The sequence below is a fragment of the Mus caroli genome, chromosome 3 (assembly GCF_900094665.2).
Source record: "Mus caroli chromosome 3, CAROLI_EIJ_v1.1, whole genome shotgun sequence".
Taxonomy (NCBI): Eukaryota; Metazoa; Chordata; class Mammalia; order Rodentia; family Muridae; genus Mus; species Mus caroli.
In genome coordinates, this window is record NC_034572.1 from 101,476,295 (window position 1) to 101,538,245 (window position 61,951).

The 61,951-nt window shown below is 40.5% G+C and overlaps 3 protein-coding genes across 5 annotated transcripts; 2 read left to right on the plus strand and 1 right to left on the minus strand.

Moving 5' to 3' along the window:
- Nucleotides 1-1,275: 1,275 nt before the first annotated feature.
- Lamtor5 (late endosomal/lysosomal adaptor, MAPK and MTOR activator 5) lies at nt 1,276-6,625 on the plus strand. The gene is made up of 4 exons (XM_021158531.2): nt 1,276-1,580; nt 2,400-2,461; nt 4,445-4,562; nt 6,180-6,625. The coding sequence occupies exons 1-4, from the start codon at nt 1,372-1,374 to the stop codon at nt 6,238-6,240; spliced, it is 450 nt and encodes a 149-aa protein (XP_021014190.1). The 5' UTR covers nt 1,276-1,371; the 3' UTR covers nt 6,241-6,625.
- A 7,228-nt stretch (nt 6,626-13,853) lies between these two features.
- On the plus strand, nt 13,854-34,774 carry Slc16a4 (solute carrier family 16 member 4). Of its 3 annotated transcripts, XM_029475266.1 has the most exons (10): nt 13,854-14,042; nt 15,040-15,157; nt 20,406-20,538; nt 21,297-21,440; nt 21,575-21,736; nt 23,294-23,812; nt 25,920-26,131; nt 27,044-27,137; nt 28,765-28,831; nt 34,090-34,173. In XM_029475266.1, the coding sequence occupies exons 2-9, from the start codon at nt 15,071-15,073 to the stop codon at nt 28,818-28,820; spliced, it is 1,407 nt and encodes a 468-aa protein (XP_029331126.1). In that variant the 5' UTR covers nt 13,854-14,042; nt 15,040-15,070; the 3' UTR covers nt 28,821-28,831; nt 34,090-34,173. The 3 variants fall into 3 exon arrangements, with proteins under 3 accessions (XP_029331126.1, XP_021014191.1, XP_029331125.1); XM_021158532.2 differs by lacking the exon at nt 28,765-28,831 and having other exon boundaries at nt 13,855-14,042; nt 34,090-34,774; XM_029475265.1 differs by lacking the exon at nt 28,765-28,831 and having other exon boundaries at nt 13,855-14,042; nt 34,165-34,739.
- Nucleotides 34,775-48,027: 13,253 nt separating this feature from the next.
- Nucleotides 48,028-56,561, minus strand: Rbm15 (RNA binding motif protein 15). The gene is made up of 2 exons (XM_021158226.2): nt 52,810-56,561; nt 48,028-48,911 (listed from the first exon to the last, which is right to left on the minus strand). Exons 1-2 carry the CDS (start codon nt 55,673-55,675, stop codon nt 48,889-48,891), a joined length of 2,889 nt encoding a protein of 962 aa, XP_021013885.1. The 5' UTR covers nt 55,676-56,561; the 3' UTR covers nt 48,028-48,888.
- Between the last annotated feature and the right edge of the window lie 5,390 nt (nt 56,562-61,951).

Here is a 61,951-nt window from a genome sequence, read left to right on the forward strand (position 1 = left end):
CGAGATCTGGCGCCCTCTTCTGGAGTGTCTGAAGACAGCTACAGTGTACTTACATATAATAAATAAATAAATAAATAAATAAATAAATAAATAAAATAAAAAGAATCCCTGCTACAGAATTCAGAATTGTATATACAGTATGTATATTGATTTTGCTTTTAAAAAACATTTCAAATAATACATTTGCAAAGATAGCCATATGGAAAAGATAGTCTCCAAAATATCCTTATCAAACTATCATCTCTGCACAGTAGGACTATGAATGGTTAGTTTATTCTAAAGTTTTAAAATCCAGGCATGTTGGTGAATCCCAGCACTTGGGAAGTAAAAGCAGAGAGATCAATATTTCAAGGCCAGCCTCAGACACACTGCAAATTTGAGGGCAATGAGGGGTATATGAGATACTGTCTCTAAAACAGAAAAGGAAACAAAAATTTTAAAACTCAGTTATTTTAAAATAATAATACATGGTCTTCATTAACACCTAAAACTTAAACCTAACTTCTTCCCCCTAAAACTTCCAACCACCTAGCTATTAGAAGTATCAATGCAAATTAAATATGGCACATGGCAGTAAATCACAGGACAGAGGTGGGAGAATTCGAGGCCAACCTGCAAGAACAAAGAAGGTACCAGTGTTAAGATTCTGACACTTTCCCAGCACGCAGTTTGGGGTTTCAACCTGTGCCATCTCTTCCTTTAGTCCCGTGTGTGCACCCCTCCCCATCGGCCCTGTGTGACAGGTTACTTCTCCGATGCTGGTGAAATGAATCAATTTAAACCAGAGTACATGATGTTAAAGGCAGGTTTATTGGGAAGCTGCCAGCCGATGGGTGAGTTCACTGGCCCCAAGGACCAAGGCCAGCGAAGTTTTCTGGGGAAGGGAGGGAGAAAGAGAGAAGGGGAAATGTGTGCAGAGAGAGAAAAGGAGAAGGAGACCAAAATGTCTGGATTCTATAGAAAGGAGCCCTATAGAAAGGGAAGGGCAGTTCAGCCCCTGGGCTGGAAAGTTCAGGGTTGGGGGCAAGGTATGCCAGGTGGGGACTGAGGGATGCAGGGAGAACCTGGAGGCCAATTCTGTTTTGATAGGTAAAGTATACACTTCAGCCTCTTGACCTAGGGTCAGAAATTGAGCACTGTCTTCTTGGCGATTGGCCTATTGCATAGATGAGACCATGCCAGACCTGCTGATTACTTTAAAATTTAAACCAGGTCTACGTCTGGTTAGGACTGGAAATTTTTTGAACCAAATTCAAAGGTTAAAAGTCACTAAGTCCAAGTGCTAGGCCAGGAAAAGGCCCTGGGGTCCGACTACAGATTGCTTTGAAGGCCCAGTACCCCCGAATCTGAAAGCCAGCCATCACCCGTCCTATGGTGGTAGCTATGCCTTTTCGTAAAGAGCGCGGACGCGGCGCCGCGTTGAATTTCGTCCCTCTGGAGACGCCGTCCAGGCGCCCGCCTCGGTCAAGTCACGTGACCGAGGTTTGCAGTGAAGGAGGAAGTGTTTTGCTGCGGGGTCCTGGGCTGGGGCGGACAGCCTGCGGGATGGAGGCGACTTTGGAGCAGCATTTGGAGGACACGTGAGTAGTGCGTGCGGCCGGTCCTGGGCTCCGGACAGGGGAGCTGGAGCGGGACAGCCGCATGGACCACGAGTGTCTGCGGAAGCGTTTGGGGCACTCGGGGCGGCGAACGGTTGACTTCTGCCTACGGCCGGGCCGCTCGAGACTGGGTAGTAAAGTTTCGCTAGGCTCTGTGAGCATCCTATAGAGTCTTGCGGGCCCAAGCAAGAGAGGCCCAATCATCTGTCTTGTTGGCGTCGTCCGCAGAGTCGAGTAGCTCTTGAGAAGTTTGGGAAACGGATTAAGTTTGGGGAAGGATGCCCCGGGTGTGCTAAATCGAGACCCCGCAGTGCCAAAGCACATTCACGCACATCTTCCCGCGTTTGTGGCCTGTCAGTTGCTCGGCGCTTGTGAAGTAAATATATCCGTAAAGTTTTTCAGCTATCTCTGTAAAATTTAAAACTGGGAGGTGTAAAGTGGCTTACAAGAAGACACCTCCTCCTTGAGCTTCTTAATCCCCTCCAGGAGCAATTCCCGTTACTGAGATTTAACAGTTCAGGAGTTGCAGTCCTAGAGCATGCTTCTATACCAAGGACAGAGCCCTAAAGATAACTGCCTTCTTTGTGGCTTTGTGAAGCAGAGGTACCTGAGAAAATGGTTTGGGTTTTGTTTTGTTTATTTAAACAACTCACAGTTTTTCCTCTGAAAGGGGGCGAAAAAAACTTAAGGGCTGATTTGAAGTGCTTAATACTCGGTGCATAGAAAATCTGTTTTACTACAATAATTTGAAATATTTTCTTCACATCATCTGGTTCATCTTTCTTGTGCTCCCAAAATTAGAATGAAGAATCCATCCATTGTTGGAGTCCTATGCACAGATTCACAAGGACTTAATCTGGGCTGTAAGTGTCTCCTACCAGCCTCCCTTTGAAGTTCTGAGAGCCTTAACTTACTCTGCTACTATTTTCTAGCTTGTATTCCTGTTACCTTTGGGGCATAGAGACTATCTCCAAGAAGCCTTCCAGTTGCATTTTAAAGGCAGAAACGTTCTTCCCAGTTCTACAACTGTTCCTACTCAAATGGTTTTGAATAAATTTTAAGTGGTCTAGAAAAGGGCTTTAGATAAGGACGTCTTTACTGAATGCATTCCCTGTGCAGGCACAGTCAGGCTACACTATTTCCTTAATTGCCTCAATAACCCTGAAAATGGATGATGCTGGCTGTTAATCCAGCCACTCCCACCAGTAAGTTATTGTCAGTAAAAATAAGGATTTCATAGTTAGACAGGTCTGACTTCAACCCCATTCTCCGATGCCGTCTGCTAGCAGCATGAGTGCCGAACAGAAGGAGCCTCTTGGGGCTTCAGTTTCTTCATTGGGTTATTTTATTTCATACATACATTATGTGTGTGTTGGGGTCTTAATTACCAGACAACATTTTTTTTTTAAACTTATTCTACGTGGCCCTTGCTGTCCTTGGAACAAACTTTGTAGACCATGCTGGCCTGTAACTCACAGAGATCTGCCTGCCTCTATCCCTTGAATGCTGGGAATAAAGGTGTGCACCACCACGCCCAGCCAGGCACCATTCTTAGTGTTTTTCATTATAAAACATACATAACCCTCCTTCCTGCCCCCCCCCCACCAAAGCCCTTTATGGTCAAGAAATTTAGCAAGCTTAAGTACCTTGCCCAGGGTCAAACACCTAATGAATGGTTGAGATAGGATGTTTTTAAAGCTGGCTCCAAAGCTTAAAAAACCCAGTACAGAACCAAGATGTGTTTGTGTGATGTTCAATAAATTGTAGCAATTACAGATAAGGAACTAAGTCCAGAAAGGTAAATAGCTAAAGTTAATTAATGTCAGAAACTAGTAAACCCAAGAATCCTTATAATTGATGCAGGTTTTTAGAGCTCTGATCTTTTGCTGGTATGATACCTGACAAAAATAATACAGTTATGTCTTATACAAAAAGCAGCCATTTGGAACAAAGGTAAAATTTTTTGAAGCATTTGGCAAGTCACTAATGAAAACTCTTTAAATGCACATGTGGAGAAAAAAAAAAAAAACAACAAAAACTAAGTACAACCCTCAAGGTGTGAAGTTGCTATTTCCAGTAGACTTCCAGGCTGCACTTTGGCCTTCGGATTTTTTTATGTAGTAATAGTCAATCCAGAATTTCTGCCAGGGTATATTGTCTACTGCCTTAGTTTTAGGTGTAAGCAAACCCCTTTATTTCAGGGATCTATAATAAGCTTGGTGGTTACCTTTTGTGCCTAGAGCCTGATTTAGTTAATACAAGCCAAAGTAATAGTAAAGAAGTGGGGGACATTTGAAAGGAGCCCAGCTAGCTTCTGCTAGCAGAAATAGTTGCTCACAGGTCTTCACATATGCTGGCAAGGTGATCTTGCAACTGAACTTCTGAGTAATGGCTTCTTCTTTGAGACTGAGCATAGGAAGAGAAACTCAGATTTCCCATAAGGAATTAATTAGCATCAACAAGCCCCTTATCCATACTGAATGCTTTTTGTCACTCTCGCCTTTGAATTTCTTGGTTTCAGCAAGGTTCCTATAAAATAGTTACTACCATCAGATGACTTGAATTACAGCTTCCTGATATGCTTGAGAAGGTGTTTAGAGATAGTACAGTGAGGGGAATAACTGAAAACTGCATGTCATTTACGACTTTGCTGATTTAAGAACAATTGCCAGACTTTCTCACTAATGGAATCAGCTGAGTGCCAGGTGAAAGAGCTCCTTTCTTGTCCGTACTTAACCTAAAGGCACAAAGGCCGGGAGCTGAGTTTCTTTTTCACAAATAATTCCGGAGGAGATACTAACCTCTAGGTTTATATTAACTTTTAGACACTTCTCACTATTCTCTAGGCCGTGGTACCCTGTCCGATGAGCATGCTGGAGTGATATCTGTTCTAGCCCAGCAGGCAGCTAAGCTAACCTCTGACCCCACCGACATCCCTGTGGTATGTTTAGAATCAGATAATGGGTGAGTACATACCAGCACACCCCTTTCTTTTTGTTCTGAAAAACTTGATTGGGCTTTCCCCTGCATTCAGTGGTAGTTCATTAGTCAATGTACCACAGAGCCATTGGACATCCAGGCCTCATGACAGAACTTCATTAAAATGAGAAGAACTATCAGTTTGCCACCCCAATAAAGGAAAAACAGTAAAAACACAAAAAATGATTAGCTGCATAGAATTCCCTAAAGTAACATCTTAAAGATATTCCTAGATAAAGATCTTTATTCAGATGCTAAGTGATAAAAGGAAAAAAACAAAACTGTGGGGCTGGAGAAATGCCAGTGCTTAAGATGAGTGTGTGAGTCACAGTCCTGAGGAAGGAGCTTATCTACTAGTACCCCAGCACCCACACAACAAACACCTGTAACCTCAGCCCTCAGTCAGGGGCGAGGGGGTGGGCAGAGATGGGAGGATTGCTGGAGCTGGCTGTCCTCCAGTGTAGCAGAGAAAATGAGGCTCAGGCTCAGGGATAAGACCACACATCCAAGGATAGTTGCACAGTAATAGAGGACACCCAGCACCTTCTGACCTCCGTGCCTGTACATAGGTGTGTGTACATGCACACACTTGTATGTGCACACCTGCACAGAGATAGAGTATGTGGACCTTTAAAAATGCATACTATGGTCAGTTTGGGGCATGGCAAAATGAAGATATTAATATTAGTATATGTATAAATATATACAAATTAAAATTAGAACCAGGAGCCAGCAAGATGGCTAAGCAAATAGACGTGCTTGCCGCCAAGTCTGATGACTGGAACTCCATACCTGGAACCCACATGACTGAGGAGATAAACACCCTGACGTTGTCATGCAAGCCGTGGCACACATACAGACCCCCAAAATAAGTAACATAAATAAGAATTAAGAGCTGGGGAGGCGGCTCAGTGGTTGAAAGCACATGGCACTCTTCCAGAGGACCTGAGTCAGTTCCCAGCACCTACATTTGGAAGTTCACAACCGCTTATAACTCCAACTGTAGAGGAACCAACACCACTCTCTGGCCTTCTCAGGCACCAGTGTGTATAATGACACACACGGACAGACACATACATATATTTTTTAAAAATCTAATCCAAAACTTAGGACCAGGAGGAAGGCTAGGCTCGTGATAGCATGTGCAAGGCTCTAGATTCTAACTCCAACAATACCACCAAAACCTCCAGGAAAAAAAAATCAGAATCATGTTGAGTAGTAGGGTTAAGGATTACTTTAAAAAAAAATTTTTTTTAATTAAAAGGATTAATTTCTTTCTATGTTATAATTAGATTTGCCCACAATCCTCAACTGTCTCATGCCCATCTATGCTATTTATTTATTCATGTTTCTTAGAGGAAGACTTGGCTCTTGGTTTGAGAATGTAGTCCCCTTTATGGGTGGGAAGTATGGAGAGGTTATGGCAGTAGGGGTTGGTGACGGACACTTGTCAACAGGGACTGTTCATATTTGTTTTTGTATGTGAATATAGATAAATATGCTGTTATCTAAACATAAATATATTTAAACTAAATAAATTTAATCTTACACTAAGTCACATGCATTAAGAGTTTGCTGAATATTTTCTTTTTTGCTTTTCAGGAACATTATGATCCAGAAACACGATGGCATCACAGTGGCTGTGCACAAAATGGCCTCTTGACATCTGATGCCAGCTCTCCAGTGGCCTCTCACCGGGATTCAGTCATGCCTGTCTCAGCTCACTTGTAAAACTATTAAAGTTCCAGAAACAGGCCATTCACTTAATGTCCAATGTGGACTCCCTTATTTATATGACAGCCAGTCACCAAGACATCAGTTAGAGAGGAGCATTGTTTGGGCTTTTGTCACTCTGCTCTTTGGTGACAGTCACGTAATCCAGGATCACAGCCCATCATGGCCTAGAACTATGTAGCCCAGGCTGACTTCAAATTTATGGTCTTCCTGCTTTAAACACCTACATCCTGGAATTAGAGCATTTGTCACTAAGGTTTAGGTCACTTTGTATATAGAACTTCATTATGGTCAATAAACCTGTTCTGAGGAAAGTTTGGTTCATTTCTGGTCTTTTAAAATTCCTACTTAATGCTCATTTTTCTTTTTTCAGTTTTTTTTCTCTAAAAGATCTCTATCCCAAACTACTTGTTTCTCTTTCAGTGTCTTAAAATGTGTGTGTTCTTATGCAAGGGAATATGGACCAAATATTTCCCTCAACCTAAGTGGCAAAGGACATATCATTGAGTCCTTAGTATGACCAGAAACTTACTTCTCATTATAAAATAGGTTAGCTACTCCTGGTTGTTGTGTGTAACCAAAGCCTAGGGGCTAGCATGGTCACCGTCGGAACTTAACTGACAGAAGGCGTGTGTGCTTTGCTTTGGTTGGTTGGTTGGTTGATTTTTCTGAGACAGGGTTTCTCTGTGTAGCCCTGGCTGTCCTGGAATTTGGTAGACCAGGTCAGCCTCAAACTCAGAGATCTGCCTGTCTCTGCCTCCCAAGTGCTAGGAATAAAGATGTGCGCCACCACTACCCGACATGGACGGACTACATTTTTACCATCACCCAGACCGTCGAAGAAATAGGCATGTTGGATAAAATTTTTTTTACCATTTGAGAGTAAAAGTAGTCTTCAGCCTTTAGTGATTCTCAACAGATGCTGCGCAGCAGGTGACAAGGACTGTGTTTGTGCTGTGTGTGAATTCAGTGATTCTCAACAGATGCTGCGAAGCGGGGGACAAGGACTGTGTGTGTGCTGTGTGTGAATTCAGTGATTCTCAACAGATACTGCACAGCAGGTGACAAGGACTGTGTGCTGTGTGTGAATTCAGTGATTCTCAACAGATACTGCACAGCAGGTGACAAGGACTGTGTGTGTGCTGTGTGTGAATTCACAGTGTGTGTGTTGAGATCAGAAGACAGCTTGTGGAAGTTTATTTTCCCCGACCAGGGGTTCTGGGGACCCAGCTCAGGTTGTTAAGCTTATACAGCAAGCACTTTTATCCACTGAGCCATCCCAGTGGCTCAGTTTGTCTATTTATTCTACTGCTCTTTGGCATTTTAATATTTCCCTATTTTTAAAAAAAAGTCTTGAATATTAGAGAAAGGTGCTGCTTACAGAAAAAGAATTTCCAGTAAGACACTTGAAGGCCTTAAGCTGGTACCTAAGAAGGGTGTTATATAATGTCCTACTTTAGGCATACTATATATATATATATATATATATATATATATATATATAATATCTGCACCACTGTCAAACCTGTTCTGAGAGCATGACTTTGTCTTACATCCCAAGCACATAGTTCCTCATTCACAGAAGGCATTAACTAAGCACTTACTGAATACACAATTATAAGGAAGGGGTTTGTGGTATAAACTGGGCCTCCAAGAATAGAATGGAGCAGTGAGTAAGGGTTTCTAGCAAGAGGAAAGCAAAGACAGGGCAAACCAGAAAGAATATGTGCATAACAGCAAGCGCTTTGGTCTGTGAGGCAGGAGGTGAAAATAGCTGGAAATGTGAATACTAGACCCAGCTGGGTAGTGGTGGTGTACCTACTCAGCCATCAGCTGAGAACAGCCCAATAGTGGTGGCAGGGGGCAGGCCAGTTCTCCAGCCCCCAAGCCACCATGCCTGGCTTTTACAATTCAATCTTTAGTGAGGTTTTTGTATGCTAGAGATATACTGAGCAATTTATATGTGTTTGGTTCACTTAACCCTCTGTATATTAAACTGGGATCAGTTTAGAAAAGAATGGGTTCTATAAAATACAAAAAGCAACAGCAAACAGGAGAATAGGGACAAGAATTGCATTTTCTAGTCTGTCATAGACCGGAAAGAGAGTGACTGATTTCAATTTCAGATAAATTGAACTTGACAGGGCATCCTGTTGATGATCATGCTCAGTAACATGGTGTAAGTGCTCACTGTGCACCAGGCTTAGTTTCAAACTTTCAGGTACCTCCCCTTGCATTGTGAACAAAATTTAAAGTTCTTTCCATGACCTGAGAGATCCAGCTCTGGTCCCCTGCTTGTGCCACATGCCATGCTATATCTGCTTATCTCAGAACCCCTCTCTTTAGCAGTGAAGCAAGCATTTTCTTATCTACTCACAGTAACCATTTGAAGTAGGAAAAAGTATACCAATTTATTAATAGAACAAGACTTGTACTGGGAAGACTGAAAGGCTAGGTGTCTTGTGATTGTTCTATTACTGTGACAAAACACCTATGGCCAGGGGAACTTAGAAAAGGAAGCCTTTAATTGGATTTACAGTTTCAGAGGGTTAGAGTTCATGATGGTGGTCAGGGACAGCTCAGAGATCATATCTTGATCCAAAAGCAGGAAGCAGAGAAAGACACACTGGGAATGCCAGGAGTCTTTGGAAACCTTAAAGCCTACACCCAGCACACATCCCTTCAAGCACCCTGCTACATCTCCTGATCCTTTGCAATCAGCTCTGCCAACTGGGAGCCAAGGAGTCAAGCTTCTGAGTCTGGCAGGACATTCTCTGTCAAACCACACACTAGAGACAGGTAATTTTCTAGTCTGCACAGAACTAAAGCTGAAGTGTGGTTGCATGGGGTTTCCCAAACCCTGCCCTGATTTGATATATTAACTTGACTGGACTATGAGATGCCAAGATACTTGAGTTAGGCCATTTCTGGATGTGTCTGGCCAAGGCCATTTGAATCAGTATCTTTGTGAGCTTCCTGTAACTCACTGAGCCCCTGAGTAGACTAAAAACTTTCTGTCCTTTCACCCCATTTGTTTGATTCTTTGCTCTGGGGTTCTGGCCCTCCATTCCTAGATTGACTGAAACTTACACCTCAGTTTTGGTGACCTCATTTGAATGGAACCCTACCATCGACTCCCAGTCTGCAGTTTGTTTACTGCAGATGTTGGTCTTCTTAGTTTCTATAATTATACAAATCAGATACTTATAGTAAACCTTACTGTTGCCACATCTACTGCCAATTGTTTCTGGCTCTGGGGAACATTATTTCTTGAGGAAGCCAGGAAAACTCCTCAATGTACTGGATAGTTTTAGGTCAACTTGACACAAGCTGAGATCATCTGAAAAGAGGGAACCGCAATTAAGAAAATGCCTCCACTTGGGAGAGACTGTGGCCAGGCAGGAACCCCAGTGGATCCACAGGGACACCAACCCACCCACAAATCTTTCTAGCCAAAAATTATCCTGTCTACAAGAAGTGCAGGGATTGGGGGTGGAGCAGAGACTGAGGGAATGGCCAACCAATAACCAGCCCAACTTGAGACCCATTCTATGGACAAGCAACAATCCCTGACACTATTAATGATATTCTGTTATGCTTGCAGACAGAAGTCTAGCATGGCTGTCCTCTGAGAGGCTCCATCCACCAGCTGACTCAAACAGATGCAAACACCCACAGCCAAACAGTGGATGGAGCTTGGGGACTCTTATGGAAGAATAAGAGGAAGAATTGCAGCCCCTAAGGGGATAGGAACCCCATAGGAAGACCAACAGAGTCAACAAACATGGACCCCTGGGGCTCTCAGAGACTGAACCACCAAACAAAGAACATCTATGGACTGGACCCAGGCTTCCCTGCACATATGTAGCAGATGTGCAGCTTGGTCATCATGTGAGTCCCAAATAACTGGAGCAGGGGCTATCACAAAAGCTGTTGCCTGTATGTGGGATATGTTCTTCTAGATGGACTGCCTTGTCTGACCTCAGTGGGGGAGGAAGCACCTAGCCTCAGAGAGACTTGAAATGTCATGGTGGAGAGATACTGGAAGGAGGGACCCAATCAGAGGAGAAGGGGAGAGGGGATGGGGTTAGGATTGTGTGTGGGGAGTGACTAGGAGGGGGCAGTGAGGGGGATGTAAAGTGAGTAAGCTTTTTAAAAGAGAGAAAGAAAAAAGGAAAAGAAAAAGAGACAGACAGACAAAGAGAGAAAGAGAGAGAGAGAGAGAGAGAGAGAAAGAAAGAAAGAAAGAAAGAAAGAAAGAAAGAAAGAAAGAAAGAAAGAAAGAAAGAAAGAAAAAGAGAGAGAAGGGAGGAAGGGAGGGAGGGAGGGGGACAGGGGGGAGAGAGAGAGAGAGAGAGAGGAAGGAAGGAAAGAAAGAAAATGCCTCCAATAAGATATGACTGTAGGCAGACCTGTAGAGCATTTTCTTGATTAGTGATAGGGAGGGTCCAGCTCATTGTGGGTGGTGCCATCCCTGAGGTGGTCTAGGGTTCTATAAGAAAGCAGGCTAAGCAAGCCAGTAAGCAGTATCCCTCCGTGGCTTCCGCATTAGCTCCTTCCTCCAAGTTCCTGCCCTGTTTGAGTTCCTGTCCTGACTTCCTTCAAAGATGAATAGGAATGAAAGTGTAAGCCAAATAAACCCTTTCCTCCCCAACTTGCTTTTTTTTCCCCTCCAATTTCTTTTATTAGGTATTTACCCCAACTTGCTTTTTGGTCATAGTGTTTCCCTAACTAAGATACTTAGGTCTGATGATCCACTGGGACTCGGAAGATGCAACATTTCCCTGTAATCATGTTTATTATAGTAAAAGGAGAACTGACAAAGAGAAATGGTGTTTGGGACAAAACGAGAAAAGCAGCAGGGCAAAAAGTTCCAAGAACTCTCCTTCAGTCAAGTCCCATAGAATGTACTGAATTTCTCCAGCACGGAGCTGTGATAACATTTATGAAATATCTTCAGCTGCAGAAGTCATTATACACTTAGTGCCCAGAGGAGACTAATCACATGAGCATTTTCTACTAGCAAATGTCAAAGTTCCAGGTTCCCAGAAGGGAGTGTTTAGCACAAGTCAGATTGTTTGCTCCCTGTAGGAACAGTGATGGTAGACATTCCCCTGAAGGCTAAGTTCCCAAATGCTAGCCAGAGGCCAATTCTGTAAGCCAACTTTTGTTATGTTATGCTATGTTGTGTCATTTATTTATTTATTTAGGAAGTGGGAGTAGGGGTTGAAACAGGGTTTTCTCTGCATAAACTTGGCTGTCCTGGAAGTCACTCTGTAGACCAGGCTGGCCTTGAATGCAGAGATCTGCCTACCTTTGACTCCTGAGTGCTGGAATCAATGGCATGTGCCCCTATGCCCAGCTTTGTGAGCCAACCTTTTGTTTGTTAGTTTTTAGAGACAGTGTTTCTCTGTGTAGCCCTGGGTATCCTGGAACTCACTGTGTACTCCAGGCTGGCCTCAAACTCAAAGATCCACCTGCCTCTGCTTCCTGTGTGCTGCCCAGCTGGGAGCCAACTTTTTACAACTAAGGACTGAACAAGGACAAGGAAAGGTTCAACTGGGTGACTTTCCTAACCTAGCAGTGTTGTGCTAAACTCTGAGTCCCAAGGGCGGAAGAGTGTTCATAAGTTATCAGACAGCATAACAATGGTAGTAAGAAGTTATGGGGGGGAGGGGCTGGAGAGCTGGCTCAGCAGGTGAGAGCACTGACTGCTCTTCCAGAGGTCCTGAGTTCAAATCCCAGCAACCACATGGAGCTCACAACCATCCGTAATGAGATCCGATGCCCTCTTCTGGTGTGTCTGAAGACAGCTACAGTGTACTCACATAAATAAAAATAAATATCTTTTTTTTAAAAAGAAATAACAGTAAATTCTTACCAAATAGCTTTAAGGACAGAAGCTAAAAAAGGTTATAGGCTGAGATATTCATAAGTTTAAAGACCCCGTAAATGCAACATTGAATCAGTGGTTACAGATGCTGAAATATTAACTAATATCCCAGATAGTTTAACAAGTCTTTCCTCTCATTAACAAGACTAATTCATTTTTTTCTTTTTTGGGGGGAGGGAGTGGGAGTGGGGGCAGGGTCTGACTTTTTTGGGTTTTTTTTTTTTTTTTTTTTTTTGGTTTTTCGATACAGGGTTTCTCTGTGTAGCCTTGGCTGTCCTGGAACTTACTCTGTAGACCAGGCTGGCCTCGAACTCAGAAATCCACCTGCCTCTGCTTCTGCCTCCCGAATGCTGGGATCAAAGGCGTGTGCCACCACACCCGGCCTGGCAGAGTCTGACTTTAACCCCAATTTGCTCAAACTCAGCAATCCTCCTTTCTTCTGCATCTACGGTGTGCTGAGATTGTAAGTGCAAGCTACCATACACTGCAGTAAGAAATATTCTTGACCCTAAACAATCTTGTAAAATAGTATTAATAACAGTTTATAGCTTTTGAAACAAATTCAAAGAGGTTAGCTTGTTCAGGATTTCAAGACTTAAAATGCAACGTCGAGCTTCTATCCAAACCAGCATTACTCACTAGCCCTCAACAGTTTCAAGGGTATCAATCCTGCCACCAAAGACCTTGAAAACAGTCCCATGGAGGGTCAATAAAAGCATTTCTGGAGTATATAATTATCTCTTCCTCTGTGTTTTGCCTTCCGCTGTCTGTTTCTTTGATCTTTCCCACCAACACCCTTATCTGCATCATGTGTCCATGGTTGCGTTCACGGAGCGTTCTCCCAAACTAAGCCATCCTTCTTTAAGAATTTTAATAAGAAAAATTAGAGATGGGCTTTAAGAGGATGAGAAGCCCATGTTTAAAAAACAGAACAAAGGTGCAGATCTCCAGATCAAACAAAGAGTTAAAATACACTCTGGATTAAAACCTGGAATGTTGGTGTAGGAGATCAAAGGCACTTTTTTGTTGACTTTTTTTTTTTAATGTGGAAGGTGGAGCAAAGGAAGGAAATTGGACTGGAACGTTGAATTATTCAGGTAATTTTCTAGGACTCAGCCTTAATCATTTCCAAAATTCAGTAAGAAAAAGTTTCATTAAAATTACTGTAAGTATATATCTTCATGGAAAGTTAAAGTAATCGGGTTCAAAAAAGCAATTAAAATGGGGCCTGAAACCCCAAATTAGTAATCATACCACTGAGTCAGTGGGCACAAAGGAGCACAGAGCAGGCTGAACTTACTACGGACTGCAGTGCGTTTGCTAATATGGACTAAACCCTGGTACCCGCGTTAAGCAGGCACTCTATGGTGGAGCACTATCTTCAGCTCCAGCACTGCCATTTGTGGTCCAGAAAGCGCTCCCCCGTCTCTGGAAGACTTTTATGCTTCTTTTATAAACTAGTCTCAGCCTCCCTGAGGAACTTTGGACAACTTTCAAAAATCTGGAGTCCCATCCCCCACCCCAGACTTGAGAAGATTTTCTCCTTGGTTTACCCAATGGCTTTTGGCCGGAGGTGAAAAAAGTCTACCTTGTGGGCAGGCTGGAAGGCTGGCCTGAGTTGTTCTCAAGTTACAGCCTTTCCTCCTCCTCCCTCAGGAAGTAAAGTCCACAGGCAGGAGCTGCTGAACCTCAGCGCTGCCCAGCTTGATTACAGAGCCTGGTTGTTTCCACCAAGCAGTGGAATGGGAAGGAAACGCCTTAGAGAGTGACGTTTTAGGGAAAATAACTAATTTTTCACCTGAAATTTCCTTGTCTCCAGAGGATTCATTTGCTTAAAGGTAAGGTGAAGTGGAACTGGAATTGGGTGATGGGTTGGTCTTCTCAGGGACCTGGAATGACTAGAATCTCTCTGTCTAGAATCATCTAATAGACACCCCACACACACACACACACACACCTCACAACTGGAATCTTTCTGTCTAATCTAACAGACCTTACTTTTTTAGACACTAAACACACACACATGCGTCGCATACACACCTGGCTGCTTTCACAAGGACAGATGAGGATAACATCCATTCCTCAGAACACATTCTTTCTCAATATGTGGGTATTTATTTACTCAACTCTGTCTGAAGTTAGCACACTATGACATTCTAATCTTGAATGCTTAGCATCTCTCTCCTAAGGTGGAGACTAGTCTCCTGCAGAATCATAAGTTCACCACCACAACCAAAATATTTAACCAATTTAGTACCCTCTATTTCAAATCACTCATATTTCCTAAGTGGGCGTCCCAATTTATTTTTCTGATCTAGTATTCTCTTAAGAGATAAGTTACTCTGTTGGGCTATCTAGTTCTTTAAAATACCTAAGCTCCATAAAAAGGGGCTGTCTAAACCCAAGAGCCCCCTCCCATTTAACTTTTCTTTAGATTCAAGGGCTGGTTCACAGGACTGGATGGGTAACACATGGCTTCCTCTAAAACTGGCTTACAGCTGATGGAGATCCTGAGCACAAGTAGAGTGGCCATTCCCATCAGGGACGTGAGGTTATTAACATCAGGCAGACTTCACATGTAACTAAGGGGGAACGAAAAAGTAAAATCAAAGAACAGTTGGTTTCATAACCATGGAACAAAATCAAATTTAATAGTTTAACATGCACACCTATAATTGCAGCCTTCAGGAAGTAAAGGAAGGACAGCCACAAGTTCTAGGCCAGGTGGAGCCACATAGCAGGTCTTAAAACGAACCAAAAAGAAAAACAAAATATCCCACTTACATTTAGGTTACTTTCTTGACTATTGAATAAACTGTTTTGCATCTGTTCCAGTGATCTCCGCAAGTAGCCTACAGGAAGCATCATGGTAAAGAGGGAAGAAACGCCCTCCCCTTACACCAAACCCCTGGATGGAGGATGGGGGTGGATGGTCGTGTTTCATTTTTTCCTGGTAAGTGTTTCTTTCCCCTTTCCAAGTGCTGAACTGTACGAAGAAAAGCTCAAAGCAGTCGCTGAAGGAATCAAGAGATTTGAGTAGACAGGAAGCCAGGAACTTGCCCAAACTGCTAAGACCAGAGGCCACCTTGGCTGAACCCAGGAGCTGAGCTGTTCCCCTTGAGAGAAAGGAGAAGCATTCCCATCCAGGCCTCCCCACTGCCTCTTCACATCTCCCAATCAGAGAATGCTCCAGGAATGGCTGGCAGGTCTACTTTGGCAGAATGGCAACTGGGATTTGGGGATATCATATTTTTGACTAAGTAAGAGCTAGCACAGGTCATTCCTAGAAAGTACTCAGCTCTGCCAGGTATGGGAGATGCTTAGAATTCCAGCACTGGGCAGGGTTGGAGGGATGCAAGGGAGGCAAGATGATTGCTGATAGTTCGAGACCATCCAGTCATACATGTTAAGATTTTATCTCAAAACTAAGTGCCCACCCACTCAGCCTAACATGTACACAATACTTCAGGCTACTCATGCTGTTTTTATCTACTTGACACAAACCTGTATGTATCTGGAAAGTGGGAATGTCAACTGAGAAACTGCTTCCATCGGACTGGCCTGTAGGCAAGTTTGTGAGGACATTTTCTTGGTTAATGATAGATTTGGAGAGCCTAGTTCACTGGCACCCCAGGACAGGTGGTCCTGTGTTGTTTAGGAAAACAAACTGAGCAAGTCAGGGAAGACAAGCCAGTAAGCAGTATTCCTCCATAGCTTCTGCTTCAGATCTTGCTCTGACTTCGTTATGGTCTATAACCTGGAAGCTGAAAGGAACCCTTTCCTTCCCAAGTATTTCATCATAGCAATAGAAAGCCAGCATGGCAGCCCCTTCATTAACAGGGGCTGAAGATAGTTCAGTCTGCTGCCCACACTCCCCCACCCCCATGACTTAAACTCGAACTATACTCTATATCTGACATGTATTGTAAGGAAAGACTTCTTACCCTCGCCTCCAAGACACTGTTGGAGTTGCTATGTAAAAAAGCGGTGATGTCCATTATCTGCATGTCTGCTCTGGAACACTGGTGGATCCCATCATAGCTGTGCCACAAATAACCCTGTGCACAGTGGTCCCAGCCCTATAATTCTTAAGCACCCCTAGATCATTTTCTTAACTTTGAGACACACTCACAAAGTCACTTCTTTCTTCTTGACATTCCTGCCCTGCTTGGATTTACAGTAAGCAGCTCACATGATAGGAACACAAGTCCAGATGAGTGACAGACATCAGTATGAAACTGAAGGTGAGAAAACATAATGCTTTACTCCTAATGATAGAAAAGAGGGACGGAGGGTAGAGGTCCTAAGCTAGACCTGTGTATTATAAAACTTACCAAATAAAGCACAATTTGTTGAATTCTGGCTCCATTACTGAAGGAGAGAGTTTCTTCTCCCCTTCCATAGAAACATTAATAATGGGGAAGCTAAAGATGCCGTAAGCCCGAGAGCCCTGCTGGTTGGGCCTCCTCTCAAATGGTGTATGCTGTTGGTGTTGGCATCTGGTTCTCCCACCCTTTTATGCATTATTCTCAATGGATAACAAGCTATTTGATTAGTTACTGCTAGTTAAAAGTAGCTAATGATCAGGTTACTAATGTTACTCAGGCAACATGATGATGGTTACTGGAGCACATAAATATACCAAACTGTTAGCAATGAGCTCAGCTCACTGCTCATAGGGATAATACACATCCTAACAGGGCAAGGCATTTATTTCCATGTAAATTACAAGTGTGCTTTTCTATAAGATTTAAGCTCCCTCAAAAGTGAAATTCTCAGTATGCTTTGTGAGCTCACCACAGAAGCAGTCACACTGTAACTCACCTACTTTACATATATAACTGCTTCTGGGTTTAGTCTGTGTCTTAGTTAGGGTTGTATGGCTGAGAACAGACATTATAATCAAGGCAACTGCTGTAAGGACAACATTTAATTGGGGCTGGCTTACAGGTTCAGAGGTTCACTCCAGTATCTTCAAGGCAGGAACATAGAAGTGTCCAGGCAGGTATGGTGCAGGAAGGGCTGAGAGTTCTACATCTTCATCTGAAGGCTGCTAGGAAAAGACTGGCATCCAGGGAGCTAAGGATGAGGGTCTTAAAGCCCACACCCATAATGACACACTTCCTTAAACAACCCACACCTACTCCAACAAGGCCACACCCCCATTCCCTGGGCCATGAATATTCAAACCATCACAGTGTATCTTACCAAACTGTTCAGTGCTGTTAGGGAACCACATTTATACTGTTCATCAGTGTTACGTTCACTATTGTATGCCTACTCTGAATACACAGCCTGAGACAGTGTAGCCACTCATTAAATACCTTCTTTTTTTGACGGGGGTGGGGAGGACTAATTTATAGATACATTTATAAGCAGCCAAGAAGATGGATGAAGTCAGAGGTGGAGAGAGGCTACTGAAAACATGTTAAGAACCACATGTGCTGGCACAGTTACGTGTGATCCACCTGTAATTGCAGCGACTGGGAGGTGATGGCAGGAGGAACTCGAGTTCAAAGTCAGTTGGGGCTGCACTGTGAAATAATCTCAGAAAAACAACAGATAGATTAAGACAATTGGTTGTTTTGAAGTTATGTAGTTTTAGTGAGGCAAGGTAATTGGAAAGGTACTTCAGATGGAACCTGGACACTGGGTATCCATTGGACAAGCTGCAATACGGGCAAAAAAACAGGCCCTAGATTTAACCCAGTATCCAGAAGTAACTGAAAATGCAGATCTGAGCATTTTGGGAGGACAGACCACTAAGGTGTGGAGAGGAATCTGAGAGCAGGGAATCAGAGTCCAGAGTCATTAGTTTATGTACTTTGGTAAGTTTTGAATGATGGTCACTAGAGTTAAAGGAACAGACGGAAAAACTCTGAACAGTTTGAATGGCGTAATCTTGGACAAAGTCTAAGGAACTTGCAACCAAGAATGTGTTTGCTATAGTCTTTGTGCACCTGAAGTATATAGCAACCTGTGTCTCCAATATACACAGTTTAACTTTAAAGCTAAAGGGATAGGACAAAATTGGGGGAGATCATTGTAGGGACAAATGGAATCATCCACAGAGGAAACAAGAGCAGAGGAGTAGGCAGATGTCTAGGAATTATCAGGAACAATGATGTATGGCCAATGCTGAGGCCACATGATAGAAATGGCAACAATCTGACTTAGCAACAAGGAAGTCTTTGAGAATTTTGGTCAGAGCACTTAGGTTTTCAGTGGAATACTTCAATTAGAGGAAGAAGACAGAACAGACTTTGAAGAAACTTATCTATGAAGGTCAGGATAAGCTAATAAGCTAAGATAACCTTACAGAAGGATTAGAAATAAAAAGAGCTGTTATTAAATAAAATTAACCTTGACAATAGGCACTCTGACTTCAAAATGAGTGTCGTGGCTGATCTAGATCTCTCTCTCACACACACACACACCACAGAGTGTGGGGGTGGGGGAAGGCAGTCCACTTTATCCTCTTATGGGTCCAAGAAAATGAACTGCTTTGCCAGGGGTTGTGGGCCATGCCTTTAATTCCAGGGGCACTCGGGAAGAAGAGGCAGGTGGATCTCTGAGTTTGAAGCCAGCCTGGTCTAAACATATACACACCACACGGACACAGGAGATTGGGAGCAGGGGGGCAGGGGGAGGGTTTAGTTCAAGGACAGACATGACTATACAGAGAAACTGTCTTGAAAAACAAAAAAACCCAAAGCAACAAAAAACTAAATGCTTTTAAGCTGGAAATTAGGGGTTGGACTATTCCTAGGTTTTTGTTTGATTTGGAGTTTAGGCAATTACAATGTCTGATGAAGCAGGACTGAGTCCTACCAACCTTAATCCAAGGCATTGGGATCAAGACTTATGTAGTCTGCCTGGTTAACTAAGGGAAAATACAGATATTGGGAAAGGTCTTTAATATCTTTTTAAGGTAGAAATAGAAGTTAATTAGGAAGTTAAAAATTAGAGAGCTGGCTGGACAGATGCTAGAGCTCTGCCTTTGTGTTCCTGATACTCAGTGAACAGACAACAAAACCTGTTATATTGAGCAGGTCACACCCATTTCACAGCTCTCAGAGACAGACATCAGGAAGAGAATAAGGAAAAGTTCCAATTGGAGACCAACAGCCAGCCAAATTCAAAAGATTAACAATAGAGGTACACTGGAAGTGTGGCATGTGTCTTTAATCCCAGTACTTGGGAGGCAGACACAGGAAGATCTCTGTGACTTCAAGGCCATCCCTGGTCTACACAGTGAGTTCTAGGGCTTCAAAGACAGATTGTAAAAGCATAAGCATTCTGTGGCTACCACCCATCACTACATACATAGCTCACGCACAGGCTAAAGGCTTACAGAATGACCCTTATATTAGTGCTTCTTGTTCACAAGAAGGTACACTGTATTTTGACCTGAAATAAGTCTAGAACATTTGGTAGTTACATTTAATGGTACAATTGATTTTTTTTTTTAAAGAAAGTTATATTGTGGGTGCTAGGAACTGAACCTGGGTATTCTGGAAGTGCAACAAGTGCTTGTAACTGCTACGCTATCTTTCCAGCCCCAAGTTTCACTTTGTACTTGCTTTCAAGTGAGAATGAGAAAAATGTTTAGGACTCTTTCTTAGAAAGCCTCCTAGGCAGTTGCCAATTCTCGACCTCTTGCCTCCAGATAGGAAATGCTATTCTGAAATAAGACTAGAAATGATGATTAAAGCAGGGTAGGAGTGGCTACAATCCTTTACAATTAGGAGTTGAGGAATGGTTATATATAAACAGGTCCCCCCCACCCCCAAAGGAATGGTTATATATAAACAGGTCCCCCCTCACCCCCAAAGGCACCTGTAATAACTGCCAGAGACAATATGTAAAAAAATAGTAATGGGGAGTCAAGTCAGCCTAGGATCTAAGTCTCAGTGCCCGTACCACCACTGGCAACTTTTCTCTTCAACTTCAACTCTCACTATAAAACAATAGTGACATATCCTTTTCATAAGCTTGAAATGGGGACTAAATGAGATTATTTCCATGAATCTGTCCTGACACTTTAAAGAGGAATGCACTGCTTCTCCCACCCCCTATTATATACCCAGAAACCACAATAAGACAAATGAGTAAGTACTGAGATGCTGGAGCAATAGAACCTCTGGTAACAGCTCGAGCCCACTTGGCACCCAACAAGGACTCTGTATGTTTTGATTTAGGTAAACGTGTTTGTGATGGGAATGACCAAGACATTTGCAATTTTCTTTGTGGTCTTTCAAGAAGAGTTTGAAGGCACTTCAGAGCAAATTGGTTGGATTGGATCCATTATGTCATCACTCCGTTTCTCTGCAGGTATGGAGCAGGCAATAAGCTTGCTGTCTATGGAGAATGACCACAAAGGTCCATGACAACACGTCACTCCTTTAGGGCTGAAGTAATGTACATTCAAGTTCACCTATTAATATGCATTAATATCAATATGTAATATTGAAAGAGACATCAGTGTTTACGCTCTATTTAACTTGGTAATTAAGTTGGGAAAATTAAGGTTAAAAAGGAATTAAGGCCAGGTATTGGTGGTGTTCGTCTTTAATCCCAGCACTTGGGAGGCAGACGGTGGATCTCTGAGTTGGAGGCCAACCTGACCTATAGAGCAAGTTCCAGAATGCCAAGGCTATACAGAAAAAACACCCATCTTGAAAAAAGACAGGGAAAGAAAAAAAGGAATTAAGAGTCCAAGTATTTAATTAATGATTGATGTTTTTTCATGCCTTGTGGTTTTCTGTTTTATGTCTGGTAAGGCTTTAAACCTAGAGAGCCAAGACTTTAACCTGCAAGTGAAACAATTCAGCTCTAACTATGTGATCATATTCAAAACAAACATTAAACCAATTTCTCCTTTAGTTCTAGTTGGTGCAATATGGAGATTAGCGATGCAAATTTGTACTAAACAGAGGCCACTAGTACAAACATGATTTTATTTCAATTTTGAATATACAATATCTTATACCAATTGTCTTGCTTTCCTCTAATCACTCAGTCAAATAACAGACAGGGCCTAAGGGATGTCTGAGGATATTAACTTAGCACTTTGCCTTTCTCTTCTTAAGGTCCCCTGGCTGCTATTATCTGTGACATACTTGGAGAAAGAACTACCTCCATTCTTGGGACCTTCCTGGTTTCTGGTGGCTCTCTCCTCAGCAGCTGGGCCACAGGCCTTCCCTTTCTTTGTGTGACCATGGGGCTGTTACCTGGTGAGTCCACAATCAAAAGTCCATAAAGGAAGAAACAGGAAACTGTCCTGCTGCCCATAGATCTTAAATATATTATCTCATCTACGTCATCTGATCTGATAACTAATGATCTAATTTCAAACGTTTTTTTAAAGGTTTGGGATCTGCTTTCTTGTATCAAGTAGCTGCTGTGGTAATTACCAAATATTTCAAAAAACGATTGGGCCTTTCTACAGCAATTGCCCGTTCTGGAATGGGACTGACATTTTTGTTGGCACCCTTTACAAAATTCCTGATAGATCTTTATGACTGGACAGGTGAGTCAGTCTACATTTCTAAACTTTCAACACTAAAAATGTAATGTTTAGCCCCCCTTTTGAATACTAGAAGTGAAGCTTTAATAATTCCTTCCTAGATCCAAGGTCACTATGACACACTAGCAGGTCCAGAACTCGTGGCAATGCTGGGATTACAGGCCACCAGGCAACACGTAGCACTGAAGATGAGAGGGGGGAAATAAAACATATTTAATGGGAGCACACCCCCTTCCTTAGATAATATAAGTAAGAAATCTTCCTATTGGCCAGCCAACTCAAGAATTCTCTTTTCAGAATTCCATGCATGAGGTGCAACTAGAAATGCTGTGCAGTAAAAGCCTTAGGAAAACAATGTTTTCTTTTTTTTTTTCCAATCTTTTCACTAAAGCATCCAAAGAAAACAAAACAAAAAACCAAAACTCTGCATTTAAAAACAAATCTAAGAGTTAATGGAGTATTTGTAAAAAGATTATGTTCCTACCAGACAATCTTTATATATATTATCAACTAGGAATTTTCACAAAGCCATTTCATAATTTTCTATCTTAAAAGTATTCTAGTGAAATGTATTTGTGTCTATTTCTATCTTTATAGTATTTTTGACTACTCTTCCCTATGTAGAGGACTATTCAGTAGTTCCACGGTAAATGGGAACCTCCAGCTGATACGCCTCTAGAAAAGCCTAGACAAGCTTGTTCTCTCCAGAAACACTAAGTCATGGCTTTGTTCAGGACATCCTGAAACCAACCAAGTACTCACATCAAAGGCAAGACTAGCATGTCTTCAAGGGGGAAAAAAGGCTTTTTCTAACATGTTTTCCCCCATGATTCCTGACAGCTAATTCTATATTCTCTACACCAAAATCCAGTCAAAATATATTTAAAATACCTACTTAAAATGTAAATTTGTGCCGGGCGTGGTGGCGCACGCCTTTAATCCCAGCACTCGGGAGGCAGAGGCAGGCAGATTTCTGAGTTCGAGGCCAGCCTGGTCTACAAAGTGAGTTCCAGGACAGCCAGGGCTACACAGAGAAACCCTGTCTCGAAAAACCAAAAAAAAAAAAAAAAAATGNAAATTTGTGCCATCAGATTATTACCCACTTCCCAATCCCCTATCTTGTCCTTTAGCAAAAATAACTTCTTTTCAATTTCCTGGTTTTCCAATATCTAAAGTATTACATTTTTGCATCATGTATATTGTCAATAGACGTAAGTGGTTTCAGTTAAATTTGGGAGGCAGGGAAGGAGAGATGGCTAAGCAGTTAAAGGAATTTTGCTGTTCTTCCAGATGACTAGAATTCCATTCCCAGAATCCTAATCAGACATTTCACAACTGCCTGCAATCCCAACTCAGGAGATGTGATTCTCTTCTGGCTTCAGTGGACCTCCCCCACTCCCCCAAAACACACACACAAATGTTTTTTAAGTAGCATGGGAGGCAAAGTTTTATTTTAAAGAATTATTGGACTATGGAGATTGGACTCCTCCCAGCCTATGAATAGACAGTAGCATGAGCTGAAAGACTATTCTTATGTTCTAAATTCTCTCTTCCATTTAGGTGCTCTTATTTTATTTGGAGCAATTACATTGAATTTGGTGCCTTCCAGCATGCTCTTAAGACCCATCCACAGCCAATCAAACAACAATTCTGACATTGAAAACAAAGGTAGCATTTTGTCTGCAACTGAACCAGAGGCATCATACAAGACAGAAACATCGAACTGCAATGACACACAGGAGTCTTTCATCAAAGACAGTACTATGAAGAAATCTGGACAACCTACCAAAACTTTAACTGTCTTAGGAAATCAAAGCGAAGAGTTCAGCAATAGGCCTCATAGGAACAGGCTGTTACTCATGAGCAATGACAAAAGTCACAAGAAAAAGTTTGTTTCATGGAACTGCAAACAAAAACTTTTAGATATTTCTCTCTTTAGAAATCCTTTCTTCTACATTTTTACCTGGTCTTTTCTCCTGAGCCAATTAGCATATTTCATTCCTACTTTCCACCTAGTAGCCAGAGCAAAAACACTTGGGATTGACGTAATGGATGCCTCCTACCTTGTGTCTGTAGCTGGTAAGAAAAATGAACTTAGCTTGATATTGGTTTACTAAATTTTATTTTAAAGCAGAAGCAAGGGAAAGGGGGAAAGCGAGAGTGACTGCGTGGAAGGCTAGGAAAGCAAGTGTTCTGGGGTTAAACAGAGTAGTGTGCATTTTCTCTCGCAGATTTGGCAACTGCCGTCTTTCAGGTTCTAGAGGACCCTAACTCACCTTACCCACCTTCAGGTGTCTCACAGTAGATATCAATTGTTCACTGGGAAGAAACTTAATTTCAAAAGCTGGTGCTAGGTGTCAACAGCTAACCTGGGAAGAAAAGTCTCAGCTAGAAAACATGGTGTGTAAGAACTTGAAGGATGGATTCTGAAGCTTAACTTCCCAGGCCAGGCTCTTGCTGTTTGTTTTTTGTTTTGGCTGTGTGGCCTTGGGCAAGGCATTCTCCTCCAGGTCAGGATTTCCTTTTCCCATAGGATAGGCATAATACACTGCTTTCCCTCCCAAATGTCAGATTATGAATGTAATGTATATGTAATTTAGTGTAGTGCCAGGCTAGCATAATGATCTACTGGTACTTAATGCTAAGCAATTTTCCTGTTGAAATAATTGTAAGAGACAAATGACTGTTGAGTTAGTCACTAATCCACAGGCTTGTGTTTAAAACAGAACGTATGTTAAAAACACAAAAACAATTATTCTATGTAATCACAAAATGTTGGATGGTAAAATACTTAAGTTGAAGATTCTCTCCACTGACAAGACAGGAAGTCTGAAACAAAGAATGAGATTGTTTTGCTCCAACTGGACAATTCTCAACACTCAACTTAACTTTTCTTCTACAGATTTCTTGGGAGAAAGCCCTTACAAAGCTGAAGACACCTAGTTTCAAAGGTTCTCACTGAAGAAATGCTTCAGTCAAAAACTGCTGTTTCATAAGAGTAGCTTTGGTTAACCACTTTTTTACTGTCTGATAGAATCCATTTGGATCAGATTAAGGCTATACAAATTAGGCCAAATAGTGTAATACAGTCTCAGTGCACATCCTAGGAGACTAATGGAGCATTTGTTTGAACCCCTAAAATTCAAATCAACTTGAGATCATACTGGTTTTCTCATACTTCATGCCTGTGAAGGAAGTACTGGACCACTAAGCCTTCTCTCCCCAGCATTACTCATGGTTCTGTTTTTGAGATTTAGTCTCATCATGTAGCTCAATCTGTCTTAGAACTTACCATGAAGACCGGGGTGGCCTGGATGAAATTCACAAGATATTTGTGAATACCTATGCCTCCCAAGTGTTGGAATTAAAGGCACTCACCACCCCTGGCTTCATGATATTCTTGACTTTTGGTATTTTTAACTGGTATTATGTCTTAGAATAGGGTAAACAGTAACAATGCTGAATGGGAAAAAAAAAAGTGCTTCTTAAACTTTACTCACTACACCATATCAAATGACATATATAAACGACTTATGTATTTTCAAATTAACTTTAACAAATATTGGAGATCTTAAATTCCAAAGTTTCATAAAAGAGTCCCAGTGTCTATATTTTTAATATAAGATTTGATTTGATTTCTCTCGTTTCACCATATGACTCCTCAGGACACTGAAGTTTCATAGCCTCACTTGCTGGACCTTTGAAGAAACTGTAAGACCTCTTCAGACCATGGTCTTGTCAACAGGGATTCCACATACAATTAGAGAACATACATGACAACTTAATGGTTTCATATTCAGCTGGAAGCAGCATCCTGGTATTTTACTAGATGTTTTAAAAAGTAAGGTACATAATCCTATTTCACTATGAAACCATTTTTCCCTCCTATCCTCTGGCCTCAGGATGGCATCCTACTCCTTGGGCAAAGATACACTTAGACACTGACATGCTTCCAAAAGGGTTTAGGAAACAGATTGAGTGACTTTGTATTCACTGTTCTAGGTATCACTGAGATGTTTTAAAAAGTAAGGTACATAATCCTATTTCACTATGAAACCATTTTTCCCTCCTATCCTCTGGCCTCAGGATGGCATCCTACTCCTTCGGCAAAGATACACTTAGACACTGACATGCTTCCAAAAGGGTTTAGGAAACAGATTGAGTGACTTTGTACTCACTGTTCCAGGTATCACTGAGACAATCAGTCAGCTCATTTCTGGATGGATTGCTGATCAAAATTGGATCAAGAAGTATCAATACCACAAGTCTTACCTCATTCTGTGTGGTGTGACTAACCTGCTTGCTCCTTTAGCCACCACATTCCCACTCCTTATGGCCTATACCATCCTTTTTGCTATTTTTGCTGGTGGCTACCTGGCACTAATACTGCCAGTATTGGTGAGTAGACTCATTCCTTAGTAATAAATGACTCAGTATGAGTAACAGCCTCCCTAAGAATTCAAATTTTATATTAACTTTATGATTTAAAAACAAGACTTCAGAAATCTTGCAGTTATATCCTGTCATTATTCACTTAACCATGTGAGGAACAGAAGCTAAGAGGACTAACCACACAGAACAGGATAAAGAGGAACACAGAGACCAGTAAGATTCCAACTCTCCTTGTGTTTACTCCTCTCCATTAGGCTCCAGGGGTCTCTAGGTCTTGCTAGGGTACAAGTATATAAGTCTGCTAATAAGGATTGCATCTGTGTGCTGCCTTGAATCCTATGTACTTTAAGGACATTGTTTTAACAAGTTCTCTATATTAACTTCAAACTTAAATCCTGAACTCAAATGGGATTAAAATGGTTTTTAAGTTGTGTAGGAAAGTGCATGAGGCTTAGGCAAAATCCCAGGTCCCCAAAGATGAAATCAGTTCCTGTGTTACCAGATTTCTTATAAACCCATGGTTGGTAATAAGCCACAGGCAGATTCAACATTAATATAAGCACAGATTGCAAAATACTATTTCCTAATTGAGAAGGAAGATCATTAAGGTTTGGGAGGTAAAAACACTCTTGAACTATATAAAAGGTTAATCTATCCAGCCCAAACACCAATGTCCCCCACTAATAAACTGAAAACACTTACTCTGCCTTGCCAACCCTAGCTCCCTAGTTGACATCTATTCCCTTCCCTAACACTGGGGATGAAAAGCCAACTAAATCACCCCAGGAGTCAAACTGTTCAGTTTGAGTGTGGGTTTTTTGTTTTGGTTTGAATGATATTTGTCACCGCTTTGTAAACATAAGACACTGGAGAAGTTCAACCTTAAAATGGCTAACACTAAATTCTCATTCCCTACAGGTTGACCTATCTAAGAATTCTAGAGTACACAAGTTTTTGGGATATGCCAGTTTCTTTGCTGGGATAGCTGTCCTTTCTGGACCACCAATAGCAGGTAACAACTAAGTCACTCTCTGAGCAAATTTCAATGAAGAAATTAGAAATCTAGGATCGATGGCAACAGTGCAGGTTTAAATGCTAAATTTGCCTTCACCATGTTTGCTCTACCCTGATCACCATACAGGAAAATATGAAGTTAATTCTATAAATATGCTTTACTTTACTGGAAATAACCAGTTTTACCTAAATGGTATTTTTTGCTTGCTGATTTAGTTAAAAATTTTACGACCTGCACAGAAAAAAATTATTCACTGGTAAAGGCTTAAATGTTAAGATTCTCACAGACCCGAGTTCTCATCTATTGACCTTACTGACTGCTATAGTGTTTCCACCATCCACAAGGAACTCATCTTAAAATTAACTTTTATATATTTAAACCATTTATTCTGTTTTTGAAACAAGGTCTCATTTGCCCAAGTAGGCTTCAAACTTCCTCCTATTCACCCAAGGAACCTTAGGAACTTCCTGACTCTTCTGTCCCCACCTGAGACTACACGTGTGAGGTCATTACCTGGTATACGCAGGGGTGGGGAAGCAAATCAAACGCAGGGCACTCATGCTAGACAAACAATCTCCAACTGAGGCCAGCAGCGCTTTTGCTCCCTTCAGACCATAATTGAAAACAGTGATTTTGCCCTATCGTTTAAAAAAACAAATGTATAGTGATGGTAAGTTTGTATTCTTATTTGTTTTTGAGGCAAGGTCTCATGTAGCCTAAACCAGCCTTAAACTCACTACCCTAGAAGATGCTGGCTTGAACTCTTTTGTTTGTTTTTGTTTTGTTTTTCCGAGACAGGGTTTCTCTGTGTAGTCCTGGCTGTCCTGGAACTCACTTTGTAGACCAGGCTGGCCTCGAACTCAGAAATCCGCCTGCCTCTGCCTCCCGAGTGCTGGGATTAAAGGCGTGCACCACCACGTCCGGCAGGCTTGAACTCTTAATCCTCCTGTATCTGTCTCCCAAGTGCTGGAACTACAGGCATGCGCCACCATTCTTGATTTCTATTTCCTTTCCTTTCCTTTTGTTTTTCTAAATAAAAAAGAACACACTACAACAGAGCAAATTGAAAAAGAACAGACTACAACAGAGCAAATTAGAAAACAGAATCATTTTATTGTGATACTTTCATGTACACACCTAATGCATTATAAATTTGTTTTCGATAAATCAGAAAAAAAAAAATCTTTGTAGATTTTTCTTACCCAAAGTCTAGAATACTTAGAACTATATGTAAGGATAAATGGAGCTCCTGTACCCACCAATCCTAAGAATTTACTTGGACAGCCACACATTTTCTAACAAGTCAAAGGTAGTGGTTAGGCTAGTATTAAAGGCCTTCACTGATTTTTAATCTAGGAGTTGTTGTTCACAGTATCCCAAGTAAGATAATCATAATACGCAATGACAGATATCTCACCAAGAGTGGTGTTATATGGCTAAGCATCTAGTTAAAGGCAGAGGTTTCGGGGAGGCTCTGATTTCTCTAAATCGTTCCTCTATGAAATGATAAAGACAACTTTATAAAGACCATTAGATCTCTTTCCAAGTTCTGACTTTAGCAGCACCTACCAAAGAAATACTACAAATGTTGGCTTTCAGATTAACTCAGTTCTTTGGAATGCAGATGTAACTCATGGGTGGACCACTTGCCTAATGCACATGAAGCCCTTGAAAACCTAAACTAAAAACAGGTAACTTGATTATTAAGAGGTATGGGAAACTATGTGACGATTTTTACCTTTAAATCTAAATGTGTATTGGTAATCTTCAAAGCTGTAAGAGATTCTCATTTTTACTTACCCACATCTATTAACAAATGAAAAGCTGAAATTCCTATAAAAGAATATAGGCATATTTAAGTAGGAATCTGGCAAACAGTAAATCCTCAGTCAAAATGTTTGTTTAAAATGGTACCAATGAGTAAATAAGCAATATACTTTTCTTTCCTGTATGGGAATGAAAAAGAAAAGAAAAGTTAGTTCTTTACAACATTTTAATAATTCTGGGAAAGAGAAAAAGCATAGGAAAACCATAGAAACCATGTAATTTTTAACAAAACTACACAATTAAAAAAAATCTATAGCGATCACATGGGCAATATAATTATATAATTTATCATTATGAATATGACAAGAAATATAGCAGCAACAAAATTCCTTAAGGCAAGAATTCAAAGGACAAGAAGCCAAAAGCCTCCCATTCCCCACATGTACTCCTCCACAGAGCATTACCTTTTTCCTCTCCAACCAGATTCTTTCTATCCTTCTCTATAACTAGTATGAAATCCAATTTTATTTAATAATATGGCTCAAATCAGACCCAGCTTCCTAGCTGAGGGTGTTTAGCAGACTAAGAGTAGGTTAAAAGTCACAGTGCATTCAAACCTGCTAGGTTTATGCTGGTAGATAATATCCAGAATTCCACCTTAGCACCAAGATTTTAGCTTTGAAAGGCTGTGGAGAAATAAGAATTATTATTTGAAACCTTGCTATATCTCTAGTAAACTCTGGAATCTGCCTTCTTTTCCATCCAATACTGAACATCTGATGAAATAGATATAACCCTAACTCATCTATTTCCTTAACTTGAAATGGGTATGGAACAATTCAAATGTTAGTCAGTTATTTCATAAAACAAACCATTTTGGACAAACTCTAAGAAAACCTTTAAATTCTTTTTGGTTTTCTAAGACAAGGTCTCACTGTATAGTGCAGGCTGCCTAGAACTTGCTATGTAGTACAGAGTGACCCTGACACAAGATTCTCCTACTTTTTAAGTGCTAAGATTATAATAGGCATGTGTTACTTTATAAGTCAAAGATGACAGAGAAACTGGTAATCTTTTACTAGCTCTGTGTATTATAGAAAAAGAAATCCAACCAAGGAGAGGTTTCTGTCCCTTTAACAGGAAAGCTATGTTATAAACTGGCAGGCTATTCCTATTTCCAGTCTAGCTTCAGTTCAAATACAATACTGAACAAAACTTCTGACCCTTGCTCTACCATTTACCAAATTAACCTCAAAAGTTTTACCAGTTATGCTGACTTACAGAATTTCTTAGGAGAAAAGATAACTCAAGCTTCTGGTCTGTTATAGTTCCAGTGAGGAGACTAGAAGGAATGGAAGACAAGTGAGATGGCAGAGCAAAGTTCTCTGTCTGGACAAATAAAAGGGAATACACTAACGCTGGAGAATTTATAAACTGTTCATTTCAGGTGGTTAATTTCCCTCCAACCACACCACCCAGCCAGCTTCACTCTGACTCAGCATTCCTAAGATTGATAAATATCTATGAAAACATCAAAAATAAATTTCAAATGGCTCTATTGTGGTTTAAAAGGTTTGCAAAAGCCAAGACTAGAGTGTCAAAATGCTAATCTTCTAATAAGACAAAGCACAAAGCCAATGCTTAAGTGGCCCTACTAAATCTTACTATAAATTTCTATCTTGGGGCCTTCAGTGAGTTCCTATCTTAAAAAGGCCCCAAGATTTTAATTTGCTAACACACATTTCCCAAGATTTATTCATTTAATGGCATATACAGAACACATAAATATTTTACAACTCAACCAAGAGATAAAACTGCTATAACCAACCAGTGGCCCTGAGAGACAAAAAGATGAGTGTCTTACCAGGCATAGTGGTATACACCTTTAATTCCAGTACTTGATAGGCAGAGCCAATAGATCTCTGTGAGACTGAGGTCACCCTGGTCTAGACAGCTAGTTCTAGGCCACCAATTGGGTCTATCTGGTGAAACCCACATCTCAAAATAAAGAAATAAAATCACTGTGTCCATACACCTTGGGAGTTTGCCACTATGCCTCCTACCCAACAGAGGAAGCTCTCATTAAACAGTCCAGTTTCAGAATTTTCAGTTTCATAGTTGAAGTACCAAGGAGCTTTGGGATAAGGACTTCCTGGGTATATTTCAAGTTGTAACATGTTGATAAATGGAAACCTAACAGCAAGCCTAACAGGATTCCTTTTTTCTTCTTTCTTTACATTTGTTTCTTTACTTTGTGAGTATATGTGTGTGAACATGCCATGCTGCAGCACACGTGTGGTGAACAGAGAGCAGCCTATGGGGAGTCAGTTCTCTTCTTCCATCACAAGTCCCAGGGATAAAGTTCAGGCTGCTAGGCTTTGTAGCAAGAGCCTACCTGTGAAGCCATCTCATCAGCCCCCTAAAAGAATTCTTAGCTTAAACAAATTCTGAAACACATGGTAATGAAGACTTCTGAGCATATTAAATTCCTTTTCCACGACTTAACTCATAAAATCTTATGCAAAGTTTATTGGTTGACTATCTTAAAATCCAAAATAATAAATCTTTGGTGGGGGAGAGATATGATGTTGTAATGGCAAATTTTCCTACCATAAGTTTGATTCATGCACAAAAATATTAAAAATATTATATAAAATTATCTTTAGTGAGATAGAGAGATGATGGCTCGGCAGTTAAGAGCATTTGTATATAGCCCTTGCAGAAGGTCAAGATCAGTTCTCAGAATCCATACAGTGCTTCACAACCATCTGTAACTCCAGTCCACAGGTCCAATACCCTTTTCTGATCTCTGAGGCACCAAGCATGTATGTGGTGTACATACATACACACATTTTACACCTGCATGCATGCATGCACACGTGTACACACACAGGCAAAATATACAAACATAAAAAGATGAACACATTTTAAAAAATTATCTTTAGGCTGTGTATATAAGGTACACAAAACATAAATGAATTTTCTGTTCAGACTTGGGTCCCATTCCTAAGGTACCTCATCAGCATGTGTTAAACACAAAATACTTGAAATACTCGGTATCTTCGATAACCCTTCTTAGCCATAACAATCAAGCTCAGATTTAAGTGGCCCCTAGCCACTTAGGCAAAAATTCAAGCTTGAATAGTATTAAAACTTGGAGTAGTGAACCTTTGTCTACCATTAAAAATTAAAGATTTGGCTCTGGATCTCAATTAGAATTTCAAAGATATTGGCGTCTCAATTAACAAGTATAAATAGGTAGAATATTCAAAGCAAATTATTTCATCCAACTTGAAATATGTCAAATAACTCCCTTTTCTGATAAAAATATTAAAATATTTTAAGCCCTAATGTTTCAGACATAACATTCTCTTTAAAAGGTGTGTGTAAAAGAAAAGCTTAGAAATGATTTGCTCTGAATCAACTGATATCTGTGCTCCTGTCTACTAGCACTATCAACATCACTAGCAAGAACCCCTAGTTCTTTCCTATAATGCTAACATTTGATAACCATCAGAAAGTCACAGGACATATACACATACACAGAGGAGGTAGTGCTGCTCCATCTTCCCTCCTTTCTAGAAAATTCCCTAGCTCAGATTAGTCACCTGCTTCTTAGGGAGTTATAGGTCATTCATGTTCATAGAACACCAAGACTCATCATCCTAGCTGACCTCACTCCACTCCTTCAACTAGTCCCCAAGAAACTTAATTCAGAGGTCACTAATCAAGAATCAGTAAACAAATTCCTAAAGTTAGCTGAATTTAAAGGGCTATAATTTACATGCCAATTCATGTATTACATAAAATATAGGAAACATAAGACCACCATAAAAAGGGGCTGGAGTATAGCTTAGTAGTAAAGCATAGGTTTGCCATGTCTGTACATGAAGCCCTGGGTTCAATACCCAGAGCCAACTAATAAAAACATCATGGGGCTGGAGAGATGGCTCAGCAGTTAAGAGCACTGACTGCTCTTCCAGAATCCTGAGTTCAATTCCTAGCATCCACATGGTAGATCACAACCATCTGTAATGTGATCTGATGCCCACTTCTGGTGTGTCTGAAGACAGCAACAGTGTACTCATATAACTAATACATAAATTAAAACTTAAAAACAAAAACAAAACTTCAAACCCTGGAAGTCAGAGCTAAACAAGAAAATGAAGAAATGGCAATAAACAATTACACTAAATGGGAGTTGGGGGTGGGGAAAAAAACAAAAACAAAAAAACAATAACAACAACATAACCAAACAAAAAAACCCTGTAAGCAGAGAGTATTTCCACCCCTCTCTTCACCAGTAATATCATCTGCAATCCCAGAACCAAACAAGCATACATATCATTATCTTTATAACACTAAGATGTTTTCAGAGTACAGACTTTTTGTTTGTTTGTTTGTTTGTTTTTCCGAGACAGGGTTTCTCTGTATAGCCCTGGCTGTCCTGCTGGGATTAAAGGCGTGCACTACCGCGCCTGGCGAGTATAGACTTTATATCTGGACATTTAAATGTTGATTTCTTGCTATCGCACAGTGAAACAAACACTTTTAAGATGTTTTACTTAAGTTCTAATAGGTGCCATTGACCAAAAGATTTCAAGGCTTCTCTTGTTCTTATTTTAAAGAGCATCCAGTTAGGAATATAGCTCAGAGGCAGTTTTTCAGGAAGAACTCCTTTGCTTTTTGGTTCAGCACATTTATCAAGCAGTTCTTTCTCATGTGATCACAGCCCCCACTCCTTTATAGAATTTATCAAATATATATTTTAAGTGGTTAATATCTACTTTCCACTAAAACTATAAACTTTATGAGGGCTCAGTAAAGGTTCAGTCTCCTTTTTTCTTTGAAACAAAACAACTTATTGATGGTTACTTTCCTGATAAGAAGGAACAGCAGACTGTAGCGATCACCATAAAGGGAAGTGCTGTGTCCCTAACTTTCTCCAGTTTCTACCCTAAGACATGTTTTTGGAGACCACAATTTTTGTATTTAATAATATAAGTTTCTATTCAGATAAAATGATCCAGTTTCAAGACAGGTGAGAACCTCTATCTATTTAAGTCCAGTGGCTCACAGTATAGACTGAGAACAGGAGGCATTTTCCTTCAAAGTCTTAAGATTTGTTTGAGTAACAAAAGTAAGGGTCACTTCATTAACAGAAATCATTCCTACCTTGCAGGCTGGATATATGATTACACACAGACTTACACAGGCTCTTTCTATTTCTCTGGCACCTGCTATATCCTCTCTTCAGTTTCCCTTTTTTTTGTACCACTGGCTGAAAGATGGAAACGCAAACAGTCTGACCTTCTGAGGACTACAATCAAGTAAGAGCCTAACAAACTAAAATCTAAACAAGCTACTGGAAGGAAGCAAAAGCTCAGAAGAAAAGTCTTTGTTAAGAAAGCAAGCCATAGAGTTTTTAAGATTCCTTCCTACTTTCTTAGCACTACCAGGAATGTCCAACTGGTGGAAGGAGTAATAACTGAGTAATAAAGGAGCAACAACTTAAATGTAATCGAACAGGCTACAAACTGAATCCATTGAAGCAGCTACTTTACTACTAAATGAAAATCAGAACGTACTATAATAAACCAACCCAGTTTTTTATTTGTGCTATGGTAATTCTGTCACCAAAATATGTGACAATTATAAACTATTTTTTTCTTTTATTTAAATATAGTCATTGGTTAACTAAAGCTTTGGAATCTGAATAGTCTTACTTAGTGACAAGAATGAAATACCCCCTCCAAAAAAGTTTATTGTTGTTTATTCATTATAAGTAATCTTGTTTTCTTATTACTTTGTCTTTTAGATTTCTATAGTGTACTGCTATCTAATAAAAATAAAATTTGCTAAAATAATCTTTATTTGATCGTTTGAATGGTATTACTGTCCATCTAAACAGTATTATCTTTCCAGTACATTAAATTATCTAAAATATTTACATTAAGCATCTACACAACTCTTCAGAGCTATAAGTTTCATATGGTAGTTGAAGAGGTGGTTTTGGAGGAAATACATTTAAATAAAAAGAGGTCTGCCATTTATGGCTAATTAATAATGGTTCTTGCTCTAAGTATTTACATGTGACTAGTGAACTCTTGGCTGTTTAAGGGGATAAAAAAGGGTTTTCTGAGCAGGACATGGTAGCATATACCAGAAATCCCAGCAGTCAGAAGACTGGCTTGATGCATGAACATCTTGAGTTTGAGTACAGTGTGGCCTACACAGGATAAACTACATCCAAAATGAAAACCATTTTTTGCAACACAACCTCCTTTAATCTCTTTCAGAATATTCCAACTATTATTATTGCACTCTTCTTTTTTAAGATTTATTTATTTATTATATGTAAGTACACTGTAGCTGCCTTCAGACACTCCAGAAGAGGGCGCCAGATCTCGTTACAGATGGTTGTGAGCCACCATGTGGTTGCTGGGAATTGAACTCAGGATCTTCGAAAGAGCAGTCAATGCTCTTAACCGCTGAGCCATCTCTCCAGCACCTTATTATTGCACTCTTACCCTTCTGTACTTAAAACATCTATTGGTTCCTTAATAAAGAAAAACCCTAAACTGAAAGCTTGAAATTGTTTCCAAGATGCACCATATTTGATACTTTCCAAGTAAGCCTTTGTGCAAACTTTACTATCTGCTGCAATTCCTGAAGCTGGTCTTCTTTGACCTGGCACATGCCTACATACCAGTACAATCCAACGCAACCCATACAGTACTCAAATGAACATCATGCCCAACATGTGGAATCTCATCTAATGTCCTTTATTTACAGTGCTGGAGACTGAACCATTATCACCACAGGCAAGCACACTATCACTAAACTACATCCCCAGCTCCCTGCCTAATGCTAAACTGGGCACAAATTGAGCTCAACAATTTTCTCTACTGGTCTTGTTGATACAAGATGATGTGTCCAAGGCCTGCTATAAACTCAGTAACCAAATGAGTCTTAAATCTCACCTATCTCAAAGACAGTAAGTTGCTCTTATTTAAAAGGCAGTTTTTACATTTAAAAATTTTTTTTACCTATGTTAAATAAGGTATAACACAAACACACACACACACCAGGGTGACCTCAAATTCACAATCCTGCTTCAATATCATAAAATTATAGGTGTATACCATCACAACCAGCCACAGGTTTTTACATTTAAGAAAAAATGTCTAATATTCTTTTTTTAAATTTAACACATGCCAAAACATAAATAAAAATAAGAATATGGGGCATATCATAGAGAGATGAGAGGACCCAGATTCTGGCAGGCACCCACTTACATGCTCTCACATACAATCTGTAGCTCCAAACGTAGGGATCCTATGCCTTTTTCCAGCCTGTATGGGCACCAGGCATGCACAAGATACACAGACACATGCAGAAAAAACACCCATGCACATAAAATAAAAATAGTCTGAAACAAAAATATGACACCTCCCCCCACTTTTACAAGCAGGGAATAGTAATAAATCTCAGCTCTACTATTTTCTACCATGTGATCTCCTTAAGTTGTTCAACATATCTGAGCCCTAACTTTCTCCTCTGCAAAATGAGGATACCCCTACCTACCTACCTACCTATGGATTATAGTGTGAGGATTAGATGAAAATAAACTTTGCAAGCAAAATATCCTTCATAAACAGTAATCACTACTTTCTTTTCTGCTGCCTTCTATGTTAAAAAGATAAGCCAATAGGAACCGGCCTGAATTTCCCCTTCCATTTGAAGCAGCAATTATTTTCAAAAGGCTTCAACAATCTAGACTCTTTTTTTTTTTTTTTTTTTTTTTTTTTTTCAGGGTTTCTCTTTGTAGACCAGGCTGGCCTCGAACTCAGAAATCCACCTGCCTCTGCCTCCCGAGTGCTGGGATTAAAGGCGTGCACCACCACGCCCGGCTCAATCTAGACTCTTTCCAAACTTCAAAACTGTCTATTAAGTAAGACCACATAAAGAATTCCTCACTGGGCAGGAGAGATGGCCCAGTAGTTAAGAGCACTTGACTGCTTTTCCAAAGGTCCTAAGTTCAATTCTCAGCAACCACCTAGTGGCGCACAACCAACTAGGGGATCACAAGCAACTATAATGGGATCTTCTGTGGTGTCAGCTCCAGTGTACTCATATATATAACATATAACATGTAAATAAACAAATCTCTCTATATAAAAAGAATTCCACATTGACTTAACTCAGACAGGCTTCATCAATCTCATACACTAAAATTTGTCTTCCTACCAAGTAGTAACACGGCCCTCAAACCCCTGGACTTCAGAACCTCCTACCTCTACCCTCTTGGCACTGGGACTACAAGTATGTGCTACCAAGCTTGGTGGGGTTTCTCAATGTAACCCTGGCTGGCCTTGAAATTATTCTGTAGAGCAGGCTGGCCTTGAACGCACAGAGATCCACCTGCCTCTGCCTCCAGTGCTGGGATTAAAGGTGTGAAACACCACTGCCCAGCAAGCAGCCTAGCCTAATCTTTATCTTCATACAACCTTCAAAAGCACTGTCTACAGTGCCCATTTTCCAAATGAATATTGAAAACCAAAGAAATACAATATTAAGAAAGTAGAAGTCACAGCTCAAATAACATAAAAACCACCCATTCCTTTAAATTATTCTTTCCTTCTTGGTACCAACAAACTATGAAAATTAACTTCATTGAAACAGCAATAGGTTCGTTTTGGCTCAAAGCTAACCTAAAATTATACTAGAATGAACCCACTCCTCAGAATAAAACCACAGCCTTTACTGAGATTGTCTGCTACAGTGTATCAGCAATACAGCTTCCACAAGATTTCACCCAGGTTGCCTCACATTTAGCACCTGTTCTTAATATAGACACAAAAACAACAATAACAAAATAATCAAGATAACCAAGTTATGTGCAATCAGCTTTTAGAACAGTTTAAAATGAAAGTTTTATTAAGCATGTGGGGAGAGAGCGGGTGTCAGGGACAACTAAGCATTGCCAGGAATCACTAAGAAATACAGGACAAGTAAATTATTTAAGATGACGCTTTAGGGCTGGAGCATTAGCTGCTCTTCCAGAGAACTTAAGGACTTAAGTTCAATTCCCAGAACCCACAAGGAAGTTTACAATCATCTGTAACTCCAGTCTCAGAGAAGCTGGCCCCTCTTCTGGCACCAGGCACAGTGTGGTACACAGAAATACATGCAGACAGGCAGACAGACAGAAGGACAGACACTCATACACAGAAAAACAAATTAAAAACAAAACAGAAAAGCAAATCTATGGTGTTCCCTGAAATCTCTGTACTTTGACACAGGAGGATCTTTGAGTCCCAGCCCAGCCTGAGTACTACACAATGAGGCTCCAACACATTGAACCACTCCAGCAAATGCCATTACACTATGAATGTTTCAAGCAGAGAACAATGAGCAGTGACATCTTAGTAGTAGTGTGGTGATACACTTGTTGCCCACAACCTCAGCATTCAGAAGGGTGAGGCAGAACTGTCAACAACTTGAGACTAGCCTAGATTTTACAAGCAAGATCTTGTCTAGAAAACAAAACAAAACCCAAGGACTACAGTACAAAACCCTCAACTTTAGTGAGGACTTTTAAGGAATGCAGAGAGTGAAGTAGAATCAGGGTGACTGGGCTGATCAGAAGTGAGGGGATTCCCTAGATTTTTAAAGATTTATTTATTTTGCATCTATGAATGTTCTGTGATATGTTTGCTTACCATATTCATACAATGCCCATGGAGGCCAAAGAGGGCATCTGATCCTTAAGACTAGAATTACAATGGTGTGAGCTGCTACGGTGGATACTAGGAATGGAGCCTAGATCCTCTGGAAGAACAGCCAATGCTCTTAACTACATCTAGTCTGCTGAGATCCTAGATTTTTCATTTTAAAACCAGGGCAAACTGACTATTCCTAAGAAATATATGTGTCTGGATGCTTGACAGCAAACAGTACACCAAACTTTCTAGATTCCAAACTCTTGCTTCCCCCTAAAAATCACAAATTCAATTGTTTCTACCTTATACAAGCCCCAGCTAGCATAACAAAAATTGGTGAAAATCATAAAAAATTTTAATAGTTCACTTTCAGGCATGAACTAAAGACCTGTAAAATCTTTTAAAATGAGTTTACTTTTCCCACTGACAAACTTCCAACTTTGTTCCAGATAGGATTTCATTATGTAGTATAAGATGGCCTCAGTCTCACAGTCCCCCAACCTTATCCTCCAACTCTTGGGATTACCGACATGTGTACCATGCTTGATCAACTTTTACAGCATACACTATTTCTACAAGTGACATATCTAGATGGAAATAAAGTCAAGGACTGCTTTGGTCTGCATAACTTTTACATTCTTTTAGTGAGAAAAAGATAATTTTAGTCCTTTAATAGTATATCATTTTTTAAAAGTGAGAGTTCAGAATGTCCTCTTTATCTCAGAGCTAGTCAGATTTTAATGTTATTTAGATGCACCAACCTGTAAATCATAGGAGTTTGTACTATCAAGTAAACCAACATCATGTCTAAATTCTACAGCTGTCTAGCAAAGCCCTCTGGAGCCAACCATAGGAATGACAACTTACCAATTGGCAGGTATCTTAAAATATACAAATAACAGGCTCTGCCTAGTAGAGAACAAATGCACATGTCCCAAGAGGCACTCATCCTACTTAGCTAAGAGAGAGGAGGCTAAGAACTTGTCAGTAGAGCAGAATTTGTTTTGCAATGGAAAAAAAGAACTGAACCTATACAAAGAGGCACAATCCATATAGGCTTTTACAAAGCCCCTACACATATTTTATATGCCACTTTTCACTTATAAGAAAGGTACAACACAATAGGGTAAAAGTCAATACTGAGACTCCCTTGAATAAAAAAAAATAAACTGAAAGTGACCATTCGACCTAGTTCATTCTTTTAAGAAATATGAAGTCAGAGTCACTAGAAAACTAAATCCATATTTAAACCCTCATTGTGTTTAATGACTTGATGTCAGTTTCTCTCAAGTGAAAATTAGTAGTTTCTTTTTGAGAACACTTTACTACTCACTCTTATGTGGAAACTGATACCAGGCCATAATTAGTAAGATATGGGTTTATAATATGGAATTAAAAGAAACTTACCCTTTCCCTCTGTGCAGCTCTGACTTCCAACCCAGTTTCTATAGAAACAGGAGAGCAAGGCCAGTGCCAGAAGTCTGGCACTTAGAACTCATCTTTTAGTTGCTGAGTAATAAAGCCATATCCAAAAGTCAGCTATAGGTTTTGTCAGTAGTCCCTAAAAAGAAACCCAGGAAGAAAAAAGATGTTTAACTAATTACTGTACTTAGAAGGCTACCTTTAAACCAGGCAATTCAAACAGTAGGGAAAGGGATTCAATATTCTTTCTCTCTGTAAATATATACAGATGTACACACACACACATTCAGTTTAGTCATCCATAAAGGAAAGTAAGCAAAACAAGGTGTCCCAAGAACCAAACCAAACAAAAACAAAACAAAAGCCCTGTTCTATATTCTCCACTGAAAACAAGTCTCTCGTTTCTGAGGATAAATCAGCCTATGATATCATAAATGAATCTTTGCGAGGTTCCCAGAGATGCTGACGCTGCTGAGGTTGATGAAAATTCCCTTAAATCACACACAACAAATTTAAAAGTAAAAAATAATAGACTATGAAAATAATCTGATTGTAATTTTTCATTGGATATCAACGTGACTACTTGGCAAATATACGTCAGAACCCTTTATCATTACGAATCTATACATTAAAAATACCATTCTTAGCCGGGCATGGTGGCACACGCCTTTAATCCCAGCACTTGGGAGGCAGAGGCAGGCGGATTTCTGAGTTCGAGGCTAGCCTGGTCTACAGAGTGAGTTCCAGGACAGCCAGGGCTACACAGAGAAACCCTGTCTCAAAAAACCAAAAAAAATACCATTCTTGCACCTAAACTGGTATAATGTAAATTAAGATTATCCTCTGAATATTATACTTGGCCATACACATGAATATTAATATTTGTTTTCTCATTGTGTGATTTGGCACTATAGACTGAATCTAGTTCCTATGTGAAAAAAATTAGCCTGTGAAGTATATAAAGACAATGTAATTAGGAACCACTCCTCAGTCATGCCCATATGCACCTTCCCAAACTTCTAGGTGGGAGAAATGCTCATGCTGCCCATGTAGGCCTTAGGTTCGCCCAGAACAAAAAGAAAAAAGAAACCACAAAATGAAACCCAAAACACTAAATTACAGGCTAACGTGTGTGTGTGTGTGTGTGTGTGTGTGTTGGTTTTGCCCTAGTTTTGTTGTTTTCCTGAAACAAAGCAAAACAATAAATGCTTCAGTTAATTTTTACCAGTGCAACTTTGGAACTTATACACAAGAAGTAAGATTATAATTATTAATTTTATCACACAGAACACTGTATCTAGATCAAAAGCAGTTTCTTTCTTTCTTTCTTTTTTTTGGTTTTTCGAGACAGGGTTTCTCTGTATAGCCCTGGCTGTCCTGGAACTCACTTTGTAGACCAGGCCGACCTCAAACTTAGAAATCTGCCTGCCTCTGCCTCCCGAGTGCTGGGATTAAAGGCATGCGCCACCACGCCCAGCTTCAAAAACAGTTTCTTAAGTGTTTTTGTGTATGTACATGAGTTCAAGCCCAATGGCTCAAAAACCCAGGCAAGCATCTGCCAAACCTTAATGTACATATTAATTATCTGAAGACTGCCACCACATCCACCAGATCCGAGATGAAGCTCTACAATTCTGCATTCCTAACACCTTTCAAGTGATACTAATGTGATGCTATTCAGCTGGGACCATGTTTTTAGCAACAGGGATCCAATATGTTCAGCAATATACATATTGTATAAAATCAAAATTGTACTGGTTTTATTGTCATTGTTTTTGTTTTCTAACAATTCTTAAAAGGTTGTATATTTCTGAGTATGCATAAACTTTTGTCTCTAGAGCAGTGGCTCTCAACACTGGCAGCACAGTAGAATTACTTGGGCACTTATACAAAGGAAAAACAATTCCTGAGGCTTTGCAGAGTCACTTCATCCATCGCACTTCAAATCAATCTGAAGAACAACCTTAACTATTAGAATTAAAATACCCAAAGTTCCTCGAGGTGTCAGGGTTGAGACCACTGCTACAGAATGCAGAAAAACCCCAATTAAGGAGTACAGTTTAGTGATGTGTTTCTATAAACAAAGATATGATGGCATATCCCAAGCATTTGACACAAAGACAGAAGTTCCAGGTCACCTTTTAGCTATATGGAGAGTTCTAGGCCTATCTGGACTACAAGACACTTTGCCTAAAAACCAACAAAAAGTGTATAATAAACTATAAGACACTACTCATCTTGGGAGACAAGTAAAACTATTAATATTCAATTTCTATATACTAAAATATAATTATATGGAATATTGATTTTTTAATATTCATTAAAATGTTATAAAAATACATAGCACCTCAGTATTAAATTTTGATGACAGTTCTACTGTTGACATAAGTGCACTAACAGGCTCAATATTAAAAAAATGTTATTAAGTCCTTTTCCTGGGTAAAAAAGTAATCCACTAGTCACCTGAAAATTCACACAATAAACGTAAACAATTTATACAATTTTTAAAAATCTGGTTTGCATAGATAATAACCATTTAATGGAAAGTCTTTGCTTTTAAAGACAGTCTCATTTTCATATCTTGGATGGCCTGGAACTTGCTACATAGAGCAAACTACCTTCAAACTCAGGCATTCATCTACCTGCCTCTGCCTCTACCTCCGCCTCTGGAGTGCAAGGACAATAAAGGCATGTGCTACCACGAGCAACTAGACCCTTTAAATTCTAGGATAAACATTTAGTTTGACACCACTAGAAAAAAAATTTATGAAATACAAAAAGCATATTTCAGAAACTATGTGTGAATATAATGGAAATTGCTATATTAATTTAATAAAACACAAATACTATGAAGCAGAAGATGACATACCAGAAGGAAGACCATTCTGAAAGCTCAAGGTGGTCAACAATTAAAAGCCTAAAGAAATAAAACCTGAATAACTACAAAAAAACACTAATGAAACTTCAACCGTACAACACATACTAAAGCATGCCGGAAGCCTGTTCCTGTATCTACAAAATAAACGTTAAAACACACTGCAGAAGAGCATCTCGATGGCTCAGTGGGTAAGGATACTTGCTGTAGACTGGAGACCTAAGTTGAGCCACAGGATTGATTCCACATGAAGGTAGACAAGAAAAAACAACTCCATAAAGTCATCCAACCTTCATATGTACCTACATACACATACCACATAATTTTTAATATGTATGGATGTCTGTGTGTACGTTTGTGAACCACATGCCTGGTGCCTGATGACAGAATAGGGCATCAGATGTCCTGTAACTGGAGTTATAGATAGCTGTGAGCTACCATGAGGGTACTGGGAATAAAGCTGGGTCCTCTGGAAGAGCAACCAGTGCTTTTAACTTCTGAGCCTTCTCTTCAGCTCCAATTAAAAAAAAAAAAAAGAAAAAGTAAACCCAAAAAGAATATATTCATGATCTTTATAGAAACACTAATTTCCCTTGGCCCATTAAGGCATGCATGTGTGTGCACTTGCAGGCACAAAAGGGGGGGGGGGACGCACACACACACAAATGCTTTCAAGATAGGCCAGCCATATTATTCATAATAACACCTGATATCTCAAGGATACCTCTCTAAGTTCCTTGTCATGTTTCACTTAGTCAAAACATGCAACTCTTCTGGTGTCGAGTTAGCAATTTTTTTCTCTTACACCTGTGTGTGTGTGTGTGTGTGTGTGTGTAGTGCCTGGGGATCAAACCAGGGCCTTATGCACCCTATGGAAAGTGCTCAGACACTGGACTACATACCCAGAATTGGGTAATTCTTCAATTAAATAGTGGTCCTTCTTTGTTGTTAAGGCAAATTAAATACTAAGCAAGAATTAGTACCTTGAAGAAATAACAGAATATAAAACTGCTACTTAAATGACAAATCTTTCCTGTTTCATTTTGAGACTGGATTCTGCCATGTAATACTGCAGACTGGCCTTGAACTTTATTCTGCCTCCCAAGTGTTGAGACAGCAGGCATACATGCGTCACAGCATGCAGCACTTAGGTAGCAACTTTAAATGAGAATATTTACAGTTTTGTTCAGTTTGCTTCAACAATTTTGAGCTTAACTTCTGGGGATCTCCGCTTCTCAGTCCTGAAACATAACCTTTTTGATCTCCTACCTATATGTCAATTCAAGTCACTTTCTTTTCTCATTCCTCAAACATATGACCCTTGGTTTATACCTCTGCATGCTATGCTCTCAGGTCAGTGTTATTTAACTAATAGCCAACAACCACAGAACACAGCAGTTATCTGAGAAGCTTGTAAAGGAACAAACTCCCAGACTATGCTGGTCCTTAACAAATTTCAAAGTAGCTAGAATGGAGGAACAAAGAGCCTACTTCTTAAATACTGCAAATGTTAATACAATATCATTTGCAATTAAACACCCACACATTTTCTCAAGTTTACAGCTTTAATCCTATCTATGGCTTTCAACACAAACAAACCAACCAAGCAGTGAGGCAAAATTAATGAGCATGAGAGCCATCGAGCCAGGACAAAGGCTTGGTTAGAATCCTTGGTCCACAGTGTCAGATTAGAATGTAGAAAAGTTAAATAAGACAATGTGTAGAATTTGCAGGATGCTTGGCATTTAGTAATTAGTAAATGGTTGCTATCAATGATCTATCTCCACTCCCATCTCCTCAAATTTGCTTGCCCTTTGGAATTTCCTATTTTGGTTGACCCAATCAATCACCTTTTCCAGGACATAGTCTGTGCATCTTTTCCATTCACTAAGTTGCTATATTATTTATTATTCATGTGTTTGTCTAATGTTTCCATCAAATTCCCTCCACCATTCCTTATCCTCTGCTAATAAACTTTTGTTAAGCCTTTCTTATCCATCCCAACTTGAGAAACCTATTCATATAGCCAAATCCATTGTTTATCTATGAAAGAAAAATAAAGCATTAGCAACCAATCTGTTACATCTCTCCTATTACCTTAAACTGCTAAACTTTTCCCTAGTGGTTATTTACCTCATTATATCCAGTTCCTTAAGTAGTGTATAGCTCTTAAGTAGTGTATACCATTGTTATACAGTGGTAGAAACTACCTGATACTTCTATTTCCTACTCTCAGAATCTTGGTTCCTAATACATAGTCAATATTCAAACTGTTAAAAACTCATGGAAGATGAATATTACAATCAACTGAATTGAAGCATAGTAAATACTTTAAGTCTTTAAGCTCAGAACTTTTTTCCCCCAAGACTTGGCCATTCAAAAAGTCCAAGTTAGTATTAAGGTGCTGTAAAGCCTGATGTGTCACATGCTATAATAAACTCATCACTCAGAGAAGCAGAGGCAGGAAGATCTTGAGTTTGAAGCAAACTCAAAAAGGCTTGTAACCAACTTACTTAAGCTATTTCATAGCAACTTACAAAATCTAGGTTGTTTTACTTAAGGTAAATACTTCTTTTCAATTTTAACCACTGCTAAGCTTTTAAAAATGAATTCAATTCAGAGGTCTCCAGGAAGAGTATGCTACATCTAGATTATACTAAAGACACTGGGAAACCATACAAATATATTCAAAGGGTAGCCTCCACATTTTAAAATCAGAACATTCCACCAGTTAATTATCCTTCAATGCAGCTAAGAACACTAAATTTCATGAATACCAGTTTCAGAACAGTTGTTATACTGTGAACCTTCTCATTTGGCATATGGTTTTATATAATACATTTTTAAAATGCTGATTTTAAAGCCGGGCGTGGTGGCNCACGCCTTTAATCCCAGCACTTGGGAGGCAGAGGCAGGCGGATTTCTGAGTTCGAGGCCAGCCTGGTCTACAAAGTGAGTTCCAGGACAGCCAGGGCTATACAGAGAAACCCTGTCTCAAAAAACCAAAAAATAAAAAATTAAAAAAAAAAAAAAATGCTGATTTTAAAGTTTTCCCTCATTCTTGAGATGAAGCCTGAGACCTCAGAAAGTTAAGCAGCACAACATAATTCTCCAGGTAAAATATTTGCCTACTGGGTTGGAGATGGCTCAGCAGTTAAGAGCACCACTGCTTTTCTAGAGGTCCTGAATTCAATTCCCAGCAACCACATGCTGGCTCACAACCATCTGTAATGGGATTTATGCCCTCTTCAGATGTTTCAGCAAAGCTTACTCATATACATAAAATAAATGTATGTATACTCATATACATAAAATAAATATATTAAAAAATATTTGCCTACTAATTGGTAAATTACTTGACTAGCAAGAGAGAAAATATAATGAAATTACCAACAAGTAAGAACTGCTTGGAGGGGGGCTGGTGAGATGGCTCAGTGGGTAAGAGCACCCGACTGCTCTTCCGAAGGTCCGGAGTTCAAATCCCAGCAACCACATGGGTGGCTCACAACCATCTGTAATGGGATCCAATGCCCTCTTCTGGTATGTCAGAAGATAGCAACACTGTACTCACATACATAAAATAAATACATCTTTAAAAAACACACCAAGAACCTGAAAAGTTCTTGTTTTCTCATTTTGTCCCTCTCACTTATCAGTGACACATAATAAGCTATGAGGCTAAATCATCCAAGGGGCCCAAACAAACCTATGGGGGAAAGTAGCCAGTACAGACTAGCGGCTATAGTCACCAGATTCCCTAACTCTTATGGAAGTGATAAACAGTTCTAAAATATCCAAACCCATTTAAAACAAAGTGAGGAAGTTGTATGATACACAAAGAAAGCTGTACTTGCTTACTTGATTAATGTGCAGGAAGGATGCTCAGGCTATTAGGATAACTGAACAAACAAAATCGGTAAGACAAAAGTCAGAAAACACTGCCCATTCATTTCCCTCAAGTTGTAGTTGCCTAAATTTCACAGTTAATCTCTTTGAGGGACAGCAAGATAAATGTAAGGCCATTTAAGATAAAATATTTATCATTTCCAATAATAAAGGAAAAAAAACCTGTGTTTTGATAGCCATAAGTCCTCTAGCACCATTAATTCACCACGAAAGGTGAACACTGAGGTTTCTGACAAATGTCAAAAACTTAAATAAGACAGCAAGGCTCAAGTCTATAATCAAATGCTGACACACTTTGGCTCCCACATTAAACTATTTTTTTCAGGTAACAAAATATACTCTTTAAAATAAAGCACAGAATTACCAAGAACAAAGCTGCAGAATTTTGTAAATACCTAAGTGAGGGGAGGGAGCTTAACACCAGCAATGTCCACAGACTTCCAAGAAGAGAAACATAACGAAAGCATTACGTGCCCTCACCCTAGTAATTATATTTTTGACCTCTAAAAAACCCTCTTACCTGTTTACAAGTTTAAACAGCTGTTTACCACTGGAACACCACCTTGTAGAGTATAACCATGGCATCCTTGGTTGATAATCACCTGTTGCCTATCATCATCCCGCATGGAGACAAGACAGCACTAGGGCTCTTCCATCCGAGGTTAAAATTCAAAACAAGCCCAACAAGCCTGCATGTCAAGGTGGTCTTCGTCTGCAACTATTAGTTTTAAAACTGGCAAACAACCATGGTGTCTGAAGCCAAAGGTGCAGAATTGCTGGCTTCCTCTTGAACTCCAGCGTTGTCACTGTGCACCGAAGTATCCTGCTGCAAACAGGGGAGTTTTTCTCCTGTACTGGGAACAGGCTTCCAAAGCTCAAGAGCCCCTGTACAGGATAATGCAGGAACTAAAGGCAAACAAAATCCTCCTTAAGGATGCCTCCATTTTTTTCCTCACAATCTGTACTACCAACCGAAGTGACTGGGCCTGAGTGTGCGTTCGAACCTATGAAACCGTCACGGTGCATGCACATCCAAGGCATGTGGAACCACAGGTCAAATAAGGCACAGATACCAAGTAACGGTTCTAATTACAAACGCTAGCTCTCAGGAACTCTTCATCCATTCAGAACTAAACCCATCACTGCATAACTCTGGTAAGAAGCCCCTGGAGACGGAGGAGCTCCTCAAATGTGTCAGGAAAGGCTTTATTAACATCATCATTAACATTTAAAAGGCAACCGGAGCATTTCTCTTTCTTTTGGCAATTTGGTGCAAATGTTAAAAGTGCAAGATAATGCAATTTCAAACTTTTCTTCAAATTAAAAAATGAAACTAAAGCCAAACGTGATGGGTGAACAAAATAAATCAAAACTTAAATTTCAGGAACTCCGGCTCTTCAAACCAGCAAAGCCCCCGACTCGTGCACTGTGTTGAGGCTTAGAGTGCTTGCCCCGGCTTCTTGCATGCCAGCAAACAGCACCCTCATCGTGTTGAGGACCGAGAAGCAAAGGATCCCCTTCACTGCAAACAAAGGGGGTCACTGTAACACTATGATCCTTCAGCATTGACACACCGTGATAGTCAAAAGCAAACTGAAGATCTCCCTGCTTCTTGCTCAAGACATACAAAATCTGAGCAGCAGCAAGTACCCCCTCCGCTGCAAACAAAGGGGTCAAGGTTTGCCGTCAATTCACTTCCAGGCAGAAAAACATTTTCCTCAAAAGAAACAATTTATTTAGAATAAAACAAAAGCAGCTCAACTGTGAGCCCATGTTTGAGTGACAGCTACTTTTAAGCTGTGTGAGCCATAAAAAGGGTTTTTCTTTACTTTTCCAGAAATCTTGTGTACACAGCACAAAGCAAAGAGGTCATTTTTCCACTTAAAACACCGGCATTGGCATCACAATAGCAGATACACAATGTTAAGCTGCCATTTTAGTAAAATGCACAAAATACTAAACAGATTAGCTTTCTTCCATCAGAGGCCCATGTAAACTCCACATAAGCCACTTCTCTTCAAAAAGGTCCATTAGAGCTTTGAATTCCGTATCTTCATCCGCTGTTCACCAGTTTTGCTTGCGGGAGGGGGAAAAAAAGGTTATTCAGTACAAACGTTTACAGTATTAAAAATATATATATTTCCCCTATGCCATTATAGATGAACATAGTATTAACAAGACCTTCCTGGATAGTCCACTTTAACTTCAAAAAGCACCAATAATATCCACTGGCACAAACCTTGAAATAAATTTACTATATGAACACACAAATAACAAAACAATAGGGTTTGACTTTTTAAAAGACTGTTATCAAGGATTAGAGGACTGAAAATATTGTTTATCCTCAAAAAAAAAAAACAAAAAAAAAACCAACTGACTAATGCATGGCCAAATGTTCAGGAAAATGCAGATTTATAATTAATATCTTCTAAATATAACTAAAAAAGTGGAACAGAAAGATGGAGTTTAGACAAACTTTTAACCCCTCTACACTTATTTTTGTTATTTATATGGAGTAATAAAGACTACTCCATTACTAGGTAGACAGGGGTTAAAACTACAAAGCCATTTACAAACCACCTTTACCTATGTTACCAAAGACAGCAGGTGTTACTTTCTGTTAAGAAAACACACAATTTGCTAAACAGTCAGAAAATACTTCAGGACTCATACTTTTCAATTTTGTTCAAGGTATACACATAAGAACTCTTCATTAAGCTTAACCATTTACTGTAGTTGCCTGAAATCATTTCCCACTATGAAGGACATCACTCTAACCAGAAAGTTAACAAGGCTAACTCTGGTTCTTGTTCTCATACCTTACTTCTATTTCAAAACCAGACTTTGTAACAAAGACAGGAGGGTGAAAAAGTTCAGAAATTGTCTCCATTTTTTTTCACTTAAGTCATTAAGGCCCTCTTCAATAGAAGATCACATAATTCCGTTTCTACACAAGTTTTGATAAATGGTTCTTATGTGGATACAAACTGCAGTTCAAGCTGTGCCTGCAAAATGAGCAATTTTATCAGCTAAAAAAAAAAGCTAACTTAATTTAAAAAAAAAAAGACTAAAGAAAAAGTCAGTGAACATCTGCCCATAACATAATTTTTAAATACACTCTGACTCTGAAACCACCTTTTACTGCTATGTATCAAATGATCTAAGTCAGTCAGTCAGTCACAAAAAGGTTACCTCCTTCAAGATATAACAAAAGCTTAGAGAAGCCAGAGGATGTACAATTTAATAGGTTAATTCTGAAAGGAAAACTACCTTCAGTTTGATGGTGTACAAGTACACATTAAAAATTTAGGTTTCTGTATGAAAAATTCTTTACAGGAAACACTAGTCCACAATTAAGTAGAACCATTTTCTAGAAGCTAAATGATTTGCTTAACTTTCAATAAACTTTGAAGCTGTGATCATGTTTTAATCTTATTTTTACCAGTATATTTAACACATAAATAGCATACTTAAGAAATTTTCTTTCTATTCATTTTAATTGAGTTTCTGAAAAGATAAAAAGCAGTTACACTGAAGTACTAAATTAAAAAGAAAAAAAAAAGGGGGGGGGCTGTTAAAATGAACATTCAGGGAGGCCAGCAGAGGATTTTGGATCCCAAGGGACTAGGTGCTGGGAACCAAACCTGGGTCCTCTGGAGAGCAGCCAGCATGTTGTATGCAGACATACATGCAGGCAAAACACCCATATGCATAAAATAAAATTTTAACAATTTTAAAAGAATATCCAATGTGGGATTCTGATGGCTAATAAGATTAGAAACATTTAGACTTTGCCGTCAATCAAATTCTGAAGGTTTAAGTGGCTAACTGACAAATATTATGAACCTGCACAAGCGTAGGCAACACAAATTAAGATGGCACTTTGTGGCTAAGCACCAAACTAATTTACATAATACATACATTTGGGAATGGCATCAAGCCACTGTTTCAAAAATACTGAGCACTAATTGATCAGATCTAATAAAATGTAGCAGTGTCAGATAAGGGTTCAAATAAACATGGAGCAAACCATCACAACACATTTGATTAACAGTAAAATTAGATTTCACAGACCATTCTCTAACAGCAAAATCATTTGCCCAACTATCTTATAAAAAAAAAAATACTAAAAAGTAATGGCTAGTGAAATTATTTAAACTGGAAAAATCTACCTAGATAACTAAAAACTGTACTTAAAACTCCATGTACACAGACTACACTTGCATCAGTTTCTAAATAGATGTCTTAGTTCAAGCCAAATGTTGCATTTTCGGAGGCAAAAGACACCCAAAGTCATAGTTGGAGGATTTCAGTATTGTACACCTTTGTGCTCAGAAACCTATACATTCTTTTTCTCAAAAAATTCCAAAAATAAAAATCATAAATACATAGTGAAAAACAAAAAGTATGATGTAGTGATAAGGTTTTCATACTGACATGCTTTATATACAGTCCTAATGAAAAACTAAAATTATGTGACTTTTTCTGGGTTATTACTGATGCTATTTCAAACGAGCTTTGATAACAGAAAACAGTTGGGCTCTGCAAGGCTTTGAGTAAGTCACATTCACAGAATAGAAAAATGACCATGATCCAAAAACTCAAGTTCCTAAAGGTAACTAAATATTGGGCCCTGTTGAAGTCCTCAGTACTTAAATTGAGGAAGAAAATCATATTTAATAAAGGCCTTAGAAATCACAAGTGGTAGCAGAAGAGCACATAAAACAAAACAAAACAAAAAAAAAACCCGTTATTATAAAATAACAAAAGCCCTTATTAAAAACCAGATGCCAAATCCTCAGCTCTTTATTTTGTGGGGAGAGGGCTTGGGGGGCGGGGAGTGGACCTGTGCAGGTAAATTAATTACAGATACATGAAAAATCAAAATTAAAAAAGTTTTCTAACACTGAAATCTCAAACCTCTACATCCAGGCAACAGTCAAAAATATCAAACATTAAATTTCAAAGATATTCAAAACACTGTCACCAATGTAATGCCACTACTCTTGTTTAAACATAAAAAACAAAAACAAAAAAACCCTGAAGGCATTTTCTTCAAATATACTGAGAGCATTTTACAATCACCGTTTAAAAACTTCTGTAATTCAGATGTCTGATTAATGTCTACTAGGGGAAATAAAAGGGTTACTTATAAGCCTGCAGACAACTCTTACTGAAACCAGAAATTTCTTAAGTAGATACAGAAAACTTCATTTTTGGTTTTGAAGTATGCACACTAGAACTGTATTAGCTACACCTCTCAGTCAGTAAGAACACTATTGTGCACCTAACTTACCAACAAATTCTCATTTTAAAAGCATTTACTCATTTCTTGCATACCAGTTTAAGATGTAAATGGTTTATAACACAAGCCTCAACTTTTACCAGTTACTGCTACAAACATGGGATACAAAACTCAAAAACTAATATGTTAAAGCAAACTTTCTGGGAATAAACTGTATATTTAAAAAAATACTCAAACACCTGATTAAAATAATTGGACTTTGCAACACCTGATCAAATTTTCGTCACACAATGCTTCTAGTTTAAATTTTCTATGCACCAATCAAATCATTTTCAGTACAGAGTAAATATTATCAGAAGGTACTTTTCTCCAAATTATGATTTTAAAAATCATGGGTTTTATCATTTTGAGGATTTTTTAAAAAGAAAGAAAAAACCCTCAAAATTGAAAAAGAAAAAAAAAAAACCTAAAGAAAAAGAAAAATTATGAGGGTAAGAACTCCTAATTAAAGCAACCTATCTTCCCACTACCTCAGGGCATCCCTTTCACTTAGTAACTAAACTGCCCCATATCTATTTTAAGGAGGTTTACAAAAATATATATATAAAAAAAAATCAACTAAACTAATTGAAAGAAATTTTCATCTGATGCTATATCCCATTACACATCACAAAACAAGGAACCATGTCAAGTAGTAAATACAAGTTACACATGGACTTTAGGACGCACCACGGACAATGATCATGACCAGGTAATCTTCTTCAGATTTGGCCAGTGCCTTGGCAGGGGAATCCAGGAACTGCTGAGAGAACTCACAAGGTGGGAAGGCATGAAGAACCCCGGTGTTTTCCTTGTCTTTATTGCCTCCCACAGGGAGGCTGATCACCCCAGCTGCCTGCTTTTGCTTTAAATAGGACACAAGGTTCCTAAGTGGCCTCTGAGTAGAGGCGGCAGTGTCTGATGTGGCTGAGGAAGAGGAAGATCGGCTGTCAGAACTTCCAGGTACAGCCAGGAGAATGGCATAACCATTAGGCCCTGCCACTTTGATGCGTCGAGTTACTTCATCCAACTTGGGTTGGTCCAAACGGAGCCGCTGAGTGATCTTGAGTTGGGCTACTTTGCCTCCAGTTGAGCCCTCCACAAGTAGACTGCTAGCAACTTGGAGGTCACCCTGCAATAGATGCATGTTGGAAGGGAAGTTGCTGTTCTTCAGTAGAAGCATGCCCTGCCAAGCCAAACAGAGTTTGGGAGAGGATGCTGCCACAGGAGCTGTCCCTCCATCCTGTTTCTGGGAAGGTGGCTTCTGCTTTGATGAAGAAGTGCTGGCACTGGGTGCATTGCCATCAGATCGGTCTTCCTTTTTCAGAGGGTTTTTTCCCTCTGTGGGAGCAGCTGTCCGGTGCTTCCTATCCCGTTCAGCTGATGCAGAGTTTTTACGGTCTCGCTTGTCGCTCTGGCTCTTCTCCAAACTGCCCCGTCTATCTCTGACTGGGGAAGACCTTTCCAAGAGTAGAAGACGAGATGATCGATCATTGTCACTGTTGTAGCGATCTCTGTTACTGCTCAGTTCTGGACTTCGGTCAGGAGAAGGAGTGCAGTGACGCTGTTTTCGAGGCCGTTCACTCTCAGGTGATCTATCAAGATGCCGTCCTCCACTTTCCTCAGGCAGCCTTCGCTTCCTTGGCTGGTCCCTGCTGCTGGGCAAGTCCCGATCACCTCTGTCCCTGTCCAGTGACCAGCCATCCCTCCTTCGATCCAAGCTATCCAGTGGCTCATAAGCAGTGACAGCACTAGTTGCAGCCCGAGTACTGCGTTCTCGAACCGGTGGTGGGGGTGGCACCCAGTCAGAATCAGTATAAAGGTCCCTATCGCGATCTCTGTATAGTAAGGGTGGTGTCCTGTCCCGAGCACTCCTCAAAGGGTCAGGTGCTCGATGTCCAAAACTATCTGTCACTAGTTCATAATGGGTCAAGGGCAGAGGTTGAAGATATTGCTGCTGGTAACGATGTTCTGTGTCTGCAAAGTCTACCCTGAGGCGACGATCTGGGCCACCAAGTGGGAATCCACGCATATGGGTCCAGGCAGCATGAGCGGCATCCAAACTTTCATACTGTATATATGCCCAACTGTCACCTTTACGGTAGTCTATGGTTCGAATGGTGCCAAATCGGTCAAATTCTCGTGCCAGGGCAGCAAGAGGCACCCAAGGTCCCAGACCACCCACCCAAAGTCGGGTAGTGGGCGTGGCTTTACCATAACCAATCTTGATTGGATTCCGAATTATAATTTTGCCAGACATTGCAAGTTTGGCCCTGTGAGACATGTCTAGATTCTCAAATTTGAGAAAGCCATAGGTACTGGTCTGGCCTCGAGAAGGCCTCTTAATGTCCACTTCTGTGATGACTCCAAAACGATCAAAAGCCCTTCTGAGATCATTTTCCGTCACAGTGATATCTAAGTTGCCCAAGAAAAGTGTCCGGTTGGCACGCTGATCATCCTCAGGTGATATCTCATCCACTTCTCGGAAAGGAGCCGCACCTGCTCCAGCTCCCACCCTCGGCTCCAGGCTGTAGGCCGGGCGCACCCGGTCGTAGAACGGATAGTCTCGTTCTCTTTCCAGCTCTCGGGGCAATGGTGGCGGGGGTGGAGGAGGCAGGCGGCCCAGGGCCAACTGCTGCAACCGGTAGTCTCTGTATCCCAGAGCGGCACCGCCAGGGGAAAGCGACCTCTGACCTCCCCCTCCTCCAGGGGCGTGCCGGTGGCTACCGACTGAGGTCCCGACCACGCTGGACGACGGGGCGTAAGCATCTTTGTCTAACGGGGAGCGGCTGCGGCGCCGGCTCACGTACACGGCTTCTATCTTCAGAGGCCGGTCATAGAGCACCAGGCGGCCTCTGGCATGCTTGGCCGCCCTCGCGTCCTCTGGCCTCCGGAAGTTCACAAAGGCTACCCGCTCATCCCCGCTGCCAGAACCTGAGAGGTGGCTGATTTTGACACTTACATCACCGAAGCGTTTGAACTCGTGAAACAGCCCGTCCTCCACCGCCTCGTCGCTCAGCTGGGACCCCAGCTCGCTGATCTTCAGGGTCTTGTACTCCACGCCGTCCCCGCCGCCGGGCGCGGAGGAGGCGGCCCCGGAGGAACGTGACTCCCCGCCTCCACCCCGGGAGCTGCTGCGCGACTCGCCCCCGCCTGAGGAATTTTTGGTGCTCGGGGAGCTGTAACTGTGCAAGCGGCTACTGGAGCTGCCCCCGCCGGTCTCGTACTCGCGGCTGCCGCCCCGGCTGCTGGACTTGTCCAGATGAAGGCTCCGCCGCGACCCGCCGCTGTCCGTCTTCCCGCTGCTGCTCCCATTGCTGCCGCCGGAGCCCCCTAACTTCTTGCTCCGCTCCCCACGAGAACTGGAGTCCTCACCGCCACGGGAGCGCTTGGGCTTGACCGGCGAGCGCTCCTTTCCTTTCATTGTTGAGGGTCGCCGGAGGTCGTCTCTGCGGAGCTGACTAACCCGCCACCCCGCGCTCGTTTCACACAGCGGACTCGCACGCCGCCATCTTGGACTCCGCCGCGGCAAAGGCTCCCGCCCCGCAGACCTCATTGGTCAATTAATTCACTCTTCAGCCTTCTCATTGGAAAAACTATTTGTCCGTCTTTACATCTCCCCGCGCTCCGGGAAGGCGCCCGCCCCGACGCTGTTATTGGGTTCCCAACGCCCTAATCCCAGTACCTCATTGGTTATATTCGTTGTCTATCTTAACGGTTCCTCGCGCCAGGCTGTAGCTCCGCCCCTCGCACTTCATGGTCACCTGACCCAAAGCCTAGAAGCGTTGATTGGACAAAAACTCTGCCCTGTAACGGTACTTCTCGCACGGCGAACGCAGCGATCCCACCTTCTCTTCCCTTTCATTGGTTTGTGGCCATGTCTTTTAAATCACTACTCGGGAAGTCTGGACATCAGTTCAGGCGTTTTTTCCTGAGAATTTGGCTCTCTCCGATCTCGCGAGAGACAAAGAGCTCGCTCGCTCACTCGCTCGCTCTCTTTCGACCCCAGTCTTCCAACTTCTCCGGCGGCTGAAGAAAGTTTAAATCTGATTGGATGTTGACCAGGAACATGATTGGATAAAAGCGCTGTCCATCACTCACTTAAAGGAGTAGGCCCATAAACTGAGGAGTCTGAAGGTGAAAGACTAAGACCACGCGCTTGCTGTGCGACGTCACTTTGCTGTCGCGAGATGGTGACAGTGAGTCAGGCCCGCCTCCCCGCGCTTTCGGCGTTCTCTTAAACATTTGTTAGGTCCTTACGGCGTACTTGCCTGTGCTTCGGTCCTTCGAGTCTGGAACTTGCGGGCTCCGCACTGTCCTGTCTGGGCGGGACAATGGGCTCGGTGGTCCTTCCGGCTGCTGGCCCTCGCTCGATCCGCCTAGGCAGCTGTCCCGGGCAGTCCAGCCGACACCATCTTAGTTAGCAGCCTGAAAAAGCCCCACCCCCGTGCGCGAGAAAACGCCTGCCCCGGTCTGTGCGGCCCGCTGGGGCGGTGAGTTCAGGGTTCACAGAGCCTCGGGTCACGCTGACGCCCTGGGCGGTACCGAGTCACTGCCCGCCCGCGGACATAGGGAACAGCGCCACGGAGTCCTGGCCAGTCTCAGTGGCCGCCTTAGGGCCCGCAGTGACCTGCAAGCCCACTTATTGGTCCGACCTGCAGGACCACTTGCAGACCTTTTTTTGCTTCCTGCTTTATGTTGTGAATCCGTGTTAGGTTTGCATTTATAAAAGATGTGTGAGATATAATATAGCTGTGCTTTGCTTTAATGTGTCACACTTCTCACTTTGCGGACACTACATTTACCTCGTTTCTTGGACCTCAGCACTCCGATTAATCCATATTAGGGCCCAGGAACATGGCCACCTTGCCCCCTCCTATATCCACTTCCTTTGACTCCTTTAACCGTGATTCCCGTCTAAACGCCTCCCGTCCCCCACCCCGACGACCCCATGCATCTGAATCTCTTAAGCTTATGTAATACTGGTGATCATAAGATTAGATGGGTAGCCTATTCCACTGGCGTTTACCTCCTGGGTGAGGAGAAAGAGGCTTTTTGCAGTCTTCCCAAAAATGTACCTGGGGAGATGAGAAACATTTTGGTATTTACATCTTCTAAGACTGAGTAGAGAATGTGTTTTAAAACAAGACATTTTACAAGGTGATAAGAACGCCCTTCCCCAAAACTTGAATTCTAAATTTATAAGCTACTTGAAGATTAGATACAGCAACCTGATTAGCCCTATTTCAACCGTTTTGTTTTGTTGGTGTATAACCCTGAAATTGGTGAACAGTTGGGCCAAAATCTCTTGGTCACAGCAAAAAGATTTGAAAGAAGCTCAATATGTAAGTTATAAACTCCAAAATACTATAAAGCATAGACATACTTGTATATTAAAAGTAGCTATTATGTGGCTTTTGAAACACCTGTATCCCAGCTGCTCTTGAGGTTAGGATCACAATTTCTTTCTTAATTAACTGGAGTAACTTGATAACTTGGTGAGATGCTGTCTTAAAACCACCCCTACACAAAAGTCTGGAGACACAGCTCAGGACTCTTGGACACCTATGTGAAGCTCTAGGTTCAATTCCTAGTACTGGAAAAAACATTTCTTTTAAAGATTTATTTAGCAAGGCATGATGGTATACCCCTTTAATCCTACCACTTGAAAGTCAGAAGCAGGCAGATCTCTGTGAATTCAAGACCAGAGTTATCTATATAGTGAATACTAGGCCAGCCAAGACTGTATAATGAGACTTTGTCATAAAAATATTTATGTGAATGTCTGCATGTATGTTAGTGTTCTAATGTCCAGAGAAGCCAGAGAGGGTGATAGAGCCCCTGAAGCTGGAGTTACAGGGTTGTGAGTCACCAATCTGGGCCCCTGGGCCTCTGTAAGAGCAGCAAGTACTCTTCAATGCCAGAGCCATCTCTCCAGGCCTGCAAAAATAATGTTTAAAAGACTGTAAAATGCCATCAGTCAGAGAAAAATGTGTATAATAAACTACCAGTTGTGGTTTTAAAAATTGTGGATTGCATATATATGCTTACACTTTTATTGAAATTGTTACAGAGATTGCTCTTAGGGGCAGAAATTAGCAAGAGACATTTTCCTTGTAGGATTTTAGTTTAAAAATGTACCATAGTAGAATATTTCCTGAAGACCACCTCATGTCCTGAACACAGAGTCTCAGCAATTATAAGATCATGTCAGTCTTATTTTTCTTTAAGTCTATAATCCTATTCACATTCTCCCATGCTCCATTATTCTGTTCCAGGCATGTCTGATACATTTTTGCCTCAGATGTGGAATCTATCATTCCTACAAGAACATTCCTGTTCTCTTTAGTGGAAAATGATACTGAAAAATAAAAATTTGGATATTGGGAGATAAAATAGTTGTACACACAATCTCTAAAAAAAAGCATAAAGAACTTTTCAGAGGTGTGTTCATCTATTTTAAGATTATATGAATACTACAAAAAAGGAATTGAAGTTAAACCTTAACCTGATTACTCAGTGGAATAGTCAATCCAGAAAAACTTGGAGTGACTGTTTTCAGCCTAAATTGATTAACGCAGGTGATTCACTGATACAAAGGCAAGATAAGGACCAGTCAGTGTAGTTTCTCAGACCTAATGGCAGGAGCTTGAGGGAAGCAAACTGAAAACTAGAAACTAGAACCGAGAAAAAAAGAACTGAAGGAGATGAAAAAGGACAAACAGCTTAGTGGCTTGTCCTTTTGGGAGCATCGGGGAGCTTCATAGAAGCTGCTTTTGCCACTTCAGACAGTGTGAGGAAGGCTTCCAAGGGAACTGGTGTGCTTCCTGGAGCCAAGAGGACTGATAAGTTTAATGCTAACAGTAAAGGCCATCACCTTTTGACAGCAAGGGTCAAAAATAAGCTTGTTACATTATGTTTGTCCATGACAACAGAATGAGGTCCTAAGCATTAAAAGTATAATCATTTATATATTCTGCTTGTATTTGACTTCAAACAAATGCTCATTGAAATAGAAAGCAAGCATTGAGAAGACTTGCTGTGATTAAGTGATTTATTTTGTTTTCATTTCCTTTGTGTTCTTTGAAGCACTAAGCTGTGTAAGTGAGGTTTTAGCAACTTGTATTTACACATGTTCCTTGAAGAGGGCTGAGAAAAGATAAAAGTGACCCATGGCTTAAAGGGCAAAGACCTGAAACTCTTCTTTGGGTGTTGTCCATAAAATTGTTGAGAAGCAATCTAAGCTTTCCTCTTGTCTCCAAGTGACCAGTGGTCATACCCAGGAGGGCAACTGTCCTCAGAGAGGAGAATCATAGTGTTTATGAAAGAAAAAGCAAAAGTATATGCACAACTTTAAAAATATCACTATAATTTCAATGTTCTTTCCCTCTTTATTCTTCCTGGGTTTTATTGTGTATATACCCTCACAATTATAGTTGCAATATGAATTTATTGTAGACATTGAGTTTTGTTCAATTTCCTGGTATATGCAAACAGGCCTAAAACTCGAGACTGAACATTTTTCCCTTCCATAATAGTAGATTAAAATTTTCTGTCTCATCTCCTGAAGTAAAATGAGTGGTCTCTTGGGAGCAAGGTTTGTTTTCTCAGATACCAGGAAAAGTACGTATTTTATCTCTGAGCAATCAATCATGTTGGGATCTAGTTTTCATTATAAAGTGATGAACTTACTTGTGGTTTGTGGAAAGTTTTAGAGACAGATTTTTATATGGCAGGCTGGGGCAGAAGGATGGTTAAAATTTGAAGCTAGCCTAGGTTATATATTGAGTTCCACCTCAGGCTGGGCTACGGAGAAAAACCTTGTCTCAAAATATATGTGTAATTGATGGCATACAGCTTACCCATATAAGATCTAAACGTCGGTGAGTCTTAGTATACTTACAAAGCTTTGCATATATATTCTTTTACTACTGTTGTAAAAAAAAAACTGCTGTAACTTTTTCATGATTAAACTCTATTGCAATTATATCCTTTATATATAAATACTTACTAAGGTAATGATGAAGAGCATCCAGCCAATTTGGATTAATGCCAGCTATGCTGTGGGCCTCAGAGTTACTATCAATCCCTCTGGACTTTGGCTTTACTATCTATCAATTAGGGATTATCGAAAAATCTAAATGGAATCTTCTCACTGAGGTTAAATAGGTTAGAACATGTAAAGAGCTTATAAACAGTATTTGGCACATGGTAAGTGCTATATGAATATGTTGTGTGACACTTACTGGGACGACATGAACAAATGTCTACTTACCTTGGATAGGGAACCAATTACAAAGCAAAGTACAGATACCACCCAAATCTAATTTGGTGAATCAGTGAGTTTTATTGGAATTCCTTACAAAAAATGGGTGGAGAGTTAACCATAGGAAGAGAAATGACTCAAAGATAACTGATAAAAGCCCAGCCCAGTACACTACACAATAATTGGAGAATATTCTTTCCGGGTAGCTAGGTTAGCTTAAGCTTTTAGGCAGCTCAGCTGGTTTCTTCTTCCAAACATCTTGTTTTGGTTTCTATTATGAGTAGTGAAATGATGAAGATAATCTTATTCTCTAGAGTGAGCTGGGTAGATGAAGGATGGGGAATACATGGTGGAATTACTGGGTTAAAGGGTATGTTGAATCAAGTGTGATGGCACATGACTGTAATCCCAGCACTCACTAAGGAGAATCAGGCAGACCTATATGAGTTCAAGTCTAGCCTGGTCTACATAGTAAGTTACAGGCTAGTCTGGGCTACATAATAAAACCTTGGAGTCTGAGGCAATAGGCTTTTCCCCTCCCTCTGGCAGATATAGGCCAGATTAGACCAGATTAAAAGTAGATAAGGCAGGTTTATTAGAAAACAGCTCTACAGTGGGTTCATCAATCTCTCAGGTGAAGGTCAGTGAAGTCACAAGCCTAGGCTAAAGGGGGGAGGTTTTACAACACTAGGCGAAGATTGTGTCTATACATGGTCAAAAACTGAGCCCCTGGGTGGGCTGCAGGAAATGTTCAGATGAGGAGTGATGAGATTTAGCCTGAGGTTTTCTCTGTGTGGGTGGGGTTGGGTCCGGAGGGCAGATGGGGTTTCCCAGCTTGTACAGGGGATGTTCAGGGCATGTGCAGGGGTTCCAGCCTAAAAGGAGTGTGTGTGTGTGTGGAGGGGAGGGAATGAAGAGTCAGATAGAGAATACTGAATGTTAAGTTTCACAACACAATATCAAATTGATTTTTTAAAATTGTATTTCTATATTCATTGGTGATTTGACTGCATGTATGTCTGTGTGAGGGTGTCAGATCCCCTGGAACAGGAGTTGCAGACTGTCGTGAACTGCCATGTAGGTGCTGGGAATTGAACCCAGGCCCTCTGGAAGAGCAGCCAGTACTCTTAACCCTTGAGCCATCTCTCTAGCCCTGTCGAATTGATTTTTAAAATGATCTCAATCTTATTGCTCCACACTACTGGCATTATAACTTAAAATTTTTATTTTTATTTTATGTGTATGGCTGTTTTATCTGCATGTATGCCCATGCAACAAATGCATGCAGTGTCCATGGTAGCCAGAAAAAGGTACTCTCACTTGTGAACTGTTATGTGGGTGTAGGAACTGAACCCAGGTCTTCTGGCTTTAACCAAACAAATGAATATAAAATTATTCCTCTCAGTGGTTTTGGTGTTTTATTTCCTTAACTACTACTAGATATTCAGTCTATTCTCACTTAACTGTGTTCAGTTTACCTACATATATTTCTTCATCTTCATGCATTTCATATCTTTTGCTCATCTGTTAAATTATATCTTACATGTATTGAAGTTTTCATATATT

Bases quoted from the DNA above. Each gene is read 5' to 3' on its own strand.
- Lamtor5 (XM_021158531.2), top strand. From the start codon at position 1,372: ATGGTGGTAGCTATGCCTTTTCGTAAAGAGCGCGGACGCGGCGCCGCG. The intron at 2,462-4,444 runs GTAAGTGTCTCC...ACTATTCTCTAG, and splicing joins ACAAGGACTTAATCTGGGCT to GCCGTGGTACCCTGTCCGAT. The intron at 4,563-6,179 runs GTGAGTACATAC...TTTGCTTTTCAG, and splicing joins TGTTTAGAATCAGATAATGG to GAACATTATGATCCAGAAAC.
- Slc16a4 (XM_021158532.2), top strand. From the start codon at position 15,071: ATGGTAAAGAGGGAAGAAACGCCCTCCCCTTACACCAAACCCCTGGAT. The intron at 21,441-21,574 runs GTGAGTCCACAA...GTTTTTTTAAAG, and splicing joins GACCATGGGGCTGTTACCTG to GTTTGGGATCTGCTTTCTTG. The intron at 23,813-25,919 runs GTAAGAAAAATG...TCACTGTTCCAG, and splicing joins CTACCTTGTGTCTGTAGCTG to GTATCACTGAGACAATCAGT.
- Rbm15 (XM_021158226.2), bottom strand. From the start codon at position 55,675: ATGAGGTCTGCGGGGCGGGAGCCTTTGCCGCGGCGGAGTCCAAGATGG. The intron at 48,912-52,809 runs GTGCGTCCTAAA...CCCTCCCGCAAG, and splicing joins GGTCATGATCATTGTCCGTG to CAAAACTGGTGAACAGCGGA.